The 72,089-nt window shown below is 40.3% G+C and overlaps 1 protein-coding gene across 1 annotated transcript; it reads left to right on the top strand.

The window, feature by feature from the left end:
* Window positions 1–13,196: 13,196 nt before the first annotated feature.
* LOC126427914 (transmembrane emp24 domain-containing protein 7) lies at window positions 13,197–45,127 on the top strand. The gene is made up of 3 exons (XM_050089809.1): window positions 13,197–13,653; window positions 35,737–35,982; window positions 44,434–45,127. Exons 1-3 carry the CDS (start codon window positions 13,498–13,500, stop codon window positions 44,671–44,673), a joined length of 642 nt encoding a protein of 213 aa, XP_049945766.1. The 5' UTR covers window positions 13,197–13,497; the 3' UTR covers window positions 44,674–45,127.
* The last annotated feature ends 26,962 nt before the right edge of the window (window positions 45,128–72,089 follow it).

The raw sequence follows: 72,089 nt of genomic DNA, 5'->3' as shown, positions 1-72,089 counted from the left end.
CTATCAGCTCGGAGACCATGGCTGCGGTTACCCTTGACGCTGCATCACAGACAGGAGCGCCTGCGATGGTCTACTCGACGACGAACCTGGGTGCACGAATGGCAAAACGTAATTTTTTCGGATGAATCCAGGTTCTGTTTACAGCATCGTGATGGTCGCATCCGTGTTTGGCGACATCGCGGTGAACGCACATTGGAAGCGTGTATTCGTCATCGCCATACTGGCGTGTCACCCGGCGTGATGGTATGGGGTGCCATTGGTTACACGGTCACCTCTTGTTCGCATTGACGGCACTTTGAACAGTGGACGTTACATTTCAGATGTCTTACGACCCGTGGCTCTACACTTCATTCGATCGCTGCGAAACCCTACATTTCAGCAGGATAATGCACAACCGCATGTTGCAGGTCCTGTCTGGGCCTTTCTGGATACAGAAAATGTTCGACTGTTGCCCTGGCCAGCACATTCTCCATATCTCTCACCAATTGAAAACGTCTGGTCAATGGTGGCAGAGCAATTTGCTCGTCACAATACGCTAGTCACTACCCGATGAACTGTGGTATAGTGTTGAAGCTGCATGGGCAGCTGTACCTGTACACGCCATCCAAGATGTGTTTGACTCAATTCCGAGGCGTATCAAGGCCGTTATTACGGCCAGAGGTGGTTGTTCTGGGTACTGGTTTCTCAGGATCTATGCTCGCAAATTGCGTGAAAATGTAATCACATGTCAGTGGTAGTATAATATATTTGTCCAATGAATACCCGTTTATCATCTGCATTTCTTCTTGGTGTAGCAGTTTTAATGGCCAGTAGTGTACAATTTTTGCAAATTTTTTGTATTTTCGTTGTTGGGTCGGGTACTTATGGGACTACCCTCGTAAGGGTCCCCCCACCACCAGCAGAGTTGAGGCCAGCGTAAAGGTGATGAATGATCACACCCTTATTGATGTCCCCTAACTCATGACCAGATAGTGTACGTGTCCAGCCATCTATGTCTCCAATTCATTCTGGCCTTTTCCCCTCTCGTTGTTACAAGACATCTTCATTTGTTACTCGATGAATCCATCCATTCTTCAACAGTTTCCTAGAACACCACATCTTAAGACTTCTAATCATTTCAATCTGACTCCCCATTCCTTGCATTTCGCATCATTGCGCAGCAGTTCTCCTAATATAGTTTTTCATGGAACTCTTTCTATTCTCAATGTCGATATACTGATGGAAAAGAAATCGCAACACCAAGAACGAGTTGTGTGACGAACTAAAGCTGATATACGTGTTTCTACATCTGAAAGATGATATCTATTCAAATTTCGCGCCAGTCGCATAACAGTGTTCAAACTTCGCGTCAGTGGCCAACTAGGGCCACTGCAAGGATGCTAATCAGGTTTGCTTTAAATATACGCTGTAATGATCGTGAGCATTAGTTTTCTTTGAGATTGGATGTGGTGAGTTGATGCTAGCCACGAATGCCTTTAACGGGGGGTCGGGGGGGGGGGGGGGGGGGGGGGGGGAGAGCAGGACAGGCACCACAGGACATTTTAATTTCCACGGTCTATACTTTTACAAATAAATTCAGAAAACTTTGTCAGCATGACCTGGAAGGATTCAGGATTCACACTCATAGCAGTGGAAGTTCGAAAACATGACAAAATTAATTTTTTTACATGTGAAATTTCATCATTTTTTCACTTACTATTGGCGGCTTTTGTTGCTGAAGGTACACTTTTCCTTCATAAGTAAGAGAGAGTCTTCGATGAAATTTGCACAGCATACAAACCATACTTACAGGTATATAAAACTCCAGTTTTCCAAATCTATTAAAAACTGTGGTAAAAATTGAGATAATTATCTATAAAATTTGAGTTTTTTCTACATATGAAGTATAAAATGTAACAGCTCATTCATTTTTTCATAAATTAAATAAATTCTAGAGTTTCATACGCCTGTAAGTATGGTTTGTATGCTGTGCAAAATTCATCGAAGAGTTTCTGTTACTTATGAAGAGAAGTGTACCTACAGAAACAAATGCAGCCAATGGTAAGTGAAACAATGATCAAATTTCACACCCACACACACACACACACACATGTTGTTATGTTTTTGAACACCACTGCTATAAGTGTGAGAATATATACGAGGCGTGTTTTTTGAAGCAAGTATCGTATTGAAATTAAAAAATACGTGCTAAGATATCCCAATAATTTTATTTTTACATGAAAGCCTGTACCTTAATCTACTCACTGACGCCATTAAAGTCTGATTCTTCCTTGTTTACGTTGCCTTGTTTAAGATACCTCCGATAATCGTGAGTCCCCACGACTGTGAAGTGCGGGATGTTGTAATAGTGCTAAAGGCCAACAGCGATCGATATTTATCGTGAGATCTGTGCAGTTTACGTAGAAAACATTATGAGTGATGGAATGCTAAAAAAATGAGTGAGAGCATTTAAAGATGGCCGCACAAATGTGCACGATGAACAACGGAGTGGGCGTCCTTCGGTCGTTAATAAAAGTTTGGTGCGGAAAGTGGACAATAAGGTGAGAGATAACAGACGCTTTACGATTTCCTCCTTGCGGGACGACTTTCCTAATGTTTCTCATAGTGACGGGATTGTAACCGAGCACTTGAATTACCGAAAATTGTGCGCACGTTAGGTACCGAAAATGTTGACGGATGTGCACAAATCCAAACGTTTACACAGTGCATTGACTTTCCTTGGGCGGTACCACAACGACGGTGATGATTTCTAAAGCCAAATTGTTATGGACGATGAAACATGGGTGGCCTACGTCACACCAGGATCAAAGCAACAGTCCGTGGAAGTTGAGCAAGAGCATCGTTTTGCTGTAAGACAATGCCCGTCTGCATGTGGCGAATCAGACCAAACATCTCACCACATCTTTTCGATGGGAAACTCAAGATCATCCTCCGTACAGCCGATATCTTGCGCCCAGTGACTACCATCTGTTCCTGCACTTGAAGAAACACCTGGGCGGTCACCGTCTTCGAGACGATGACGAAGTCAAAACAGCGGTGATGCAGTGGTTAACAAGTCAGGCGGCAGGCTTGTATGAGGAGGGTATTCAAAAACTGGTACAACGTTATGACAAGTGCCTCAATATTGACAGAAATTATGTAGAAAAGTAGATTAAAGTACAGGCTTTCATGTAAAAACAAAATTATTGAGATATCTTGGCACGTCTTCTTTTTTAATTTCAAAACGCTACTTACTTAAAAAAACACGCCTCGTATATTGTTGTTTTTGAACTTCCGCTGCTATGAGTGTGAGTCCTGAAGCCAACGAGCTATGTGGCGCAGTGGTAGCACACTGGACTCGCAGTCGGGAGGACGACGGTTCAATCCCGCGTCCGGCCATCCTGATTTAGGTTTTCCGTGATTTCCCTAAATCGCTCCAGGCAAATGCTGGGATGCTTCCTTTGGCAGGGCACGGCCGACTTCCTTTCCTACTCCGATGAGACCGATGACCTCGCTGGTTGGTCTCTTCCCCCCAAACACTCCAATCCAATCCTGAAGCCTTTCTGGTCATGTTGACATAATTTTATGAATTTATTTGTAAAAGTAGAGGCAGTAGAAATTAACATGTGTTGTGGTGCCTCTACTGCTCCAAGTCGGCCCGTTTGACATCCTACCCCCGTTAAGGAGATAAAGACGCCATTAACGACCTCACTGACAAGGTGAGGCCGTCAATTGTGAAATTCAGATGCGATTCATACTGTACATAATAAAAGCTCATGGCCAGATGTGTAATGTGGCAAAGCACCAAGACGCACTTCTCAGCCGTTGTCGAGAAAATCGACAATTAAAAGAAACCGTTGCCGTGAAATACTCTCTACGATTAATAGTATATATAAACTATTAATGAATTGCTTACGCATGTTGGTGAAGGCGGATCGCCCTCCAATTGTACCGCCTCCATTTTTCCGGACTCATTTTCGACGATGTTATAAGTTGCGCTAGGGATCGCATCTACCTTCTTTCGAAGTTCGCAGGCAACTACGCTGTTATGCGGCGGCTCGTTTCGGCCCATTCAACATCTGTCCTTCAAGTGTAACGAGCGAGTAACGGAGTTTATATTTCATACGTGCCGAAGCGAATTTGTGTTCGTGGGATCTCTATTCTAATGCGAACGTTTGACTTACGCGATACGTATTCGTTTCGGAATATCGTTTCTACGTCTTCCGTTAACTATACGTGGTTAACATTATGAAGACAATTAATAACATTTGTGAAATACCACTTTGTTTGCGGAAAACATAATGATGTTCGAAGTCGTCAGTTTTTCCACGCCAAACGACTTTCAACAACTTATTATATGCATAATTGTTGCAACTGATTGCCGGGAAATATATATATATATATATTTGAATTACAAAAAACAAATACTAAAAAAAAAAAATTTGCATGGTGCGAGATTCGATCCGGCGACCTTCGAATTACAAACCCGAGCGCTTACCGCTGCGCCACGACGCTGTAGAAAACTATTAATCGAAGAGGTATTTCACCGTAACCGTTTCTTTTAACTGTCGATTTTCTCGACAACGGCTGAGAAGTGCATCTTGGTGCTTTGCCATGTTACACCTCTGGCCATGAGCTTTTATTATGCGCAGTATGAATCGAATCTGAATTTCACAATTGGCGGCCTCTCCTTGTGAGTCTAAAATCGTGTAGTAGGGCTACGGGAAGCGGGATATTCCCTCTGCGACATTGCAGAAAGTCTTGGCAGGTATGTAGCCGCTATACATGATTGCTGGTAGTGGTGGTCACCAGGATGCACGGTCGCTAGAAGACCGCGTTTCGGACGGCCACGTGGCACTATTTAGAGCGAAGACCATCGTCTATGGTACATGGCTCTGGCGCAATGCACTGCATCTGCAGCCGCAATTCGAGCAGCAGCTGGCACCACAGTAACACAACGACCTGTTACCAATCGGTTACTGCCAAGGCAGCTCTGAGACAGACGCCCTGTAGCGGGCATTCCACTAACCCCAAAGCACCATGATTTGCGACTTCAGTGGTAGCAAGTGCGAGATCAGTGGAGGGCATGATGGAGGTCTGTTGTTGTTGTTGTGGTCTTCAGTCCTGTGACTGGCTTGATGCAGCTCTCCATGTTACTCTATCCTGTGCAAGCTTCTTCATCTCCCAGTACCTACTGCAACCTACATCCTTCTGTATCTGTTTAGTGTACTCATCTCTTGGTCTCCCTCTACGATTTTTACCCTCCACGCTGCCGTCCAATACTAAATTGGTGATCCCTCGATGCCTCAGAACATGTCCTACCAATCGATCCCTTATTCTAGTCAAGTTGAGCCACAAACTTCTCTTCTCCGCAATCCTATTCAATACCTCCTCATTAGTTATGTGATCTACCCATCTAATCTTCATCATTCTTCTGTAGCACCACATTTCGAAAGCTTCTATTCTCTTCTTGTCCAAACTAGTTATCGTCCATGTTTCACTTCCATACATGGCTACGCACCATACAAATAGTTTCAGAAATGACTTCCTGACACTTAAATCTATACTCGATGTTAACAAATTTCTCTTCTTCAGAAACCCTTTCCTTGCCATTGCCAGTCTACATTTTATATCCTCTCTACTTCGACCGTCATCAGTTATTTTGCTCCCCAAATAGCAAAACTCCTTTACTACTTTAAGTGTCTCATTTCCTAATCTAATTCCCTCAGCATCACCCGACTTAATTCGACTACATTCCATTATCTTCGTTTTACTTTTGTTGATGTTCATCTTATATCCTCCTATCAAAGACACTGTCCATTCCGTTCAACTGCTCTTCCAAGTCCTTTGCTGTCTCTGACAGAATTACAATGTCATTGGCGAACCTCAAAGTTTTTATTTCTTCTCCGTGGATTTTAATACCTACTCCAAATTTTTCTTTTGTTTCCTTCACTGCTTGCTCAATATACAGATTGAACAACATCGGGGATAGGCTACAACCCCGTCTCACTCCCTTCCCAACCGCTGCTTCCCTTTCATGTCCCTCGACTCTTATAACTGCCATCTGGTTTCTGTACAAATTGTAAATAGCACTTCGCTCCCTGTATTGTACCCCAGCCACCTTCAGAATTTGAAAAAGAGTATTCCAGTCAACACTGTCAAAAGCTTTCTCTAAGTCTACAAATGCTAGGAATGTAGGTTTGCCTTTCCTTAATCTAGCTTCTAAGATAAGTCGTAGAGTCAGTATTGCCTCACGTGTTCCAATATTTCTACGGAATCCAAACTGATCTTCCCCGAGGTCGGCTTCAACCAGTTTTTCCATTCGCCTGTGAAGAATTCGCGTTAGTATTTTGCATCCGTGACTTATTAAACTGATAGTTCGGTAATTTTCACATCTGCCAGCACCTGTTTTCTTTGGGATTGGAATTATTATATTCTTCTTGAAGTCTCAGGGTATTTCGCCTGTCCCATACATCTTGCTCACCATATGGTAGAGTTTTGTCAGGACTGGCTCACCCAAGGCTGTCCGTAGTTCTAATGGAATGTTGTCTACTCCCAGGGCCTTGTTTCGACTCAGGTCTTTCAGTGCTCTGTCAAACTCTGCACGCAGTATCGTATCTCCCATTTCATCTTCATCTACATCCTCTTCCATTTCCATAATATTGTCTTCAATTACATCGCCCTTCTATATACCCTCTATATACTCCTTCCACCTTTCTGCTGTTCCTTCTTTGCTTAGAACTGGGTTTCCATCTGAGCTCTTGATATTCATATGTTATGTTGTGTTATATTCATATGTTATGTTTTCTAATGAAAGCTGGTTCTGCCTCTTGCCAGTAATGGCTGTGTGTTGGTTACGAGCGTGGCGTCGATAGGCCGTATCGACTACGATTAACACCATCTTTGGAATCTTACTTGCTCTGCCGAGCCTCAATGTTAGTTTTTAGTTCTGTTCTGTATCTCAAGCTGTTTATGACTAACTACGAAATATATTTCTATGTGGAATTTAAGGGCGATAGTTATTGCATTCGACCGATAATCGTATCCCGTTCCCCTACGAGGAAGCCAGTTGATGCCCTGCAACCAACTTGCGTGCTAAACAAACTAGACCTACACCTGAAGTTATTGCCTGGGGTGCGATTTCGTATGACGGCAGGAGCACTACCCGGACTACAAATTTATTCGTCCATCTGGTGATTCTATCTGTTGCCCACATATCGCTATTGTACCCCAACATGCTCTACAGTAGACTTGGCCACTGTTTCTATGTTTCGATACAGTGTATCGATACCTGAAACTGTTTCAGTGTTTCGGAACGGCTATGGTTCACTGTTTCGAAACAGTGGTGTTTCATTCCGCCCCTGTCTCGGATCTCGAGCCAGACACAGAAACTGTATCGTTGTTTCAAAATAAGAGTGTTTCAGTCGACCTGCGCCTGGAACGGACTAATTGTATCGAAACAGTGATGTTTCATTCCGCTCTGTGTCGGACGAGATTCGGGCTCGGCACAGGTACTGAAACACAACATACCACTTCATGAAACACTTTCAAGAGTGTCGAAATCTTTTGACAAGCAATAGCATGAAGCTTAAGATATCCGAAAATAAATCTTCGTTTCTAGCTGACTGTCCTATTCCGAAATGGCGTAACATCTGCTTTATAAACACTAACCAAACAATAAAACAACGCATACTATTCGCATTCAAAATAATAAATATGTGAAAATCATTCAGTTAAATTACACTTTTTTTACAACATACGCTTCTCTGTTCATGTACAGTAATCATATTAAGAAACGCAAGTAAGACTACAACATTTTAAATAAAAAAAGGCGTAGAGTGACAGTTATTAGACATATACATAAATTTGATCTAGGTATAATTGCAAGCAATCTGTCTGACATATCACTGATAGTGTAATGGTGAACGGGAAGCATCGTAAATTTATAGTAACGGTTCTAAACACCTTGAAACACACAATTTTTTTTCTGTTATATTTTATTATTTGTTCGAATTATTTGGCGTTATTTGTGAGTCTATAGTCACTGTGCCTGTTATCCACAATGATTCCCTTTGTGTGCATGGAAATTAGCAGAATGGGTACATTACCCATACTAACGGAATGTGGGAATCCCAGTAGCATATCCGTTGTTTCTGCAGTTTGCTCCCACCTCCAGTTCGTTCGTGGTGGTTCTTCTGTCTTCAGCTATGGCTATCCTCAGCCATTTGAAAAGTATGAAAGTCACACGACACGAAAGCAGCGCATTTGCTGCAGGAAATACGAAACTGCCAAGTCGCCTAAGTGATAGTTTCATACTTTTTGCGATATGATTAGCGCTCTCGCAGCTCATTTGTGTTTATATGGACATACTTATACAGTAGACATTCAAGATGATAAAATGTGTAGGTTTATTAGATTACAAAACACAAACTGTTTCACTGTTTCGAAACACCGTATCGAAACATTACATTGTACTGTTTCATTTGTTTCGAAACATTTACGGGTTTCAGTTTGCCCATCTCTACTCTACAGTGTTGATGACACACTGCCTTGGCCTGCTCCATCAGATCTGTCTCCAACAGACACATATGAGACATCATTGAGCTACAACTGCAGCGTCATCCACAACCAGCATTAATCGTCCCTTTACTGACCGACCGAGTGGTACAGGCTTCCCACAAAACTAACATCCGGCACCTGTAAAACACAATCCATGTGCGTTTGTTGTGTGATGTCCTTAGGTTAGTTAGGTTTAAGTAGTTTAAGTTCTAGGGGACTGATGACCTCAGATGTTAAGTCCCATAGTGCTCAGAGCCATTTGAACCATTGTAACAACCATTTCACGAGTGCACTGTGACTATCAGGAATCCGGTAAAATATCAAATCTTCGGCATCGCTGCGGCCGAAAAAGGATTTTGCAAGAAAGGGACCAACGACGATTGAAGATAATCATTCAACATGACAGAAGTGCAATCCTTCCACAAACTGCTGCAGAGTTCAATGCTGGGCCATGAACAAGTGTAAGCGTGCGAACCATTCAACGAAACATCACCGATATGGACTTTGGAAGCCGAAGGCCCACTCGTGTATCCTTGATGACTGCACGACGCAAAGCTTTATGTCTCGCCTGGGCCCGTCAACACCGACTTTGGACTGTTGATGACTGGAAACATGTTGCCTGACCGGGCGAGTCTCGTTTCAAATTGTATCGAGCGGATGGACGTGTACAGGTATGGAGACAACCTCATGAATCCATGGACCCTGCATGTCAGCAGGGGACTGTTCAAGCTGGTGGAGGCTCTGTAATGGCGTGGGAAGTGTGCAGTTGGAGTGATATGGGACTCCTGATACGTCTAGATACGACTCTGACAGGTGACACGTACGCAAGCATCCTGTCTGTTCACCTGCATCCATTCGCCTCCATTGTGCATTCCGACGGACTTGTCCAATTCCAGCTGGACAATGCGACAACCCAAACGTCCAGAAATGCTACCGAGTGGCTCCAGGAACACTCTTCTGAGTTTAAACACTTCCGCTGGGCACCAAACTCCCCAGGGCATATGTGGGGTTCCTTGCAACGTGCTCTTCAGAAGAGATCTCCACCCCCCTCGTTCTCTTTCGGATTTACGGACAGCCCTGCAAGATTCATGGTGTCAGTTTCCTCCAGCACTACTTCAGACATCAGTCGAGCCTATGTCTCTTCAGTGTATAAAAACAGTCACCGACCAAAGAATACATTGAATGCATACAAATGGACATAAAGTATTGTATACAGTACATGGCATATCACCAGACAAACTACATTATTTTAAACATCACTCTGCCGGCCGGAGTGACCGAGCGGTTCTGGGCGCTACAGTCTGGAACCGTGCGACCGCTACGGTCGCAGGTTCGAATCCTGCCTCGCGCATGGATGTGTGTGATGTCCTTAGGTTAGTTAGGTTTAAGTAGTTCGAAGTTCTAAGGGACTGATGACCATAGATGTTAAGTCCCATAGTGCTCAGAGCCATTTGAACCATGTGCGTTTGCACGCTTATATTCCACGTTCTGGCGGACATCGGTTGTTAATGTACTAGTATTTCACATTTGCAATGGCTTATCTTGCGGTCTGTGGTCTTGCAATGTTGGATCGCTTAAATATGCTACCTAGACAAACGTATTCCCGAAATTTCATTACTTTACATTGTTGTTGTTGTGGTCATCAGTCCAGAGACTGGTTTGATGCAGCTCTCCATGCTACTCTATCCTGTGCAAGCTTCTTCATCTCCCAGTACCTACTGCAACCTACATCCTTCTGAATCTGCTTAGTGTATTCATCTCTTTGTCTCCCTCTACGATTTTTACCCTCCACGCTGCCCTCCAATGCTAAATTGGTAATCCCTTTACATTACTTTACTTTTTTTGCACGTTTTTCCATCCGCAAGCAGCTGTTTCCTTGCTTTGAAAAATCATTGCTAGCATTTCTTGTATCATCGTTTTTTATCCTATTTTCCCGCCTGCCGATTTCGTCTATATCATGGAATGTGTTGACCACTCAACCAATATTTGGTATGTCCGTCTGCTATACACATCAACATCTTTGTTTTGTTCTTTTGCATGCATATTACGACCAGAAGCTATCATACGTTCCTGTTAATTAATGGCGGGCAAACAAGAAAATGAGCACGAAAAACGGAAAAACCCTACAGAATCCCCAAACAGTATAAATGGTAAACAATGTAGCCCATTCCAGAATGAGATTTTCACTCTGCAGCGGAGTGTGCGCTGATATGAAACTTCCTGGCAGATTAAAACTGCGTGCCGGACCGAGACTCGAATTCGGGACCTTTGCCTTTCGTGGGCAAGTGCTCTACCATCTGAGCTACCCAAACACGACTCACGCCCTCTCCTCACAGCTTTACTTCTGCCAGTACCTCGTCTCCTACGTTCTAAACTTTACAGAAGCTTGCCCGCGAAAGGCAAAGGTCCCTGAGTTCGAGTCTCGGTCCGGCACACAGTTTTAATCTGCCAGGAAGTTTCAATGTAGCCTATATCATTTAAGTACTCAGTAGAGTACTATACGGAAGAATGGAAGTTGAAACAAGTTTCAATTTTTACAAATCTGTGTTTGTGAGTGGGAGGATGTCAGACGAGAAGGAATTCTAGCAATGCGGCGAATAATACAGAGCAGAGTTGGGAAAAATCAATGAAAAATTCAAGGAACGTTTAATTGAACATTACGGCAATGTTATAGAAATACTCAATAAACTCAACTGAAATATTCTATAAGAAACATCACAAGCAGTTGGTGAGTGGCTTCTATTACAAATGAGACAATTTTTATTTAGAGAAGTTTCTAACAGCATATTACTAGGCCCTTCACGAGAATCAAGCAGAAACCATAGCGAAAAATGTAGAAATCTTAGTATGGACTGATGAGGCAGCTGTTCTTTTCGCGCTGCCTGTACGAATAGGATGGAAAGCACGGTTTCTTATAACGTTATACAGAGATTCTTAGTCGTACGTGTTATGTGGACATTTGAGATTACAGTGGAGAACTGTGATTGTTGGTTAAACTTACAAGTCAGTCCTCACCGCCAAAGTCATTTACATATTACCAGCAACATCATGACGAGAATATTGGGTGACAATACACATCTAATTTCTTGTTAAAATCGCCTCGTAAAAAAACACTCTTTTCAATTTGTAAGTAACGTGAGGACATGGCTTTGAGTCGAGCTGCATTTCTTGTTTTACGATATGCGTCCCGCATATTTGTGTGTGCCACACCTTTAAGTAACGGAAAAGACAGAAGAAAAAAATCCAGGGCATATGGAGAAGAAAATCTTGGCTTCTTCCCGCACCACGTGAGGTGTCAAAGACGTATTATCAATCTCCGTTCCTGACTTCAGCAATGTTTGCCACTACTAGATCTCCGATAAAAATAATGTTTACACACAGGAAACAAGAAAAAAAACTCTTCGCGGGTCCACACTGTTAATAATGGCAATGAGCACCCCTTGACGTTTGACCCAACTACCCAGAAATATCACACATTTCACAAGGAGCCAAGTATACCGGTGACTACGAAACATCAACAAAAAACTGCTGTTCAGTCACGAAGATAAAAAAGGAAAGAGAATTTAAAGCAGTTATATAAAGGATGGTATTCTGGGATTATGTCTTGCTCATCCACAATATAAAACAAACCAAAGTTTATCATGCTACTGTTTAATAACAAGAGTTAAAAGTTTCTGCATTTTCAAATATCGTATTGAAAATATGTGAAATTAAATCGCGGTATAGTCATGGAACTTTGTAAGGGCTTTTAAAATTTCTACCAATAATGCATTCGTGAAGAACCTAGGCGAAGGGAAATTTTTTTTGACATTTAGGTAAGATAAACAAACCAAAACAAGGCACTTGCGACACAAGCACGCTCCTTCATGAAGTCTGACCCTACATATTAAGTCAGATGAGAAGCTTGCACTTAACTAGAAATGAACCAAACTTAATGTAGCAATCGATACATCTACTGTTTAACGTGTTATAATTTCGTAAAGGTCAGATACTCACCATTATTTATCACAAAACAGCTCGTTCAGCACCCTACAACCACCGGAAACCTAGTCTACGAATAACTTGGCCCACTCCCGCTAGATGGCAGCACTACAACGCCCGGCCCAAGCACGGACTGAAGAAAACTTGTATGTTGTTGCTTGCTCGCGGTGTAGCACATTTTATTCATTTATTTGTTACTCTCGATACTAAAACATCATAGGCACCAAAATATATGCTTTATTCATAGTATTTTCACAAACAGTGGAACCTGCCGGTGTTACATCTTTTAGGTTAAAAATTACGGAAAATGTAACTTACACTGACAAAATTAAGAGTCAGGAAGTATTTGTTCATGTGAAACATACGTATTAGAACCTTTTAAAAATATCAGCTCCTTGTACAGCTCTTCATGGTAGATTTAGAGCTATTTAATTTATGATACATGCTTGTAAAATACATGATACATGCTTATAAAATGCCTTCTGGACTTCTGATACATAATCACTCTTACGTGTGTCATCGAGAAATATATAAAAATTTCTGTGACTTTCCCCAAATCAAGGTTTTAGTAAACAAATGAAATAAGATTTACCAAACAAACATCTGTGAAGTCTGCGAAGCAATCTTTACAGGAAAGGAGATTCTACTTTAACTATGTGAAGACTCAGATTTCATAATGGAATGGCATATTTTAAATACTTTTCGTTATAAAGGTGCGTTGGAGTTAACGGAAACTGATAAGGGAAATAATGTAACAAACTCCAAAAATCTGTAGGTACATCATCTGTGAACAGTTGCAGACGACGCGTGGCAGTGAATATGAGAAACGATAGCAGATGGCACTGAATGTTACGCTATCCGTTTCCGGCCACGTTATGTTGACTAGCAAGTTTAAGTGAAAAATATTGATAATTTAAAGCAAAAGGGAACAAAAGAACAAGTCTGTCAGTTTAAATGTTTCCTTGACTATCTATTAGAATGGGTGAACCGTTATTGTGGACTGTTATACCAGTGATTCTAGCTGTTATAAGTGTAGCGGACGGTGGCGAATTGACTTTCGAGCTACCAGATAATGCGAAGGAGTGTTTTTACCAAGAAATTAATCGAAATGTTACGTCAACGCTCGAATTTCAGGTAAGGACTCAATGTGAGCTACTTAGTAAGTAAACTGTTCCAAGAGAAATACAATTTGTCTTAGTCTCAACAGCCAGTGGTTATGTTTGGAATAGTTATTGTTAATGTAATATATATTACACAAAACGCTTAGATATATGGGAAAATATCCTTTCATATTGTTCAATGTTGATAGCATATTGTTGTCGTATGACTTTTTAATGAAAACAACCATTTTAAAGATAGGAAGAAAGATACTCCTACTGCCATTGCAATTGTACGTTATCACGCATTAATCTGTTCTAATTTTGTAAATACGGCACCGCGGTGGGGGGGGGGGGGGGGGGGAGGACATATGGCAGTTTGTGAAAGCCCCATGTTAGATAGTTATTGTGTATCTTGAACTGTTTATGGTGCTAAAACTTTAGTCATTCAAATAGGTCCTCAGACGACACCCCATGGGTGGGAAACAGACATGCACTTATTTCACCATCTGACTTTGTTATGAATCACCAATTGTCTTACCAAGTGGGACCAATCTTTCTTCAAATAAAATATTAGTGTTATTTATCTAATGGAAACCGGGATTTGGAACTGAAGTTACTTGTCGAACAAGACATTTAGAAACAAATTCCTTGCACGGTTCGTTCTCTATACTGAAAAAGACAGAAAACATATAATCAGTAATTTTTGGTGTTGATGCAATTTTCTCACGTAGTCTGGAGTGATTGAGAAAGTTATGGTTTGGTAAAATTCAGGATTATTGTTACGAAGCAGTCCATATGTGCTATCAATTTATAAATATAGGTATTTCAGGAGATAAGGGGATTTGCACGCTCATTTTGTACATATTTCCTGTTTTGGGGATAAGAGTCTGCATTCATTTGTGGGTCTTACTGGACCAAGAACACATTTGAAATTATCTGTCCTGGTAATATTTTTCCTTTCATGTTGTGGTATTAAATTACCATTAGTGTTTATCTAATGTATTCAGACATATCTTTTCACATTGATTACACATTTTATGCTTCAGTAAACAAAGCTGTCACTTGTAGTGATAACGTGCATGAATGACGGCGTATGTCACCCGTGTATTTCACAGATTATAATGACCAATGCAATAAGCACTTGGTGTGACTGGATTACTTCACAGGTAACAAGAGAGCATATTCTGTTGATCAACTTTGACAACAGTGCAATGTAGCTGCCATTTTGCTTGTGCACCACACAAATGATCTTGCTTCAGCTGGGAATATGTTTAATTCATGGTTGGTTTCATGTTCATGGATCATTGTGCACGATACATCATAATTATGTGGAATGAGGTCATTTTAGTCACATCGAAAAATTAATTTGTAAATATGGTTACTTTGTGAACATTTATTAGTTAAAAAACACAAATTTTGAGTTAGTAGTTCCTACACACCACTTTTTACACATTGCAGTGATAGAAATTCTTATACGGAATGGAAGTAGCAGTCGGGAAGTAACTTTTCCGTTTGTTTTTTAATTTTACTTTGCTGTGTGTCACATTTTATATCCCCATGTAAGTGATAAAAAATTTTGTTGCAGCATTCTTCACCCCTTTTATGCTAATGACAGCCTTACTATGGATTAATGAAGGTCATTATTCCTTTTATATTGTAGTTATGTACATTGTTCCATTCAAACTGCTGTGGATTACTTACAACTTCATCAGGGAGGGGGTGAATATACTGTGAAGCAGGAGTCAGAATGTCCTCCTTAAAAAGATGTCTACAAGATGATTGTGGGTGAGCACCACGTATTATTGTTACAACAGGTTTTTGAGCAATGAAGACTCTCTTCGAGATGAGTTATCCATGAACATTATTTCTATATGACACTGAATGAAAATATACAAAATATGTTAACTTACTGATTTGTCTCCCCCAGAATTAGCAGTGATTATAAGTGCAAATGTGGCTGAACTAAGTTATTTTAGGACTTCCAGTATGTGATTGATGTCTGAAATACTTTTCTGTGATACAGAGATTGAGTCAACAATTAAATCACTGAAGACTGAGGACTCTCATGGATATGATGGAGTGCCTAGCAGAATATTAAAGTACTATGCTGCCCATGTTAGCCCTGTATTTAGCCATATTTGTAATTTTTCCTTTTGGAACAGTCGGTTTCCTGAATGATTAAAGTACTCAGTAGTAAAGCTGCTTAATAAAAAGGGAGAAACGGATAATGTAGACAACTTTAGACCTATTTCTATGCTATCAGTGTTTGCTAAGGTTATTGAAAATGCTGTGTGTGTAAGGATAATTGGTCATTTTATATCACACGCTTTGCTATTAAGTGTGCAGTTTAGAAGCTGTGTAACAATTCAAAATGCTGTATTTTCTTTTCTCTGTGAGGTACTGGATGGGTTTAACAAAAGGTTTCGAACGCCTGGCAAATTTTTTGATGTAACTAAGGCATTTGATTGCACTGATAAAAAAATCACTCCAGAAGTTGGACCATTGCAGAATACGGGGAGTAGCTCACAATTGGTTCACTTCTTACTTTAGCACCAGACAGCAAAATGTCATTATTCAGTATTGAGAATGGCTGTGGTGTGGGGTCTGAGTGTTCAGTCAAGGAGGGGGGGAGGGGGGGGGGGGACCAGTGTTGGGGCCACTCCTGATCCTTATTTATATAAATGATATGCCCTCTAGTATTAAAGTAACTCTAAAATATTTCTGTTTGCTGATGACACTAGCTTGGTAGCAAAGGATCTTGTGTGCAACATTGGCTCACTGTAAGACTCAGTTTTTACAGTTTCTAACACACAATTCAACAAAACCTGACGTTTTAATTTCACAGAATGGGAATATGATTAGTGAAAGTGGGCAGTTCATATTTCTAGCTCTTCAGATAGTAAACTGTCATGGAAAGCTCACATTCAGGATCTTGTTCAAAGATTTTATGCTCCAATTTTTACTATTTGAATGGTATCTGGAGTGAGCGATCATTCGATACGATCCCTTCTTCTAGTAAGTTGTGCCACAAGTTTCTCTTCTCCCCAATTCTACTTTGCTAATTTTCATTTGCTTGTGATGTATGCCACGGTATATTTTGGGGTAACTCTTCCCATTCTAGAGGGGCAACGGCGTTGCCACAGTGGATACACCATTTCCTGTCAGATCAACAAAGTTAAGCACTGTAGAGTGTGGCTGGCATTTGGATGGTTGACCATCCTGGCCGCCATGTGCTTTTGCCATTTTTTGGGGTGCACTCAGCCTCGTTACGCCAATTGAGGAGCTCCTCGATTGAATAGTAGGGGCTCCGGTCAAAGAAGACCATCGTAACAACCGGGAGAGCGGTGTGCTGACCACAAGCCCCTCCTATCCGCATCCTCAGCTGAGAATGATACGGCGGTCAGATGGTCCTGAGGGGCCACTTGTGTGTTGAAGATTGAGTGCTTCCCATTCTAGGAGAATATTTTTGGCTCAGAAATGGGCAGTTCGGGCAATAAGCGGTGTAAGTTCACCAACCTCTTGTTGACCCCTGTTCACGAGTGTGGGTATTTTGACATTGGCCTCTCAATATATATATTCCTTACTGTCATATCTTGTTAATGGTATTAGCTTATTCCCAAGAATAAGCAGCTTTCACTCGGGTAATACTTGGCAGAAATAAAACTTACCTTTGGATCAGACTTCATTATTTCTAGTGCAGAAAGGTGTGCAATACACTGCTGCATCCATTTTCAATAAGCTACCACTAGAATTCAAAAATCTTAGCCGTACCCCACATGATTTTAAATTGAAACTGAAGAATTTCTTCATGTTGTTGTCATTATGGTCTTCAGTCTAGAGACAGGCTTGATTCAGTGCTCCATGCTACTCTATCCTGTGCAATCTTCATCTCCCAGGTCCTACTGCAACCTGCATCCATCTGAATCTGCTTAGTGTATTCATCTCTTGGTCTCCCTCTACGATTTTTACCCTCCACGCTGCCCTCCACAATACTAAATTGGTGATCCCTTGATGCCTCAGAACTTGTCCTACCAACCGATCCCTTCTTCTAGTCAAGTTGTGCCACAAACTCCTCTTCTCCCCAATTCTATTCAATATCTCGTCATTAGTTATGTGATCTACCCATCTAATCTTCAGCATTCTTCTGTAGCACCACATTTCGAATGTTTCTATTCACTTCTTGTCCCAACTATGTATCGTCCATGTTTCACTTCCATACATGCCATACAAATACTTTCAGAAACGACTTCCTGACACTTAATCTATACTCGATGTTAACAAATATCTCTTCTTCAGAAACGCTTTCCATGCCATTGCCAGTCTACATTTTATATCCTCTCTGCTTTGACCACCGTCAGTTATTTTCCTCCCCAAATAGCAAAACTCCTTTACTACTTTAAGTGTCTCATTTCCTAATCTAATTCCCTCAGCATCATCCGACTTAATTCGACTGCATTCCATTATCTTTGTTTTGCTTTTGTTGATGTTCATCTTATATCCTCCTTTCAAGACACTATCCATTCCGTTCAACTACTCTTCCAGGTCCTTTGCTGTCTCTGAGAGAATTACAATGTCATCAGCGAACCTCAAAGTTTTTGTTTCTCTTCCATGGATTTTAATTCCTACTCCGAATTTTTCTTTAGTTTTCTTTTCTGCTTGCTCAATATACAGACTGAATAACATTGGGGATAGGCTACAATCCTATCTCACTCCTTTCCCAACCACTGCTTCTCTTTCATGCCCCTCAACTCTTATAACTGCAGACTGGTTTCTGTATAAATTGTAAATAGCCTTTCACTCCCTGTATTTTACCCCTGCTGTCTTCAGAATTTGAAAGAGAGTGTTCTAGTCAACATTGTCAAAAGCTTTCTCTAAGTCTACAAATGCTAGAAATGGAGGTTTGCCTTTCCTTTATCTTCTAAGATAAATCGTAGAGTCAGTATTGCCTCATATGTTCCAACATTTCTATGGAATCCAAATTGATCTTCCCCAAGGTCGGCTTCCGCCTGGTTTTCTATTCATCTGTAAAGAATTTGTGTTAGTGTTTTGCAGCTGTGACTTATTAAACAGGTAGTTCGGTAATGTTCACATCTGTCAACACCTGCGTTCTTTGGAATTTGATTTATTGTGTTCTTCTTGAAGTCTGAGGGTATTTCGCCTGTCTCGTACATTTTGCTCACCAGATGGTAGAGTTTTGTCAGGACTGGCTCTCCCAATGCTGTCAGTAGTTCTAATGGAATGTTGTCTACTCCCGGGGCCTTGTTTCGACTCAAATCTTTCAGTGCTCTGTCACTCTTCACGCAGTATCATATCTCCCATTTCATCTTTATCATCTTCGATTTCCATAATATTGTCCTCAAATACATTGCCCTTGTATAGACCCTCTATATGCTCCTTCCACCTTTCTGATTTCCCTTCTTTGCTGAGAACTGGGTTTCTGTGTGAGCTCTTGATATTCATACAAGTGGTTCTCTTCTCTCCAAAGGTCTCTTTAATTTTCCTGTAGGCAGTATCTGTCTTACCGCTTGGGAGGTATGCCTCTAGCCATCCCTGCTTAACCATTTTGCACTTCCTGTTGATCTCATTTTTGAGACGTTTGTATTCCTTTTTGCCTGCTTCATTTATTGCATTTTTATATGTTCTCCTTTCATCAATTAAATTCAATAATCCTTCTGTCACCCAAGGATTTCTACTAGCCCTTGTCTTTTTACCTACTTTATTCTCTGCTGCCTTCACTATTTCATCTCTCAAAGCTGTCCATTCTTCTTCTACTGTATTTCTTTCTCCCATTCTTGTCAATGGTTCCCTTATGCTCTCCCTGAAACTCTTTACAACCTCTGGTTCTGTGAGTCCCCCTATGCTCTCCCTGAAACACTCTACAGCGTCTGGTTCTGTGAGTTTACCCAGGTGTCATCCCCTTAAATTCCCACCGTTTTACAGTTTCTTCAGTTTTAATCTCCAGTTCATAACCTATAGAATGTGGTCAGAGTCCACATCTGCCCCTGGAAATGTCTTACAATTTAAAACCTGGTTCCCAAATCTCTGTCTTACCATTATATAATCTATCTGATACCTTCCAGTATATCCAGGACTCTTCCATGTATACAACCTTCTTTCATGATTTTTGAACCAAGTGTTAGCTATGATTAAGTTATACTCTGTGCAAAATTCTACCAGGTGGCTTCCTCTTTCATTCCTTACCCCCATTCCATATTCTGGTTCATAAACATTTTATTTTTATGCGTTATTACTTATATGTTGTAACTTCAAGCACTGACACGTTCCATGACCTTGGAGATTTGCTCCTCAACTTGGTCCTACGGAACTTGACATGTAAATAATAAATAAATAAATCAAACAAACCTGTAACCATTTGTGCTGCTCTTCTCTGTATCCCCTGTGAGTCCCATTCATTATGGGCCCCACACAATTGAGCAATATTGTAGAATAGGTCAAACAATATTGTAGAATAGGTCAAACAAGTGATTTACCTTTGTAGACTGGTTATGCTTCCCCAGTATTCTACCAATAAACTGAAGTCTACCATCTCCTTTACCCACGACTGAGCCTACAACGTGTGTTCAAAAAGTTCCGGAACTTTTCCCACAAAATTTTTCTACACTTATCTTTGACTTATTGTGCATGGTCTCCTTTGAAATACTTTCCCTAACAATTGATACACCACTCCCAACGCTGTTTCCACGTCTGGAAGCAGTCTCGGTATGCCCATTGCTGCATCGTCTGCGAATTTTCTTTTACCTTACCTGTTGTTGCAGATCTTCATCCTTTCAATGGCGTTTTCAACTGTGGAAATAAAAAAAAAATTGTCAGGGGTCGGGTCTGGAGGGTAAGGAGGATGAGGCATTGCAGTGATTTCATTTTTTGTGCAGTAGTCATGCACCAGTGAATGTGCAGCTGTGTTATCATTAAGCAATAGCCATCAATTGTCTTGCCATATGTCAGACCATTTCCTTCTCATATTTTCCTACAGGCATTGCAACACGACCCGGTGAGTACCATCATTTATCACTTTGTTGCTGTGGCATGAATTTCATTGACATTCATGATGTGAACATCATCAGTAGACGTCGAACGGTGTCCTGAATGAGAGTCATCTTTAACTTCTGGCTGAGCATTTTTAAATCGCGTGAACCATTTGCAATACCAGTATGGCTTAAGTACTCGTCACCGTATGCTTCCTGTATCAGTTGGTGTGTCTCTGTAAATGTTTTCTTGAGTTTCGCGCAAAATTTAATGCGGGTGCATTGCTCCTCTAACTCTGCCGTCTTGAAATCTGCAAACTGTGCTACGCAATGATCTGCTCAGTACAACACAGAACATTAACAAACATGACACAGTGAAATGTTGGCAGTTACACATTAAACACAGGCATGTAAAAGGGTGCCAGTCGCATTTTGCTCCTGCACATCATTGGCGCAGAATTATGAATGTTCCAGAATTTCTCAAACAGATGTTATGAAGTGTCACACATAGGTATTTGCACAAGTTTTTTTCTGTTTTGTGAAGTACACAATTTTACATTTCTGAACATTTAAAGCAAGTTGCCAGTCTTTGCTCCACTTTGAAATCTTGTCAAGATCTGACTGAATATTTATGCAGCTTCCTTCAGACAGTACTTCATTATAGATAACAACATCATCTGCAAAATGTCTGAGGTTACTATTAATATTGTCTGCAAGGTCATTAATATACATCATCACCAGCAAGGCCCCAATACACTTATCTGGTGCATACCCAAAAGTACTTCTATATCTGACGATGTCAATAATGTTGATTTCTTAATTCCTCTGCATTGAAAGTTCTTATGTATTTAGCATTATAATCTTAAAAAGGTTTCTGTCTGTTATTTCCAGTTCTTTGGTGTTGTCTTTTTCTAGTGCTTTCCTTATTTCTGTAATCCATGCTGTTGCTGATTTCTTCTTCCAGAAATACGGGAATATTGTTTGATTAGGCTGTTCTCATTCATTCAGTAGAGATGTCCAAAAATGATTACTCTTCCTTTAGTGGTTACTTCTGTTATTTTCTCTCTATTTTTTGTAGAGCTCTCCATTACTTCTCATTTTCCACACATCTGTAGTTTGCATTGCACCCATTATTTTTCCAAAAATTAATCTTTCAAGTACTTCTATTCTGTCCAGTTTATACTTCATTACTAGACATTCACATCCATATAACATTCTGATCGTGCCACTGTGATATATTGTTTTCTACATGTTGTTGTTGTTGTTGTTGTTGTTGTTGTGGTCTTCAGTCCTGAGACTGGTTTGATGCAGCTCTCCATGCTACTCTATCCTGTGCAATCTTTATCATCTCCCAGTACTTACTGAAACCTACATCCTTCTGAATCTGCTTAGTGTATTCATCTCTTGGTCTCCCTCTACGATTTTTACCCTCCATGCTGCCCTCCAGTAGTAAATTTGTGAGCTCCTGATGCCTCAGCACATGTCCTACCAACCGACCCCTTCTTCTAGTCAAGTTGTGCCGCAAACTCCTCTTCTCCCCAATTCTATTCAATACCTCCTCATTAGTTATGTGATCTACCCACCTAATCTTCAGCATTCTTCTGTAGCACCACACTTCGAAAGCTTCTATTCTCTTGTTGTCCAAACTATTTATCGTCCATATTTCACTTCCATACACGGCTACACTCTATACAAATACTTTCGGAAATGACTTCCTGACTCTTAAATCTATACTTGATGTTAACAAATTTCTCTTCTTCTGAAACGCTTTCCTTGCCATTGCCAGTCTACATTTTCTACATATACATATTGTATTGGAAATATTCTTTGTCAAACAGTACGTTTCATCCACTTTTACATCTACTTCAAATTTTTCTAGTCCATTCCGTTGCATGGTTTCTCCATGTTTTCTTACTATATATATTTTACCTATTTGTGTTTTTACAAATTTTGGTGCACTTCTTATATTTATTGTAAATTTAGTTTTTTCATCTGAAATTTTGAGGACAGTTCTATTTGCTGTTTATCCCAAAAAATTTATTTCAATAAATTGGTATATTAGATTTTCTGAAAGTATTGCAAAATCGTCTTTAAAAGCCGGACAGTTTACCTTAATTCCATTTGTTTTCTTTCCTAGAATTATTGGTTCAGGTTTGTGATTTTTTAGCTCCAAATTCCGGATCTTTAAATATTTTCTGGAATGAAATTAAACAGTAAAAGTGTTAAACCATCCCTGTGCCTAACATCAGTTTTTATTTCAAATGACTAAGATACTTCTCCAATTAATTTAACTGTAGATATCGTATTTGTTAGAGTATTATGAATTATGTTTGCTAATTTTAACACCAAATTCTCTAATGATTTTATTTACTGTTTCTCTGTTTACAGAATCAAACTCATTCTTTATTATAAGGTGGCTGGTTAACATTCTATGATGAATTAATGATTTTTAACTTAAAATCTTTTCTGTGCAGGATCTTCCATTATGAAAACCTTGCTGATTTTCTCTTATTGTTTGTGTAAAGATTCAGGATAGAATGTAACAATATTATGAGAAGGAAAGTGGAAAATGATGAGTAGCAACTTTCATTCTCATAATGTCTAAAGATTCTGTAGTTCTGTCGTGAAGAATTCTTGAGAATATTTTGTATGCCACTGGTAGAGTGACTCTCTTCCTCAATTGTTGACATTTTGTTGGTCTCCCTTTCTATGTAGCTATTTTCTGCCTTTCTGGAATGTTTGAAGTTTTCAAAAAAATCTAGAAAAGCGGTTGTAGAGTATTTATGGTTTTGGTTCTGATCATTTCAATGATTCTACTGCCCTATGGGGTCTTCATCACTTGCGTATTGTTTTTTAATGATTTGATGGCTTTGTGAAGGTCTTGCTCTGTTGGTGGGAAATCTTCCTCCAAATTTAGTGGTACTGCTGAGAATACAAATTTAACTGTTGGAACTGGACAGTTCAAGAGTGTACCAAAAAATTTTGCTAATATTTTATAATTTTCTTTGATATGTAATAACATTTTGTCATAACAAATACTTGGTGTTCGACACCCTGTAAGTGTATGTTTAAAAGTTTGGTAAAAATAGCTAGTATTATTTTTGATAAAATTTTCTTGTTCCATAAGCTGAGATTTTTCAAAGATTATTTTTGAAGTGTCATTTTTTTGTTGTCTGAATTCTTTAAAATGTTCTTTTTTCAACCTCTGCATGAGCACAAAGCTCATTGTTCTAGTACTTCTTCATACTCTTGGTTCCACCATGTCATATTCTTGGCCAGTCCTAAAGCTTTCTCCTCTGCTTTAGTAATTTGTGCGTGGAGTTTGTGCCTGTCGCCTTTGTTCTGTTGTCTGAGTTTCTTTAAATGTTTCTATATTTTCTATTGTAATATTAGCTATAGTAAAGGAGTTGTACCTTATTGCTTTCTTGGTTGTATTATTATTATTATTATTATTATTATTATTTATTTTTTATTTATTTATTTATTTATTTATTTTTTTATTTGATGGGTGAAATTGTACTTTAATCTTAAAAAGATAAAGATGTGAGTCATATGCCCCATTTCTGATTACTTGAACATTCATAATTTCCATGATATTCATTTTAGATATGGCTATGTGATTCAGTTGGAGTTCTCCTAAGTTTGGATTTGGAGATATCAGAGTTTTTCCTTTTCTTGGTAGCTTGGAAAAATGTGGGCATCAGTTTTGACTGGAACATTTTTACACGTATTAGTCATTCTTTCACCATTTCTGTTTGTTCTTAAGTTGATGGATATTCACTTGTAATATTTATAAATGTCTTTTCCTTCCCAACTTACACGTTGAAGTCACCGAGAAGTACTTATACTATCTCTGATTTTTTACAAAGAGCGCTGTTACTAACTTTGGCAGGTTTTCCATTGTAAGTCTACAGGCTTTTGTGGCCGTTGTCATTGAAGTTAAATTCTTCTGGGTTATTAGGCTGCATCATGAAACATGATGCGGCCTAATAACCCAAAAGATTTTAACTTCAGGTTTTCCATTATTCATATTGCTGGTTTCCAATTGTAAATTGTGTAATACTGTGTATCACCTATGTTCTCATCTAAGAACATCGTTTCCTGCACAGCTAAAATTTTTATAGAGTTTTTCTGTAGAATTAATTCCTTCTGTTTCCCAATTTTCAGAAGAGAACTTACGTTTGAGGTTCCAAAGTAGTATCTCTTCAACTTAAGCTTAGAAGGTTTTTCAATGTAGTCCATCTCTTCATCACCGCAAATGTTGGAACTCTCCAGAACCTTAGGTCCCAATGCATTACAAGATGTAATGGTGGATTTATCATAAAGAGTCACCACCTTGAAGTTAGTTGGTTTCATGTTCAATGGATCATTTGCAAGTCAAATCATAATCTTTGCGGAACAAGTCATTTTACATACACAACACAGCTTAATTTTTAAATGTGGCTGCATGCTGAACATTTATAAAAAATTTTAGTTTTCTGTAATATACAGGGTATTCAGAAATTCCAGTTACAAATTTCTGGAACTTGTGGAGAGAAGTAAGTACATAATATTTTGAATGGAAACCCTTGTCTAAAAACATAGTTTCTGTTCTAAGACAGTTTCAGTTCAGATGGGCAGAGAAGTCTCAGAATTGCTGGTCCTGGTATACAGTAGTGTAGACAGGATGACACGTACAATGTTTATAATAACGTTGGTGGTCGCCACATCGAGCCACTGTTGTAAAGCATCGGTACTGTCCTGTACGTACAATATGCTGGGTTCTTTTTTGTTACGGAATAATGTAAACGTATAATAAGTGTTAATACAAGCAAATATGGTTAGGTAATAAATGGGCGTTTCATTATGTTTACTTTAAAATTGTTACCTAATAACTGTACTGTCTCACACCTAATTCAATTCCTCAAGCAGAAGTGGATGTACTAAACAGCCGAACTGAAACCATCGTAAAATGGAAATGGTATATTTCCGGACATGGGTTCCTGTTCAAAATATTTACGTACTCACTCTCCTCTGCAGGTCCAAGAAGTTTGTAACGGAAATTTCTGAACACCTGCATACAGATGAGAGTAGTTTCTACCCATCATTTTTTGCACATTACAGTAATAAAAATTTTTCTACAGAGTTGACAGTAATAAACTTTTTTAGTTTGTTTCCAAATTTACCTTTGCTGTGTGCCAGACATTTTATATCACTGGGTAAATGATAAAAATTTTAGTTGGCGCATTGTTCACCCCTTTTTCTGCTAAATACAACCTTAATGTGGAATAATGAATATCTTTTTCTTCTGGTATTGTAATTATGTACATCATTTTTCCTTTTGAACTGCACTGGATTATTGAAAACAAACTCCTTGATGGATAAATATACTGTGATGCAGTAATCAGAATGCCCAGCTCCTGAAACAGCTGTCTAAAAGATGATTAGCAGTGAGCACCACACATTATTCTTACAACATGTTTTTGAGCAATGAAGACTCTCTTTGAGATGAGTTACCTAGGAACATTGTTCTATGTGACATTGAATGAAAATATGTGAAATATATGGACTTACTGATTTACCTTTCCCCAAAATTTCCAGTGATTCAAAATGCTAATGAGGCTAACCTAAATTGTATTAGGAGTTCAAAATGAGCTTTTTCCCAATTTACATTCTTGTCAATATGGACACCTAAGAATTTTGAAGTTTCCATCCTATTTATTATTTCCCCATCATGTGCTATACTTACCATTGGTTTGGTACCCCCTAGATTTGCAGAACTGAATATGTTGTCTCTCTTTAAAATTGAGGTATCATTGACCAGTCAAGGATACTTTTGACAACATTGTTTACCATTTATTCTGTTTCTGTGTGTGTGTCTGGAGTGATTTATAGTACTATTGTCATCTGCGAAAAGAACTGACTCTGCTTGTATATTGCATGGAAGATTGTTCACATGTAAGAGGAACAATATTGGGCCTAAGACGGAGTCATGGGAAACCCTATACATGATTTATCCCCAGTCAGAATTAAATCCCAGAACAATATTGGTTGAATTACTATGTACAACATTCTGGATTCTTTTGGTTAGATATGACGTCTGTTTGTTGGCTATACCATTAGTACCTTAAAACTTCATTTTATCTAGGAAAATATGGTGGTCCATACAGTCAGTTGTGTTAGATAGGGTGCAGAAAATGCAACTGGTGCCATTTTATTATTTAATGATTGTGAAATTTGGTGAGTGAACATGTAAATGGCATTCTCAGTAGAGCAGCTCCTCTGAAACCCAAACTGTGGTTTGCTAAGAAAAGAGGGGTTTAACAAAGGTATATTTCAGTTCCACTGGAAAAATGCCTCGAGTTACTGATGCATTACGTATTTCAGATAAGTCTCTGCTAATTGTATGTGAACACCTTTAATACTCTATTGGAAACACCATCAAAACCAAATGAGCTTTTATTTGTGAGAGAATGCATAAATCTCTTAATTTCAGATGGAGAAGTTGGTGATGCATATGACTGAGTTTTATGAGAGTTACTTTTTCAGCATCTGTTCACCTCAGATATTTCTGAGACCGTGTAAGCTATTCTAATTCCATTGTCACCCAAATGAACTGCTGTGTCAAGCCCATCAGCCTGACACAACAGTGTCATATAATAAAATGAACTTGTGGTAAGACAGCAATTGATTTCATGTTCAAAGCAGATAAATCTTAAGCTCCAAATATTGTAATTTCTGGGAAACTAGTAGTTTGATTGTGAGGAGTCATCTGCATTTCAGTTCATCTCTATTAGAACTATGATGCTGGCAGTTGAAATTACTGTATTTCTTTGTTTTTGTTTTTGTTTTTGTTGTTGTTGTTGTTGTTGTTGTTGTTGTGGTGGTGGTCTTCAGTCCAAAGACTTGTTAGATGCAACTCTCCATGCCATTTTATCCTGTGCAAGCCTCTTCGTCTTCGAATAACTATTGCAGGCTACGTCCTTCTGAATGTGCTCACTGTATTCATCTCTCCCTCTGCAGTTCCCTCCAGTACTAAACTGATGATCCCTTGATGTCTCAGTATGTGCCCATCAACCAATGACTTCTTTTGGTCAAGTTGTGCCACAAATTTCTTGTGTCTCCATTTCTGTTCAGTACCTCCTTATTAGTTACTTGATCTATCCATCTAATCTTCAGCATTCATCTGTAACACAACATTTCAGAAGCTTCTAGTCTCTTCTTATGTAAACTCTTTACTGTCCATGTTTCACATCCATACATTGCTATGCTCTAGATGTATACCTTCAGAAAAGACTTCCTAACACTTAAGTCTATATTTGATGTTAAAAAATTTTGCTTGTTCTTAAACGCTTCCCTTGTCATTGCCGGTCTACATCCTTTCCACTTTGATTGTCATCAGTTAATTTGCTGCCCACATAGCAAAACTCATATACTACTTTGTCTTCTTTTCTAGTTTAATTTCCTTAGCATCACCTGTTTCCATTCCGTGTTTGTTGATGTTAATCTTATGTCTTCCTTTCAAGACATTGTCAATTTCATTAAACTGCTCTTCCAAGTCCTTTGCTGTCTCTGGTAGAATTACAATGTCACTGGAAAATGAAAGTTTTAATTTGTTCTCTGTGAACTTTAATTCCTGCTTGAATTTTTTTTCTGTGGTTTCCTTTACTGCATGTTCCATGTACAGATAGGCTACAACATTGTCTTGCACCTTTCTCAACCACTGCTTCCCTTTCACACCTCTTGACTTTTATAACTGCCGTCTGGTTTCTGTACAAATTGTAAATAGCCTTTCGCTCCCTGTGTTTTACCCCTGCTACCTTCAGAATGTCAGAGTACTCCAGTCAACATTATCAAAAGCTTTCTCAAAGTCTGGACATGGTATAAACGTAGGATTGCATTTCTTTAACCTATTTTCTAAGCCGTAGGTAAGTAGTGCCTTGCATGCGTGTACATTTCTCTGAAATTCTAAGTGATCTTCCATGAGCTTGTACCAGTTTTTCATTCTTCTGTAAAGCATTTTGCAGTCGTGACTTATTAAACTGATAGTTCGGTGATTTTCACACCTGTTGGCAACTTCTTTCTTTGGAATTGAATTATTGTTTTCTTCTTGAAGTCTGATGGTATTTCGTTTGGTCATATATCTGCACACCATATGGAAGAGTTTTGTCACGGCTGGCTCTCCCAAGGCTGTCAGTAGTCTGATGGACTGTCATCTACTCCCAGGTCTTTCAGAGCTCTGTCAAATTCTTCTTGCATTATCACATCTCCCATCTCATCCTCATCTATATCCACTTCCCTTTCTAATAATGTTGCCTTCAAGTTAATCTCTCTTGTATAGACCCTTTCACCTTCCAGCTTTTTATCCTTTGCTTAGGACTGGTTTTCCATCTGAACTATTGGTATTCGTACAAATGCTTCTCATTTCCCCAAATTTTCCTGTGTGCAGTATCTATCTTTTGCCTAGGTAAATGTGTTTTTAAATACTTACATTTGTCCTGTAGCCATCCCTTCTGCCTGCTTCATTCGGTGCATTTTTATATTTTCTCCTTTCATCAGTTCAATTCAGCATATCTCATGTTATCCAATGTTTTCTACCAGGCTTTGCTTTTTTCTAGTTGATCCTCTGTTGCCTTCACTATTTCATCTCTTACAGCTTCTCATTCATCTTGTACTGTAACTACGCCCTGTTCCAGTCAGCCATTGCCTACTGCTCCTCCTGAAACGTTCAACAACCTCTGGTTCTTTCAACTTATCCAGGTCCTATCTACTTAATTTTCTACTTTTATCCAATTTCTTGAGTTTTAATCCATAGTTCATAACCAATAAATTGTGGTCAGAGCCCACAACCGTCCCTGGAAATGTCTTACACTTCAAAGTCTGGTTCCTAAATCTCTGTCCTACGATTATATAAGCAATCTGAAACCTCGTGGTGTCTCCAGGTCTCTTCCCTGTACACACCCTTCTTTCATGATTCTTGAACCAAGTTTTAGCAATGATTAAATTGTACTCTGTGCATTCCTATTCTACTAGACGGCTTCCCCTTTCATTCCTTTCCAATGAGTTCACATCCACCTACTGGTTTTCGTTCTCTTCCTTTCCTACTATCGAATTCCAGTCCTCCATCACAATGATGGAGGACTGGAACCATGGACCTTGCCGTTGGTGGGGAGGCTTGCGTGCCTCAGCGATACAGATAGCCGTACCGTAGGTGCAACCACAAAGGAGGGGTATCTGTTGAGAGGCCAGACAAACGTGTGGTTCCTGAAGAGGGGCAGCAGCCTTTTCAGTAGTTGCAAGGGCAACAGTCTGGATGATTGACTGATCTGGCCTTGTAACAATAACCAAAACGGCCTTGCTGTGCTGGTACTGCGAACGGCTGAAAGCAACCGGAAACTACAGCCGTAATTTTTCCCGAGGGCATGCAGCTTTACTGTATGATTACATGATGATGGCGTCCTCTTGGGTAAAATATTCCGGAGGTAAAATAGTCCCCCATTCGAATCTCCGAGCGGGGACTACTCAAGAGGACGTCGTTATCAGGAGAAAGAAAACTGCCGTTCTACAGATTGGAGCGTGGAATGTCAGATCCTTTAATCGGGCAGGTAGGTTAGAAAATTTAAAAAGGGAAATGGATAGGTTGAAGTTAGATATAGTGGGAATTAGTGAAGTTCGGTGGCAGGAGGAACAAGACTTCTGGTCAGGTGACTACAGGGTTATAAACACAAAATCAAATAGGGGTAATGCAGGAGTAGGTTTAATAATGAATAGGAAAATAGGAATGCGGGTAAGCTACTACAAACAGCATAGTGAACGCATTATTGTGGCCAAGATAGACACGAAGCCCACACCTACTACAGTAGTACAAGTTTATATGCCAACTAGCTCTGCAGATGACGAAGAAATTGAAGAAATGTATGATGAAATAAAAGAAATTATTCAGATTGTGAAGGGAGACGAAAATTTAATAGTCATGGGTGACTGGAATTCGAGTGTAGGAAAAGGGAGAGAAGGAAACATAGTAGGTGAATATGGATTGGGGGACAGAACTGAAAGAGGAAGCCGCCTGGTAGAATTTTGCACAGAGCACAACATAATCATAACTAACACTTGGTTTAAGAATCATGAAAGAAGGTTGTATACATGGAAGAACCCTGGAGATACTGAAAGGTATCAGATAGATTATATAATGGTAAGACAGAGATTTAGGAACCAGGTTTTAAATTGTAAGACATTTCCAGGGGCAGATGTGGCCTCTGACCACAATCTATTGGTTATGACCTGTAGATTAAAACTGAAGAAACTGCAAAAAGGTGGGAATTTAAGGAGATGGGACCTGGATAAACTAAAAGAACCAGAGGTTGTACAGAGATTCAGGGAGAGCATAAGGGAGCAATTGACAGGAATGGGGGAAATAAATACAGTAGAAGAAGAATGGGCAGCTTTGAGGGATGAAGTAGTGAAGGCAGCAGAGGATCAAGTAGGTAAAAAGACGAGGGCTAGTAGAAATCCTTGGGTAACAGAAGAAGTATTGAATTTAATTGATGAAAGGAGAAAATATAAAAATGCAGTAAGTGAAACAGGCAAAAAGGAATACAAACGTCTCAAAAATGAGATCGACAGGAAGTGCAAAATGGCTAAGCAGGGATGGCTAGAGGACAAATGTAAGGATGTAGAGGCCTATCTCACTAGGGTAAGATAGATACCGCCTACAGGAAAATTAAAGAGACCTTTGGAGATAAGAGAACGACTTGTATGAATATCAAGAGCTCAGATGGAAACCCAGTTCTAAGCAAAGAAGGGAAAGCAGAAAGGTGGAAGGAGTGTATAGAGGGTCTATACAAGTGCGATGTACTTGAGGACAATATTATGGAAATGGAAGAGGATGTAGATGAAGATGAAATGGGAGATAAGATACTGCGTGAAGAGTTTGACAGAGCACTGAAAGACCTGAGTCGAAACAAGGCCCCCGGAGTAGACAATATTCCATTGGAACTACTGACGGCCGTGACTGCGTGAAGAGTTTGACAGAGCACTGAAAGACCTGAGTCGAAACAAGGCCCCCGGAGTAGACAATATTCCATTGGAACTACTGACGGCCGTGGGAGAGCCAGTCCTGACAAAACTCTACAATCTGGTGAGCAAGATATATGAAACAGGCGAAATACCCTCAGACTTCAAGAAGAATATAATAATTCCAATCCCAAAGAAAGCAGGTGTTGACAGATGTGAAAATTACCGAACTATCAGCTTAATAAATCACAGCTGCAAAATACTAACACGAATTCTTTACAGACGAATGGAAAAACTAGTAGAAGCCAACCTCGGGGAAGAACAGTTTGGATTCCGTAGAAACACTGGAACACGTGAGGCGATACTGACCTTACGACTTATCTTAGAAGAAAGATTAAGGAAAGGAAAACCTACGTTTCTAGCATTTGTAGACTTAGAGAAAGCTTTTGACAATGTTGACTGGAATACTCTCTTTCAAATTCTAAAGGTGGCAGGTGTAAAATACAGGGAGCGAAAGGCTATTTACAATTTGTACAGAAACCAGTTGGCAGTTATAAGAGTCGAGGGACATGAAAGGGAAGCAGTGGTTGGGAAGGGAGTAAGATAGGGTTGTAGCCTCTCCCCGATGTTGTTCAATCTGTATATTGAGCAAGCAGTAAAGGAAACAAAAGAAAAATTCGGGGTAGGTATTAAAATTCATGGAGAAGAAATAAAAACTTTGAGGTTCGCCGATGACATTGTAATTCTGTCAGAGACAGCAAAGGACTTGGAAGAGCAGTTGAATGGAATGGACAGTGTCTTGAAAGGAGGATATAAGATGAACATCAACAAAAGCAAAACAAGGATAATGGAATGTAGTCTAATTAAGTCGGGTGATGCTGAGGGAATTAGATTAGGAAATGAGGCACTTAAAGTAGTAAAGGAGTTTTGCTATTTGGGGAGCAAAATAACTGATGATGGTCGAAGTAGAGAGGATATAAAATGTAGGCTGGCAATGGCAAGGAAGGCGTTTCTGAAGAAGAGAAATTTGTTAACATCCAGTATTGATTTAAGTGTCAGGAAGTCATTTCTGAAAGTATTTGTATGGAGTGTAGCCATGTATGGAAGTGAAACATGGACGATAAATAGTTTGGACAAGAAGAGAATAGAAGCTTTCGAAATGTGGTGCTACAGAAGAATGCTGAAGGTTAGATGGGTAGATCACATAACTAATGAGGAAGTATTGAATAGGATTGGGGAGAGGAGAAGTTTGTGGCACAACTTGACCAGAAGAAGGGATCGGTTGGTAGGACATGTTCTGAGGCATCAAGGGATCACCAATTTAGTATTGGAGGGCAGCGTGGAGGGTAAAAATCGTAGAGGGAGACCAAGAGATGAATACACTAAGCAGATTCAGAAGGATGTAGGTTGCAGTAGGTACTGGGAGATGAAAAAGCTTGCACAGGATAGAGTAGCATGGAGAGCTGCATCAAACCAGTCTCAGGACTGAAGACCACAACAACAACATCACAATTTAGTTTTTGTCTCCTTTAAGTATCCAGATTATTTCATTTGTATTATTATACATTTCTTCCATATCTTAATCATCTGTGGAGCTAGTTGATATGCCAACTTCTGCTATTGTGATAGTCATGAGCTTCGTGTCTATCTTGGCTTTGGTAATGCAGTCACTGTGCTGTTCATATTAGTGTATCCACATTCCTATTTTCTTATTCATTTTTAAACCCACTCCTGCATGTCCTGTACTTGATTTTGTATTTATAACTCTGTATTCACCTGATCAGAAGTCCTGTTGCTCCTGCCAGCGAATTTCACTAATTCCCACTATATTTAACTTCAACTTATCCATTTCCCTTTTTGAATTTTCTAACCTACATCATGATTAAGGCATCTAACATTCCACTCTCCAGTTGGTAGATTGACAATTTTGTTTCTTCTGATGACGTCCCACCTGCAGATCCAAATGTGACACAGAAAAACTGCAACCGGTCACTTTTTTTGAAATACTTGTTTCTTCCATAAACCAGTTTTTAGATCTTTCGAAGGTCATCTTTAGATGGTGTACGGGAGGTTACACAACTTTTCATAATGTAATGCCGGGTGCTGGCTTGCGAGAGTATGGGCAGCTTTTTAATTAGTATCTATCTAACAACTCCCATTGTGATTTTTGGTTGGTTAAACATCACTCACTTTTCCATGGGTATGAATATACATGATGTCTCAGAAATGTTGCAGCAAACTTCTAGGGGACGATGGAGCACATTGAAAGGATGGAGAATTGCATAGCAACCAGTCGCTGTAAACATTAGGGGTAAGTGGTAGCAGAGGTTGAAGATCAGAAAGGAGGTGAGAGAATGGTTAATTTGAAACCTTTATTGGACATAATGAATGTGTGTGGTGCTCAACGTGAATACAGCTGTAATGTTGCAACAGATACTCTTATTTGCACTGTAAGATGCCACACGTGCTTGACATTGATGGAGCATAAACTGCTAGACACGCTCAAATACACTGGGTGTTTCTTTGACTGTAGCAGCTGCATGACAGTTCTTGTGACAAGATCCATTTCAGACTTCACAATATTGCGATACGTGAGAGATTTCGTGGATCCCCACAGAACCAAATCGAGGATCTGATGAGCAAGGGGCGTGGATTCGAGCAAGTCAGTCCGTCGTGGCATCCGTCGAGCATCTGTTGTAACATTAGAGTTGTATTCATTTCATACACCATGTGTACTCGTTATGTCCACTGAGTGTCTCAAACAAATCACTCTCTTGTTTCTTTTCTGATTGCCAACCTGTGCTAGCACTCACCCCTAACATTTGTGATCACGGGTTGCTAAGCAATTCTCCGTCCTTACGATGTGCCCCACCTCATGTAGAAATTTGTCGCAACATGTCTGGAACTCCCAGTATGTACCTATTATCACAAAACGCTTCCAGCATTCAGCAGCTGTTGTACATCGATAATAGATAAGCTTACTGTATTTCGACATAAAATTTTTCTGGGTTTGGTACCGTGTCATATTGTATAAAACTACTGCTGGAGAAAAACCAACGTTTCGTCCACGGTTGCCGCAGCCTTCTTTGGGTCTACAGGTGCGTTCTACCTATGCAGTGTCCCTTATATTTTATTATTACTGTTCACTGTGCCTGCCATTATGTTACAATTTTAAAAAGATAGGTCATTTCATTTGAAGGTCACTTGAGGAGGAAGGAGAGCGAACTTTAACAGGTTATTGTGGTGGAGGGAGAATGTAACCTCTGTTGTCTATTGGCCCTTGTCTTACGTGTCACGATTGGTGGTCACCGGTGAATGAGAAGTTGGCTGCTATATACCAAATGCTGGACGTCGGCCGCGTGGCAGCAGTTACTCGTTGGTAGTGCTTGTACCTAGAGTTGACAGTGCGGTCTGTTGTGCTCTGATTGCTGGCAGCCAAGATAGGGCAAGCCTGAGTCCATCCTCTCGATTCATATTCTTAGGTTGTTTAAAAATTTCTGATGGCATCTCTGATTTTTCATTTCATTATAACCGGCTGCTTGGCCAACACACAGGCTTCACTGAATTTTATTTCTTTTCCACAATCTTGCTGATGTTCTGCCACTGCAGATTTGTCATGTTGCCCCAGACAAATATAGCACTAGTAGTTTTATACAATATGACGCAGTACCATACCCAGAAAAGTATTATGTCAAATGACTCTGTCTGCAGAACCCTATGCAATTATACTTCCTGTATTTCCTTTTGAAAAAGTAAAGTCGATACCAATATCTCTGGAATTAATATCGCTATGAAAGTATGCTTTATATCATTTAGTGAAGACTTCCTTTCAATTAATTTGGACCAAAACAGAATTACAATATGTCAAATGATTCCAGAAATGTCTAGGGTGTACAGCTTGTATGAATCGACGTGTATTTACGTTCTATTTATTTGGAAAATACATTTGTATAACTGTGCCACCTAAATAGTGTAGCCTCTGATGTTTTTGTTTTATTTGAAAGTGTCTCACTTTCCATACTTTAATGTGAACAATACATTAACAGATTTATACATAGTTGAGATTGTCAACCTTTACTTATTACATATTGTCGTGGGCATTAATAGGAGTTTTTATTACACTGTTTAATTCAATTTTGCAGGTGGTTACAGGAGGGCAGTACGATGTGGACGTCCAGCTGCAGGCTCCCCGAGGGGAGATCATCTACAGACAAGTGAAAAAGCAATTTGATAGCCACACATTTATCTCTGCTGAGACAGGAATATACACAGCCTGTTTCAGCAATGAATTTTCCACGTTCTCCCACAAGCTGGTCTATATGGATTGGCAAGTGGGAGAAGAGAAGCCTCTCCCGGGGATAGGAGAGCACATAACTGTCATGACACAGGTATGTTTGGCAGTAGTATGTACGGGCCACTTAATCCTCTAGTTTGCAGAAAAATTTAACAGTTTTAGCCCCCAGAATGTTTTGTTGAATACATTTACAGCTGCTACAACTTTTTATATTAACATCTTTATTCAATTCTTTTTCCCGCGTGGTCAGGGATAATCGCTCACTATATTGGGTTGTCGTGGCTGAGTATTAGAGTTGCCTTCCTCGAAGTATAGGCATTCTTCTGCAACAGGTGGTTGCCTGTCTATTCAACTCAGTTGCTCCATTTGTCAGTTGTCATAGTTCTATTCACGCAAATGATTGAGTTATCTTGCTGGAAGAAGTTGGGGACGTCAGCTGATATAAAATTGTTACAGAGAATAAGGCATTATTATGTTTATTATAACGAACACTTTGCACAGGTGTGTTTATTAATCATTTATTGATTTTACACAGTAGGAAATACTGCAACCAGTCACAAGATTTTTTTTGGAATAATTTTATTGCAGAATTACTAGTTTCGGGGCTGCGCTCATTGTCAGATGGTAGTGTACTACTCTGAAAATTTTACATCTGTGTCTTCCTGAAAAGCCCTCCTTTACACGTTCATTCAGTTAATTGATCAGTATGGATTGTGAAAGAAAATCAAACCTGTGTCATATACTATGTAAAGGAGGGCATTTCAGGAAGTTACAGTTGTAAAACTTGCAAAGAAATCAATGCTACCAACAAATGGTGGGCTCAAGCCTGGAACTAGTAATGGTTCAATAAAAATCATTAAAAAAACTTGTAGTTAGTTGCAGCATCTCCTACAGTGCAATTTATGGAAACACTCAAAATGGATAAATTATTGTGTTTCTTGATTTTGTGGTTGAGGTGGGACCAAACGTAATACATACTTTGTACAGTGAGAGAACAACTCTGACAGTTAAAATGGCCTTGCTGCACATGCTTTACACGTCCATTATGGCCAATCAGATCATGTGATTTTGTCATCGTGGCAATGCCCTAGTGTTGTAGTGCTGGGCGACACGTGCTTATTTGCACTTCACCATCTCTCATCAGAGTAATAAATAATCTATCCAGTGTTTGGCAAGTGTCTTATTTCCTGCAAGAACTCGTTTCTTTTTCCTCCTGCACGGTTATTTTCCCTCAGCACTGTGGTTTTTTTTTTTTCTTTTTTTTCTCCCCCCTCCGAAACACAGTTTCCGATTGTAATGCCAAGGGGTTGTTTCACTTGTATCAGGAATGTCTTCCACTGCAGACTGTAACTTCTCCAATACAGCAGCTACTGTTGGAAACTGCTTTTCCTCATGGAAGTCTTGGATTTTCCTTTCTCTGACCCCCCTGCGTAAACGCGTCTGATGCAAACTTTAGCATATCCAGCCCCGTTAAGGGGAGTTAAAGCGGAAAATTTTTTTTTCACGTTTTTGGATTTTTATCTCATATAATTTGCAATTTTCTGAATAAAATTATATATACGGGGTGTTCAAAAAGTCTCTCCGAAGTGCCGTATGATTGTTAGTCACGCATGCCGTATGATTGTTTGCCTGCCTGGGTTACTTCCCGGGTGTGTATCGTTACGTGTTGACGTGGACGTTAAAGTTTAGTTCCTTTATTCGTTTGTTTCATTTTTGTCACTGTTAAAATGCTAACCATTGGAGAATGTGTGTTTTTATTCTAACAAGTGTTCAAAGCTGGTGATAAATACAGTTTCAATTCATCGGACATTTCATTCAGTTTTCCTGGAGATAGCACTTCCACATTGCGATACTGTGTGAGATTTGATTAACAAATTTCTAAATACAGGTTCAATGACAGATGCACCAAGAAGTCGTCATCCTAGTGTTTTGTCTGAGGATAAACTACTCGATATTTCCAATAAAATGTCCACAAGTCTGAACAAGTCAGTAAGAAAACTCGCCCAGGAAATTGATGTTAGTGTCGGAACGGCCCACACAGCTGTAAGGAAAAAATTAGATCTTTTCCCATACGAAGTGACAGTCGTACAAGAACTGAAAAATACTGATGATGGCAAGAGACTGCATTATTGTTAATGGTTCAAAAATTTCGTTCAAGAAAATGGAAGGGATATTCTTAACTGATGAGGTGATGAACTCAGAAAATTCTCTTATATGGAGTATTGCAAATCCATTGTGTATTCATGAGGAACCACTTCATTCTGTGAAAATAGAAGTTTGAATTGCAATTTCTAGACGTCTGATTGTGGGTCCCATATTTTACAATGAAACAATAAACGCACAACGATATTGCAGTGATATTCTGTACCCATTCATAGGAGAACTTGTGTTAAGTGAAGTACTGAACGGTTATTTTCAACAAGATGGTGCAACCGCGCATACAGGTCGCGTTTCAATGTCACTGCTTGTTGATGGTTTTGGTGATCGCATAATTTCATAGGGACTTTGATCCTCCATGATCGCCTGACCTAACACCACCTGACGAGAATTTTCTGAGTTCATGTACCCAGATAAATGAAACCACACCTCGTCACCACCTGACTTTTTCTTCTGGGGTGCAGTGAAAGCAACTGTCTATTAAAAACTGTCCAAAAGCCATCGATGAATTGAAAACTGCAATATCCACTTTCACTGCTTCTCTTACAGAAGAAATGTTACAGATGAATTGAATTGTGTATTCAACAACAGGGGGGACACTTTCAACATTTAATGTGAAAATTTGTAAGTAAAAATGAATATGCAATAAATTAATAACTTGTATTTCACAGAGTTTTATTTCAGTATATTCACTTCAGCATACGGCAAGCACGGCTAACAATCATAAGACACTGCAGAGAGACTTTTTGAACACCCCGTATATCATTATAAACTCTCATGGGAAGTATTTTATTTTAATTTTTTTTTAAATATATTCTACACCAGTTGAAAATGTTAAAATTTTTACTTGCATTACTTCATGGTCTAATAAAATTGGTAATTTTTTGTATAGAAGGCTGTAGATTGCTGTGTTATAAAGGTTAAATTATGCGTTTGTATTGGTAGCACTGTCAAAAATAGTATTGTATTGTTTCATAGTATAAACACGCATTGTATGTCAAAGTGCTAACGTTTTTCCGAGCAAAGGTGACGAATAGATTGGTGTATCTCTAAAAGTGAAGTATGACACCAAAACAAAGGGCTTTTAACAAACGTGGGTGTCATAGTAATAGATTTTCGAATAAAGGGAAACATTGTGTTCAGGATGTTACGTGTGAAGTTACAGACAATGAAATACAGGCAGACTTGTCAGTATCTAGAGAAACGCCCATTAGTGCTTTGAAGATTAAAATAGAAACGCTGTGACACAGTTTTCTCAAAACGAAAGTGCTGTAAATGGTAGGTTAGGTTATATTCGGACAGATTTACACATCCTAACAAGGGTGTTAGGTGAGTGTGTGCGTTATAAAATATGTGGAGGGGCCAGTTAGTTTACATGAAGACAGTGAGGTATCAAATGGACTAGCCAGGAAGCTTATCATTAATTGTGCCAGTTTTAAATATACTCATTCATTTTGGAATTCTGATAAGTGTAAAGATAATTATTTTGAAGTAAATGTTAGGTGGTTTTATAGATTGAGAACTATTGGCAAAGGACACACTGCAGCAGAAACAACGTGTGCCTTGATGAATATGCCACACCCATCTTGTAAGATCGACAAGTATGCAGGATTTATTGGAGCTGCTGTGGAATCTGTTACGTGTGAGTCAGTGAAGGTTGCTGCAAACAAAGCTGTTGAAATAAATGATGGTATGATTGACATACCAGTAGCTTTTGATGGCACTTGGCAGAAGTGCGGCTAAAGTTCTAATAATTCTGTTGTTATGGTGACCAGTGTGAATTCTGGAAAGGTAATAGGTTTACAGATTTTAACCAAACATTTTTATAAGTTTAAATCAGGGAATGAAGAAAGGCATATCTCTCACAGAAATTATGAAGGAACAAATGGTGGTATGGAGGCCTATGTAGCTATTGAAATTTTTAGTTGGTCTGTGAACGAAAGGGGGGTGTGTTCAACTGACTTCTTAGGTGGTGAAGACTCAAAAGCATATAACAGTGTAGTAGCCACTCAGCCTTATGGTGAGAAGATTATCACAAAACTGGAATGAATTGGTCATGTCCAGAAGAGGATGGGCACCACATTGAGGAAGTTGAAACAAAGTTTGAGAGACAAGAAACTTTCTGATGGTGAAACCATAAGAGGCAGGCTGACAGACAAAACGATTGATTGAACTACAGCAGTATTATGGGATGGCCGTTAGAAATAATACTGAGGATTTGTTGAAAATGAAGCAGGCATTATGGGCTACCTTCTTCCACATACTGTCAACTCATGAAAAACCAGTACACCACCTTTGCCCTCCTGGACCTGATTCATGGTGCAATTACTGCAATGCCCAGTACTCAAACTGTTCATGTAACTATAAACATTCCATCCCAGCAGAAGTCATGGATATACTCAGGAAGTGTCTGCATGGTCAGACTCAAAATCCCAATGAGACGTTCAGTAACCTTATATGGACTCGCTTGACAAAAAATGTTTTTGTTGGAACGAAGACACTAAAGTGAGGGGTCAGTGATGCTGTTATTGCTTTTAATGACGACGACATTGGTAGGGTGAAAGAATACAGCATATGTGAATTAACCCTGGAGGAAACTGCATCAGAGAACTTTAAGGGATGGGCAAGGTTCGCATTGATAAAGCGGAGTATGCAGGAAGTTGGCCACTAAGGATTCCAGAAAGAAGGAAAAATCTTGGAAAAAAATCAAGAGGATGACATACAATATGGTGCAGGGTGCTTCTGAATGACTAAAAATAAAAAATGAAGCATATATTGAGTGAATCACAGTCTTGTGAAACTTTAGAAGCCATTGCTGAAAATTTGCATTTTCTGTTGCATTTTTCCCCTAAATCTGAGAGACCACTTCGAGTAGTGTTCAAATTTTCAGAGAATAATAACATACATATCCTGAGTCTACTGAACTAAAAGAAGAGCATAATGGCATGTATAATTAAAATTATTTAGGATAACGTACAAAAGAAGTACACAAAATTTTAATTGTGTAATTAAAAAATTGTATTTCTGAAAGCAGTGGCTGAAATGCAATTATTGTTGTTCAGTAGACTCAGAACATACAGTTTAGTGTCCTGTAAAAGTTCCATGTCAATGGCTACAGTGGTTCCTGAAATACAGGGAAGCAAAGTCACTAAATTTAACATTGTCGGGGATAGGGCGTTCCAACTACCCTCGAATAGGAGAGGACCCAATGGATATGAAAATTACAATTTTTAACATTATTGTCAGCTGTAATTTCATTATCAATTTATTGGCAGCTGTTTCTGATGAAACACTTAATCATCAGGCCCTCTAAATATATAGTGACTGAATTTTCCTAAAAGACGTCAGTCAGAAAGTCCCACGTGGAAATACAAAGTATCTGTAGTAAGCAACCATGGCCATACTGTGTGTGGTTGCTTACTATGGGAGCTGATGTAGACACCAGTTACTTTCACAAAGGCCTTTCTGATTTATATCTCTCAGGAAAATTCAGCCGTTATATATTTCGAAGGCCTGATGATGACAAAGAGTATCATTGAAACTGTTCACTAATAAATTAGTAATGAAATTACAGCTGACGGTACTGTTGAATATTACAACAGTGCAAGCTTCTGTCGTCTGCCAGTACTTCTTTTTGGTGACACAAGACATGAAGTTTCTCTGTGTTACCTCAAAATTCAGTTGACTGCACTTTCACTAATACCAATACATTCAGAAGTTTCTTTACTGGATGTGATATGGAACTGATTCCATCCTGTTCTTTTTTGGCCTCAAAGCAAGCATGTGGACTGAAAGCCACTGATTACTGTGGACGTGTGACAGCTCTGTAATTGATGCATGGTTTGGTTTCACACAAGACAACTAATTATTTCAAGAAGACTAACAGCAATACAAAACGATGGTGGGCTGCACAATTGTTTCCTATCTGATGAGAAGCCACAAAGTAAACACAGCAACAATGAATAATCAAGTGGAAATACTGTTTCAGAGCATGTGGCACACATTGGATGCAGAAGAAAATAAATATAACATGTGATAGTATCACTTGATGCACGCTAATGTGCATAAAAACTTAAGAACTGTCAAAGGCAACAGAGCTTGCATTTACACTTTTCGCCTTGTTGATACGTATGTCATTAGGCAAACTGTGGTAATTTGTACTCACCGTTATCAGGCTAAAATGACTAATTGGAAAGCAACAAAAATTCACCTCTAAGCAGAGAATGAATGTATCTTTAAAATGTGCAAAGGAAATCTTTCTCTTAATTATGGTCTGACTTCTGTAACTCCTCAAAGTTGAGTTGACACTCGCAAAAAAAATGCTTGAAATAACACAGTTACTCTTAAATATTACTGTGTATGTAGCCCTCTTTTTAGATAAAATACGATATTCGTACATGATTCTGGCAAGGTACAACACACGCGTGTGTCATGCATTGTAAAGAGAGTATGGGTGTTCCAATAAAGATAAAAAAAATCAGTTGTTAGTTGCAAAAGGGAACCTTTATTTGGTTCACTTTACTGGTTTCAACAGTTTAAACTGTCATCTTCAGAAGTGAAATAATCTCAAATCTTCAGTCAGCCAACATCAAAATAAAAATTGGGCAGTGGAATCCTTTTCTACAGAGTCAATAAAACAGAGTGACATTTCTAAGAATATATGTTATGTGTGATGAGTGGCAAACAATTAACTATCAGACTGCATCGTACATACTTTGTATTACAAAGGTCAATCACTGGATTGCTAAGTCTGGTGGTTGACTTTTGTCATGCACACCGCGTACAATGTGGGATCTGGTAGTTAACTGTTTGCTATTCATTGTATATAATGTACATTTTTAGCGATGTCACTTTTTAATTGATTCTGTAGCAAAGGACACTGCTGGTCAGTTCTTATTTCAATGTTGGCTTTTATCTTGGCAGCTCGCGCATGCCCGCCCAGACGCGGGAGATTGCTGCATTGCCAGTTGCACGCGCCAAGGGAAGCAGCACCATAGTATAGTATAGTATAGTATAGTATAGTATAGTTCGCAAACTTACGTTTAGGGGGGAGCACGCAGTTCATGAAGTAAAGCCACCACAGCCGCATTAACCCTTTCACTGCTACAGAGACGTGCTCCCCGCATTCCATGCTGTGCACAGTTTTGTCATCACTGCACTGTTCACCTGTGCAAACACATGATGTTCCGACTGCTTTGACACACTTATCATTCAATTTCACAAAAACTGTTTGGTCCAAAAATTTGATTTTTACACATCTTCTTGACTGATACCTTCCCCCCATAAATGACTTAATTTTGTTTCTATGTTCAATGCAGTTATTAAGCAGCATTAAATGTAGTAAACCATTGCACGAACTTTTGAAGAGTTTGCAGAGGTAAAAGTCCACAGCGTATACTTTCCGTATGGTTGATTTTAGTTACCACTAGAAATTTCAAAAAATTTCATTCAAACGAATAAAATTCATGAAGTAAGACACTTCGATATTGTTTTTAAATAAAGAAAACATTAAGCACCAAACAAGATTTGAACTCGGAACCTTTTGCTTAGCAGCCAAACACCGTAACCATTACGCCAACGCAGCTCGTCATTCTACAGAATTCCTGGAGGATTTTAAAGAATCACACAAAATACTGACAGTCACTGTTGGTATGACTGAATTACTCATGTTTTGTCGCAGTACAATAGGAAGTAAACAATTACCGCTGTTCTTTATTGTGAAAAAGTGGTTAGTTAGGATGAATTTCCATGCTATCGCTTGAATTAGGAGGCTTATTGCTTGTTTGGTTTAATTAATTAATAGAATACGAAGCAATTGGTATAAAGAATGCTTTTTCCAAACTTTCTTTTATAGAAAGTCTGCTATCAAGGCATTGCTTTTGTTCAATTACTTTATTTGACTGAACGTTTCTAAAACTGAAGACACTCGTCCGTGCTCTGCACTACAGCCAAGCTCTGGCAACGTCGTTCTCTGTTCATTGGCTGACTGTGTTTTGTGACGTAAGATGTGCAGAACTAACCCAAACTTGGCCGCCGTCGTAAATGACACGCACTTTAATGATTTGAGCCTATTTCACTTCTGTGACAGTTTAAACTGGTAAAGTGAACCGAATAAAGGTTTTTCGAGTGCAGCTGATGAATTCTGTAGTTGCAGAACTACAGCCATGGACAAAATCATAATACTTTGCTCATTTAACAACTGATGCAGGTACTTTATATTAACAAAAATGTAAAATGTACCTAAATGGCATTCTTTAGGGACATTGGACACATACCAAGAAGCTATTCTCAGCGTCCTTCTTTGTCAGAATTTTTAATATAAGTACTTCCTTTAGGTAGTGTGCTTACTCTGTGTAATAATGAGCTGTTTCTTGGTTTTTGTTTCTAGATGGAGTCTTCCTCTGCAGAAATTCACAAAGCACTGAACAAAATTATAGACTACCAAACTCACCACCGCTTGCGAGAAGCTCAAGGCCGCAAGCGAGCAGAGGATCTGAATGAACGCGTCATGTGGTGGTCAATTCTGGAAACAGTTGCCATACTGGTTGTTACCATTGGCCAAGTGTTTATCCTGAAGAACTTCTTCACGGAGAAGAAACCATCTCAGATGTTGCTTAACCACAAGTAATGGCCATACAGGACAATTGTGGCATCTGTTGAGCGACTGGAAAAGTGTCTTTTATTTGCTTGAGCTGGGCGTGTGAAAGGGAATAATGTGCCGGCCATTTCGTAATGTTGGGTCTGGATTGGCACGGAGACTAAATCAAAATCAATCAATCTGTTGTTAGCATTTTGTTGCTACTGAGTCCTGTGTGATTGGTAGTTTGATTTAAAAAGAATGGGAAACTGCAGAGAAATATGTTAACTTATCAAAATTGTAGTGTATACATGTACAAAATACATGGTTTGTTTTGTTTTGAGGGATGTACTCATTTCATGAAGTGGACTTGTGCTTTACATCTCTGTGTGTGAATGCTTGCCAAAACATGCATGCAGTAACATTTTCTATTTCTCCTTCATTTTTTGTTCTGTATGTGTGGCTGATGAAATTTGGTGATTAAAGTATCCAGCATCTTGAGTTACATTTCTTTCTCACATTCAATGGGAAGTGCTAAAATGAATTACTCATGTTAGCAGTAAGTCCAAGTTCCAGTTGAATGTTTCTTTTTATTTCTGTAACTTATTTAAAAATTTGTGGGTATGTAGTTTTAGGTGCCTGTCCATGTAAAAGCACATACTGTAATTAAGATCTGTACTATTTTCATAGTACTGTAGGTTACCAACTTCCTATAATCATTGTAGCTGTTTAAATCATCTTCCATGATTAGTGCACAGCACAGGAAAGTAGGATTGTACAGGACTGGGAATATCAACATAGTTAAACTGCAGTCAGAATTATGTTGTGAACTAAAATTAAAAGAGCAAAAGAACACTCAAGTTTCATGCATCATTTTTATGCACAGCCTGAGAAATTCAGTTTTCCTGGGTTAGTCCATCAGTAAAAAACTTAGATGATAATGTTATAGTCACTTAAAATTCTAGAATATGGTTTTACAACCTTGGAGGATCTTGTTTAAAATAAGTTGGAAATTTTTTAAAACTAGCCAGTAGAGCCTGTGATTTGGCATTATTAATGTCAAAAAAAAAAGTGATTTGCTGTTGCAAAACCCAAAGAAACCTTTTTATGTGAAGTGATATTGAGCCTATGTACTTGTAAAATTTTATGTAGACAGGTAGTGAAAGGTTATTGTTGTGTTACGGGTGCAGAACTTGAGTGGGATTGGTCCAGCAACTTACAGTTGAAGAAGATAGCTCTTGTATGCGAAATCGTATTTTGCACAATGCATTAAATTTTGTGTAAGATATACAAGGTATCTCATTTCTCTCTTGCAGACAAGATCTTTATTCTTCTTAATATCAGTTAATGACAATTTCATAGCTGGATTGTATCATTTGCATTTTATGCAGTTAACAACATTTTAGCAGCATGTATTTTGAGAACAGACTAGTGATAGTACCAGTGAATATTTTTAAATTTTCTCATTTTGGCTCATCCACAATTCTAACATTTCAAATTTAAAATTGACGAAGATTGTGCAGCACAGCCACATGATCACTTCACCATATGTTTTTTGTTTTTGGCCCCATGCACAGTTTTGAGGAAGAGTTCCATGAATGAGCTGCCACAGTGTTATTTCACATAGTATTTTCACCAACCAATCAGTCATAAAAATGTGACATTGAGTGAAATTCTGCCAACACAATGACATGACTTCACTTAAAACATTAATTTTTGTAACAAGATTTGCATTCAGTGTCAGCTTGGCATGTTTTTGTTTGGAATGTACCAAGGTAGCGCAGTTTAATATCAGATTAATAGAAAGGAACAAGTCATAGTTCATTTTCTCATATCCCTCCACTTGTCTTCTCTGTTTGATGCCAGTGTTACAGATGGTGTGTTTGTGCAATATTTTATGGTTGTGTGCAGAATTAAGTTGCTTATGTAGTTCATGGTAGCAGCAGCATGCGTAAGCTTTCAATGTTTATGGAGGAGAGGAACTCTTGTGATTGTGGCCTACAAACAATAATTGGCATAAAGAAAGAACGGGGAGGGTATCAGCAGGAATTGGGCATGATACTCGTAAATGCACTGTAATTTGGAATTCCAAAAAAAGAGAGGGAAAGCGGGTCTGTGCCTCAAAAAAATAATTTTACGCAAACACTTTCAACATAATTAGAATTCTAAGCTGGTATAGCTTATACAGATAGAGCTTGATATTTCTTAATGATAACATGTAGCTAATGAATAGCAAGAGGATGGTATCAGTATCTTGTTATGTGGATTTTGCTTCATCTTCAGAGTTACAGGGCACGTGAATTATTCCTTTAGGTTTTCTCCATCGTTCTCAGTTTTCAGAAGGCTCAATAATGCTAGCAACTTATGTAGCCTTCCGCGACATGTAAACAAACTGTTATCCACATATTCCTGGTCTTTACATGGATTTATGTTCTTAACGCATAGAGCCCAACATAGCAAGAGATTACATTTTGGTTAACTATTTGCAAACTCTTTATAGTGATGGCACGTAAAAATGCAGAACTGTCTTTATAAATGGCTCTCTCACTTTTTTTGACGTAGTAATTGGTGTAGCAGATTGAACTCCAGTTTGACCATTTCTCCTTGCTTTCATTTCGTTACCCTAGTAACAAGCCAGAAAGGTTATATAATGAGGACAGTTGTGACCAAAGTGAAAAAAAGAAGAAAAAACCTTAACAGATATCTGTGTATGTGGCACGGGCCCTCTTACTCAATATTTTGCAAAATCTCAATATCAATAACTGAATTGTTACAATTCGTCATGTTTTGTATATTTTTTGTGTTGTTGATGTGTAATGAATTTGTCCAATGACATAAGTTGCATGTCTGATCAGTATTTAATGATTGTGTACCAGAAATTAGACTATTTTGAGTAGTATTTGACAGTATTGTGTGTGTGTGTGTGTGTGTGTGTGTGTGTGTGTGTGTGTGTGTGTGTGTGTGTGTAAATTGCTATGGTTTTGACATCAATAACATTGTTTTTTTCCATATATTTTCTTCTATGTTTTGTATCTTTGAGACTGGGGTAATATTGTTTATAGGGCTGGACAGTGTGAAAGGTACACGCAAATTTTGAACAAGTCACATTAGTTAGCCATGGGTATGTAAATAACATCTGATCACAAGTTCTTTTATGAAATATGACATAATAGTCAGTTTGGTTAGTTTTTTCTCATCAGAAATACTGCAGAGTCTGTTCTTTTTCATAGGTTCAGTTACTATAATTTTGTAGCATTTTGTCCTGCAGTACCTGAATATGTTGCTGTTTCAGTTATTTTGGACTGCTGTAGATAAGTAGGAATGTACACGTGTGTGAGGAGATTCTTTTATTGTTACGTATGACTTCATGCTGTAAAGCATAGAATAAAGCTTACTTCTAGGCCGATCTGTTTATTTTAAAAGTCTTGTTTTGTTATGTATGCATTAGCTTTTGGTACTAGTTACCACTTTTCACAAACACAAATGTTTCATAAACATCTACAGTTACAAATACAAAAGCACAAATTCAGTATGAACTGTCATGTAAATAAACAGTCAAGTCGTCAGATTTATCCAACCTAGTTGTAGAAAATGACAAATTTTTCTTTACATTACTTTGTTCATTTAAAAATTCCCTTTCCCATTTACCTTCCATTTTGTGTTGTAAACAGGTCAATTATATCACCAACTTGTAGCATAGTTCTGGGATACTGCACTTCTGCAAATTTAAATTTCATTTTTGAATTTTATAAGGTTCTTTCTGTTGCTTTCGTAAGCTGTGAAGAGTAATCTGTGTCATATGTATGTAAGTGTTACTGCCAAGATGTGTATGTTGCTGATGAACTTACATTGTAAATGCCTTTTGTTGTCTGAAGAGAGCTTGTGCTGTTTGAAGTAACTGAAATAAAAGGATGCAGACATGTCTTCAAACTTTTGTATTACTTGTCCTAACACTATTATTTATCCGGAATCTCGTGTAACATGAACACTTAATTACTTTCAGAACGGAAAAAAATTCTTGCTAGTTGTCTGATACATACAGATCACATTCAGTGATACAGTGCAAGATTTCTGTTTCCTTTTTTATCACCCATTTTTATGGATGAGTGCTTTTGAAAGTCTTGTAAGTTTTGGCATTCATTTGCTTTTTGCCAGTCTTGGACAAAATTGTCAGTGGACTGATAGGTATTTTCAGCATCATGTTAACATAACAAATTGTACAGAATGTTGATGTGCTGGTCTGGGCTGAAGGAAATGTTTTGATAATGTTGTTGTGTCTTTTAAATGTTTTTACAGTGTCAACAAGGTGTGGAACAAATTATCAGTTCTCTGTATTTTATTTTTATTGAGGATAAAACAAAATATTTTGTGGTAAACCTCCTTTAATAAACAGAAGAAACAGAAAAATACTGCATTTACTGATAACCCTGCAGTTCTTGACACTCATTACACCAGTATACTGTTACCTCATTGAATACCACCCTCATGTTGCATATTTGCTCTCTTAGTTTAACAATGGATATAATTATTCCTTGATCAGTTACATTTCCCAGTAGTGCAGGTTGACACTTTCATTTCAATTGTAACATAATACAGTTTTTCTTCTTGTGCATTTACACTTATAAAAGACAAATTAAGACAGTTATCTGTCAGTCACTGAAATTGTCCTTCATGATGAATTTCACAGCCTTATGCCCCCATCTTCAGTTGGACCAGTCACTTATGTGAGTACTTGCTTTCCTGGACGTAGCCATTTGTCCACCTTTTGCTTAATTTCGAAAATGTTTCAATGAAAAAGACAATCCAGGCCTTTATATATACACATTTGTATTACAGAAATGTATTACTTAATACAAATGTGTGTAAATAATAATCTGCAGTGTGCTTTTCACTGGAGCATCGTCAAAATGTAGCACAAGGTGGACAGCTGTCTACATCCAGGAGATACACTTATGTAGACCACGGGTCAAACTGAAGATGAGAGTGCAAGACCTCAGAATGTGTCGTGGAAGAAAATAATAGTGACTGAGACAGATAATTATTTTATTTTGTCTTCTGTATCATAAACACTGGCATTTTCCTAATTAGTCCAGTGTTGTTAAAATAAGGTCATTTACACATTTTAACTGTAAAATGTGCTTTATTTGACCTTGGAATTTTTAATGATTGAGCTACACCATTATCAATTTTTATTGACCATAAAATATGATTAAATACCAGTGTGTCAAATATTTGGGTTCTAAATGATTAATGGAAAATCTCATATTGAGATGTGAAACAAATACTAACAAAGAGATAGAGGGGCTGGCCAGTACCTACCTCAGCTCAGTACAGCCGATAGATTCACAAAACAGAACAGAAAATTTACATTCCTAGCTTTCGGAACTTTGTTCCTTCATCAGGGAGGGAAAAAAGGGAAGAAGGGAAAGTGGATTCAGTTACTCACAACCCAGGTTATGAAGCAACAGGGAAAGGTAAACAGGAAGGGTAGCAAGGATGGAGGCATGGTTGTCAGAGGGAAGCCAAAGATATTCTACTGTTAAGTGCTGTGCCAGCTTCAAACCAAAGAGGATGCATACAGAAGTAAAGAGGTATATAGTATAAAGATAAATACAGCTATGTGGAATGAAAAGATGCGTGAATGGCTAAAGAGGAGAGGGAAAAAGAAGACTGAAAAGTAAATGGGAGTGAGGTTGGTTAACGTAGGTTGAGTCCAGGGGGATGGCGGGATGAAGGGATGTGTTGGAGTGCAAGTTCCCATCTCCGCAGTTCCGAGGGACTGGTGTTGGGTGGGAGAAGCCAAATGGCACGTACGTTGTAGCAGGTTCCTAGGTCCCTAGAAATATGCTGGACGGCATGCTCTGCTACTGGGTATTGAACATCTCATAGGCAGACAGTTCGTCTGTGCCCGTTCATGCGCTCAGCCAGTTTAGTTGTTGTTATACCGATGTAAAAGGCTGAGCAGTGCAGGCATGTCAGCTGAGAAATGACGTGTTGTTTCACATGTGGCCCTGCCTTGAATTGTGTGTGTTTTACCAGTAGTGGGACTGGAGTAGGTGGTTGTGGGGGGGATGCATGGGGCAGGTTTTGGAGCGGGGTCGGTTACAGGGGTAGGAACCGCTGGGTAAGGAAGGTGGTCTGGGAATATTGTTGGGTTTGACAAGGATGTTACGCAGGTTAGGAGGGTGACGAAAGGCAACTCTGGGTGGTGTGGGGAGAATATTGTCAAGGGATGATCTCATTTCAGGGCTTGACTTGAGAAAGTCATATCCCTGGCAGAGTAATTTGTTGATGTACTCGAGGCCAGGATAATATTGGGTGACAAGGGGGGATGCTTCTGTGTGGTCTGGGTGTAGGAACATTGTTGTTGGACGGGGAGGAATGTATTGCTCGGGAGATCTGTTTGTGGACAAGGTCTGCAGGATAATTGCGGGAGAGGAAAGCACTGGTCAGGTTATTGGTGTAATTGTTGAGGGATTCGTCACTGGAGCAGATACGTTTGCCACGAATACCTAGGCTGTAGGGAGGGAGCGTTTGATGTGGAATGGATGGCAGCTATCAAAGTGAAGGTACTGTTGTCCAGCCATTCACGCATCTTTTCCTCCTACAGAGTTGTGTTTATCTTTATACTATATACCTATTTACTTCTGTATGCATCCTCTTTGGTTTGAAGCTGGCACAGTACTTAACAGTAGAATATCTTTGGCTTCCCTCTGACAACCATGCCTCCATCCTTGCTACCTTCCCTGTTTACCTTTCCCTGTTGCTTCATAACCTCGGTTGTGAGTAACTGAGTCCACTTTCCTTTCTTCCCTTTTTTCCCCTCTCTCCTCCCTGATGAAGGAACAAAGTTCCGAAATATTTGGGTTCCTGTGTTAAAAAATGGCAGTTGTTCTAGCCGTAATTGTTTGTGCTTCTGGCAGTACTTTTCAGATTGTTGGTTATTCACACTGTGTATAAAAGAGAAATTCAGCTGAGAAAACTAATTAATTTTGAGACAAAATTGCTGGACTGTACTTGCCTTAGAGGTGAAATGTCTAGTACTGCTGACAGATCGATATAAAAGCAAAAGTGGTACACTGCATAGCTTTTAAAAATAAGTGTTCCTTCCTTGGGGAGGAGGAAGAGGCTGAGGAAAAATTTTTATGAAAACGAAGTAAATAGGTTGGAAATGCGTGCTGACTTAGATGCTAGAAATGGAAGACAGATATATTGGAAAGTTAACTTGTTGGTCAAGAGAAAAAACTGTTGTTAGCTGCCATTGACTGCTGCTCATCATTTGAGTCATGGTTAGCAAGAGTATTATCTATAATGTGTAGAAAGATTTTGATTTTAAGGTGCACTCCCTCTTAATTTATTTGTCATAGTAATCATCAAAGCTCAGGAGCACATACAGTAACATAATTTTGTGTAGTATCCAGTAACGTCATTGTTCATTTTATATATATAATCAGGCTAACAGTTGTATGTACTAATGTACTGGCTACCAAGTACAGTTTCTGTTCATGACAGAAGTAGTATCAGAGCCTGTTTCTTAATGTTTGAACACGGAGGCCGTTTTCTAAAGTTTTACAGTATTATATGTGGACAACTGCTAAAGAACTCCTGCCATTGTCTCTCTTCAGTAACTGACAGGTCTTAAAAAAAAAGAAAGGAAAGCTACATAGATTACAAAAATTATTTAATAATGCCAGGTTGTCTGGTACACTCTACGTCTTCGAAATTTAATGAAACAAGCAAATGTGTTACACAGAATGGAATTGTTACTGAGAGGCCTAAAGGACATTAGAAACAAATTGTAGTTTCATTTATTATAAGAGCCAGTAAAATGAAAATGAGACGGGGGAAAAACCGTAAGTGAACTGTTGAAAAAAATGAAAGTTCCTGACTGGAGCAATATATAAAACAAGGGACAGATGACTACTCACCTATAATGAATTAATGCATGAAGCCCAGAAACAGAAAGCAGCGTTCATGTTTTATGAATGCTGTTTTCTGTTATGTGTGTCTCTCATCCACAAATTGATCCACTATAGTTGGTAGCCTAACTGCTTTTAAGTAAACTGTTCATAATTTCAAAACTATTTGTCATAAATAATAATACATTTACCCCACTGTCAAAGGTGGTCAGTGCCTTCATGGGAAAATATTTGGGTTTGCCTGTGGAGCTATGATTGTAACCAGGCATGCACCTATTTGCATGAAGCAAATCAATGGCCACAAATGTCTTTCGTACTGTAAACAACCTTGGCAACGTGTAATCCTACCTATGTTCCCACGGTTGTTTCAAGTTTGCTACCAAAGTTTCTTTAGAAAACCCTTCCGGATCCTCCATCCAGTCCCGATCCTTCCTCATGCAATTTCTGTATTTTTGGAACCCTAAAGAGACATTCATAGCTGTTAATTTGCTTTGAACAAAGGGGTACATGATGGGTACAATCGCGGTTCTGTAGGCAACTGCAAATAAACAGTTTAACTTACTTTTTCCCATATGTTGTCTTGTTTCCAGTTGACTGTCCCTTATTATAAATCTGAGATTACCTCTTTTGTGATTTGTCACCTAAAATCAGATTTTAAATTGGTCTGATACACTCACAAGATAAAATGTCTTTCTATACAAAGAAATAATTGCTTAAATCAAAAAATAAACAACTTCTAGATCAGAAAGAGAGGATGTATGAAATGAAATGAAATGAAATGTTACAGGGACTTCAAGGTCAGAGAGGAAGGATATATATCAAACGAGAAAGCGCTTGGTATGTTGACAGACACAATAAAAAACACACACAAATTTCAAGCTTTCGCAACCCAAGGTTGCTTCATTTTTCCCACGTGGAAAATGTCTCCATGCATGCCTGATGCCACTGCACCTCTGGCTCGGTATATACAGGGTGGTCCATTGATAGTGACCAGGCCAAATATCTCACGAAATAAGCGTCAAAAGAAAAAACTACAAAGAACAAAACTCATCTAGTTTGAAGGGAGAAACCAGATGGTGCTATGGTTGGTCTGCTAGGTGGTGCTGCCATAGGTCAAACGGATATCAACTGTGTTTTCTTAAATAGGAACCCCCATTTTTTTTATTACATATTCATGTAGTATGTAAAGAAATATGAATGTTTTAGTTGGGCCACTTTTTTCACTTTGTGATAGATGGCTCTTTAATAGTCACAAACGTATAAGTACGTGGTATCACCTAACATTCCGCCAGTGCGGACGATGTTTGCTTCGTGATAACATTATCCGTGTTAAAATGGATCGTTTACCAATTGCGGAATAGGTTGATGTCATGTCGATGAATGGCTATCGTGATCAAAATGCCCAACGGGCGTGTGCTACGTATGCTGTTCGGTATCCTGGACGACATCATCCAAGTGTCCAGACTGTTCGCCGGATAGTTACGTTATTTAAAGAAACAGGAAGTGTTCAGGCACATGTGAAATGTCGACCACGACCTGCAACAAATGATGATGCCCAAGTAGCTCTTTTAACTGCTGTCGTGGCTAATACGCACATCAGTAGCAGACAAATTGCGCAACAATCGGGAATCTCAAAAACGTCGGTGTTGAAAATGCTACATCAAAATAGATTGCACCTATACAATATTTCTATGCACCAGGAATTGGATGGTGATGACTTTCAATGTCGTGTACACTTCTGCCACTGGGCACAAGAGAAATTACGCGACTGTGACAGATTTTTTGCACGCGTTCTGTTTAGCGACGAAGCGTCATTCACCAACAGCAGTAACGTATACCGGCATAATATGCACTTTTGTGCAACGGAAAATCCACGATGCCTGCAACAAGTGGAACATCAACGACCTTGGCGGGTTAATGTATGGTGCGGCATTATGGGAGGAAGAATGATTGGCCCCCATTTTATCGATGGGATGCAATGGTGCAATGTATGCTGATTTCCTACGTAATGTTCTACCGATGTTACTACAAGATGTTTCACTGTATGACAGAATGGTGTTTACTCCCAACACACATAGCTCGCGTGCGGTTGAAGCGCTATTGAATAGCATGTTTCCTGACAGGTGGATTGGTCTTCGAAGCACCATACTATGGCCCGCACGTTCACCGGATCTGACGTCCCCGGATTTCTTTCTGTGGGGAAAGTTGAAGGATATTTGCTATTGTGATCCACCGACAACACCTGACAACATGCGTCAGCACATTGTCAATGCATGTGCGAACATTACCGAAGGCAAACTACTCGCTGTTGAGAGGAATGTTGTTACACATATTGCCAAATACATTGAGGCTGACAGATATCATTTTGAGCATTTATTGCATTAATGTGGTATTTACAGGTAATCGCGCTGTAACAGCGTGCGTTCTCAGAAATAAGTTCACAAAGGTACATGTATCGCATTGGAGCAACCGAAATAAAATGTTCAAACATACCTACAGTCTGTATTTTTATTTAAAAAACCTACCTGTTACCAACTGTTCATCTAAAATTGTGAGCCATATGTTTGTGACTATTACAGCGCCATCTGTCACAAAGCGAGAAAAGTGGTCCAACTCAAACATTCGTATTTCTTTACATACTACACGAATATGTAATAAAAAATGGGGGTTCCTATTTAAAAAAACGCAGTTGATATCCGTTTGACCTATGGCAGCGCCATCTAGCGGGCCAACCATAGCGCCATCTGGTTTCCCCCTTCAAGCTGGATGAGTTTTGTTCTTTGTAGTTATTGTGTGAGATATTTGGCCCGGTCTTGATCAATGGACCACCCCGTATATATATATATATATATATATATATATATATATATATATATATATATATATATATATATATATATATATATATATATATATATATATATATAAAACAAAGATGATGTGACTTACCATACGAAAGCGCTGGCAGGTCAATAGAAACACAGACACATACATGCACACAAAATTCAATCTTTCGCAACAAACTGTTGACTCATCAGGAAAGAGGGAAGGAGAGGGAAAGACGAAAGGAAGTGGGTTTTAAGGGAGAGGGTAAGGAGTCATTCCAATCCCGGGAGCGGAAAGACTTACCTTAGGGGGAAAAAAAGGACGGGTAACCCAGAACCTCCCACAGAAGAACCACATAAGTGCCCCACTTGTGACAGGATACTTCCCGGGACTGGATCAGACTCTGAATGTGGCTCTCCAGCAGGAATACGACTTTCTCAAATCCTGCCCTGAAATGAGATCCATCCTTCATGAAATCCTCCCCACTCCACCAAGAGTGTCTTTCCGCTGTCCACCTAACCTTCGTAACCTCTTAGTTCATCCCTATGAAATCCCCAAACCACTTTCCCTACCCTCTGGCTCCTACCCTTGTAACCACCCCCGGTGTAAAACCTGTCCCATGCACCCTCCCAGCACCACCTACTCGAGTCCTGTAACCCGGAAGGTGTACACGATCAAAGGCAGAGCCACGTGTGAAAGCACCCACGTGATTTACCAACTGACCTGCCTACACTGTGACGCATTCTATGTGGGAATGACCAGCAACAAACTGTCCATTCGCATGAATGGACACAGGCAGACAGTGTTTGTTGGTAATGAGGATCACCCTGTGGCTAAACATGCCTTGGTGCACGGCCAGCACATCTTGGCACAGTGTTACACCGTCCGGGTTATCTGGATACTTCCCACTAACACCAACCTATCCGAACTCCGGAGATGGGAACTTGCTCTTCAATATATTCTCTCTTCCCGTTATCCACCAGGCCTCAATCTCCGCTAATTTCAAGTTGCCGCCACTCATACCTCACCTGTCATTCAACAACATCTTTGCCTCTGCACTTCCACCTCGACTGATATCTCTGCCCAAACTCTTTGCCTTTACAAATGTCTGCTTGTGTCTGTATATGTGTGGATGGATATGTGTGTGTGTGTGAGTGTATACCCATCCTTTTTTCCCCCTAAGGTAAGTCTTTCCGCTCCCGGGATTGGAATGAGTCCTTACCCTCTCCCTTAAAATCCATATCCTTTCGTCTTTCCCTCTCCTTCCCTCTTTCCTGACGAAGCAACCGTTGGTTGCGAAAGCTAGAATTTTGTGTGTATGTTTGTGTTTGTTTGTGTGTCTATCGATGTGCCAGGGCTTTCGTTTGGTAAGTATATATATGAGAGAAAGGGGCGGGGATAGGGGTGAAGGGGGATTGGACAGTGGTTACTGAGCTGGAGGCGTAGTGTCATCAGGCCAACCTGAAGTTGGTATTACATGCCCCACCCATCGCACAAAAGTGCGCATGAATTCCTCAAGGCTACCTCTACATCTACACCTACACCTATACTCTAGAAACTAGCGTGAGGTGCATGGCAAAGGGTATGTCCCACCGTACCAGTTATTAGGGTTTCTTCCTGTTCCCCTCATGTGTGGAGTGCGCGAAGAATGATTGTTTGAACACCTCTGTGCATGCAGCAATTATTCTAATGATATCTTCACAATCCCTATGCGAGTGATATGTGGGGGGTTGTAGTGTATCCGCAGAGTATTAATTTTAAGCTGGTTCTTGAAAATTTGTTACTAGACTTTCTCGGAATAGTTTAAGTCTGCCAGTTCATTTCCTTCACTCTCTCAGTGGCACTCTTCTGAGAAATAAACAAACTTGTGACCATTTGTGCTGATCTTTTCTGTATTTGTTCAATATCTATCTTAGTCTTATCTGGCATAGGTCTCACATACTTGAGCAATATTCTAGAGCTGGTCGCATGAGTGATTTGTAAGCAATCTCCTTGGTAGACTGATTGCACCTCCGTGGTATTCTATGTATAAACTGAAGTCTTACCACCTGCTTTACCCACAACTGAGCCCATCTGATCATTCCGATTTCATTTTCGTACAAAGTGTTACAGCCAGGTATTTGTATGAGTTGGCTGATTCCATTAATGTTACAGTCATAGGATACTAAGTTTCTTAGTTTTGTCAAGTGCAAAATTTTACATTTATGAACATTTAGAGCAGGTTGCCAATCTCTGGACCACTTTGAAATATTACGAATATCTGAGTGAATCTTTATGCAGCTTCTTTCACCTAGTACCTCATTATAGGTAATGGCAACATCAGCGAAAAGCCTGATTTTACTATTAATATTGTCTGCAATGTCATTAATATAGAATCTGAACAGCAAGGACCTCAACACACTTCCCTGGAGGACACCCAAAATTACTTTTATACCTGACAATGACTCTCCATCTAAGATACCATTCTGTGTCCTTCCTACCAAGAAATCCTCAACCCATTCACAGATTTCACTTGATATCCCATATGATAATATTTGTGGAAGTAACCTTAGGTGCAGTGCTGAGTCAAATGCTTTTCGGAAATTGAGAAACAAGAAATATTGCTTCTACCTGGTTGCCACGGTCCAAAGGTTTCAGGGTGTTGTGAGAAAAGTGCGAGTTGGGTTTCACACGATGAATTTTTTTTTAAGTCTGTGCTGGTTGGCATTGAGGAGGTACTACTGTTCAAGATAACTCATGGTTGAGCTCAGAATATGTTCTAAGATTCTGCAACAAATCGATGTCAAGGATATTGGACAGTAGTTTTGTAGGTCACTTCTACTACCCTTCTTGTAGACAGACTTGACTTTGCCTTTTTCCAAGAACTGGGCAGGTTCTTTGTTTGAGGGATCTATGATAGATTATATTTAGAAAAGGGGTTAACTTGGCTGCAAATTCAGTATAAAATCTGACAGTCTTTCCATTGACTCATGGAGCTTTGTTCAGTTTAACGATTTCAGGTGTTTCTCAACGCCACTGACACTAATACTTATTTCATTCATCTTCTCAGTGGTACGAGGATAAAATTAGGGCAGTTCTCCTGGATTTTCCTTTGTAAAGGAACATTTGAAAACTGAGTTAAGCATTTCAGCTTTTGTTTTGGTGCTACTGACAGCCCTTACATATGACCAGGATTTCTTTGGATTTTGTGAAATGTCATTTGACAATATTCTGCTACAGTAGTCATTGAAAGCATTACGCATTGCTTTCTTGACAGCCAAACACATTTCATTCAGCATTTCTGTGTCTATAGCCTTATGCTTCATTTTACATGTACTGTGAAGTAACATCTGTTTCTTTACAGTGACTGTATACAATGGAGGTTCTCTCTCATTATGAACTGTTCTTCTGGGTATATATCAGTCCAGTGGATGATCAAATATATTTTTATTTGAGCCAGAGTTCCTCTATGTGCTCCTGCCCTGGGTTGAAAATTTGAAGTTCCTCGTTGAGATATGACACTATTGATTTTTTATCTAGTTTACTGAACATACATATCTTTGTGCTTGTTTTAGTTGTCCCTGGTAATCATTGTTGCCACAACCATGTCATGTTCACTGATACCAGTTTCTATGTGCGCTTCCTCAAGGTCAGGTCTATTTTTTGCCATTAGATCCAATATATTTCCATCATGTGTGGATTCCTATCTTTTGTAGGTAATTTTTAGAGAAGACACTTAGTAATGTTTCCATGACGTCTTACCGCACCCACCACTAATGAAACTAATTTTCCCAATTACTTGTTGGATGATTAAAGTCTATACTGATGATTACAGAAAGACTGGGGAACTTATGTAAAAGTTAACTAAGGTTTTCAGTTACATCAGATCAATCTGGTGGCCAATAGAAGGATCTGATTACCATTTTATACCCACACTTGATACTGAGTCTTGGCCAAACCATCTCACATGCAGATTCAATTTCTATCTCAGTGTATTTGAGTTTTTTGTCTACTGCAATAAATACACCACCTTAGTTTTCCATTTGTCTGCCCTCTTGATAGAAAAATAAATTCTCCTCAAAAATCTGTTATCAATTTCAGGTTTCAACCAGATTTCTGTACCTACTATTTGTGAGCTTCATTGCTTTTCATGAGCACTTCAAACTTGGACACTTTGTTGCAAATGCTTCAGCAGTTTAGCATTAAGATTTTAATACTCTCACCTGTGGGAGGCATTTCTTTCGATCTTACACTGAAACTTCTGGGTTTCCTAAGGCTGTTGTCTGGATTGGATGGAGAGTGGCCTAATCTAAAGAAGCTTTGTGTGCACCCCACACTAAGTCAGCTACCTGAGTAGCAGGCTCTGTTGTGTAGTTCACACCTGACCGATTTAGAAGAACCCTATAGTTCTCAACCTTACGGCGCAAGTCCAGGAAGTCGCAGCCCAGCTCATCACAAAACCTTCAAACTCTCTGGTTCAGTCTTTCCACTTGACTCAGAACCAAAGGGCCACAGTCATTTCTGGGGACAATGCTGCAAGTTACGAGTTTCATTGAAGCTTCTCGTACAAGGCTGGCCTTCTCAACTTTCTCTGCCAGTCGCTGGAATAACCTCGGAGCCCAGACAAAAGGCATCATTTGTTCCAATGTTCGCCACAGTCTGCAGTTGGTTGCACCCTGTTGCCTCAATGGCTTCCGGAATGGCCTCTTCAAGATGCTGAAAGAGGCTCCTAGGCGTACACACTGAGTGCACCTGGAGCACTTTCCTGTCGCTTGCTGCCATTTCCCTAAGGAGTACTACCATTCGCCGTACATTTGAACTGCAAGCGATTAGTAGACCCTATCCTTTTGTGTCTGCTGCCTCCTGGTATTGGACAAAACAGGTTTCATGAAAACATTTGAAGTGAGTCCCACGTACTTAGTTTGGGTTTCAGTGAATGACAGCGTCCCAGACTTGTTGGTTAGGGCGATCAGTACAACACCCTGAGTCCTCCCTGGTCCCCCCCCCCACCCCCCCCACACCCTGTATAGGGCACCTAGATCTACCACTGACACACCACTAATAGCCAAGTGGATAGATAATGACAGATTCCATATTTTCTGCAGGATCCACAGGAGAGGATAGTACATGAGGTACCTATGGTACAGGTATCAAAGGTACATGACTGAGGAGTTGTTCCAAAACACTGATTCGCAGCAGCAGCCTACTGTTTGACAGTAATCAGCCAATTTCCAGCTGCTTACAAACGTTAACCAACTCACCCCATGTTTGAGAACGTCATTCATAGTGGGTCTGAATTTTGGCTGGCGCAATGTATTACAAGGCAGTGAACAAATAACTTTAAATAAAGCCAGTTTATTATCTTTTAAACTGTTGAGCTAAGAAGTTGCTAATTCTCAATCAGATTTACAGCAAGTACAGAAAATGAGATTTCTAGTAAGCCAACACAAAAATCTGTGGCAAAAATTACTAGTTTCCTAAAATGCCTTGCTGTTAATTATAGTTGTCAGCAAATTCGAATATGGAGTTAGTTTGGGCCTACGATAAATGCAGATAGTGTATAGGGCTACTCCTGTTTAAGGAAAAACTAGATCTAACATGTTATGTTAGTTAGAAAATCTGCTACAATAACTAAATCACAAATGCCGATTTGCTACAGATTGTTAGATTATGCAAAGAACAATGGTAGCTTCCAAAACTTCTCAAAAACACACGTTTACTTGTGTTGAAATACAATGACACTTGGCGATGGTGTAGTCTTTGGCTGAACTGTGAATCACAAACGCACATTTTATATGAAATAAATTGCGTATCCAAAACACTTGTACCAGTAATTTACAAAAATATAGTTTTGTAAATGTCAAAAAAATTCTCAAACTAACCTTTCCTCATATTCGGAACCACAGGCTTTTTTACATTGTTGTGTGTGAAAGGCCCTATTTATTATCCCTGAAGTAATAAAAACTGGTGGTGGGGCTGTAATAAAGCAACTGCACATATTAATATCTGGTATATGGGAAACAGAAACTATGCCAGATAACTGGAATAATAATCCTCATTTATAAGAAAGGGGGCAGAACAGCATGGGAAAACTACAGAGGTATAACACTCCTAAGCACAGCTTATAAGATCTTCATAAGTATATTAAACGAAAAGATACAGAAATACACAGAAGACATACTAAGGGTATATCAGTGGGGCTTTTGACCAGACAGAGGAACAACTCGGCAAATATTTGTGATAAGTCAAATGATGGAAAAGTTTTATGAGTATGATAAAGATCTGCATTTCCTATTCATTGACTTCACACAGGCATTTGGCAGCATAAACCAGCAAGAACTATAGAGTACTGGAAAAAGTTGGTTTCTGTTCTAAACTAATAAGACTAATCAGAATGGCAATGGCAGAGACAAGAGCAAAAGTAAACGTCTTTAGCAGAACAAGTCAAAGCTTTGACTTTATAAAGGCATGAAGTAAGGTGATAGTCTCTCCACTGTCCTATTCAACATAGCTGTGCATTGTGTAGCAAATAAAATCAACAAAAGAGGTGCCATATTTATGAAAACTAGCCAGATAGGTGCATACACTGATGACAATGCTACAGTAGAAAGAAATATCAATACACTCCAAGAAATATACTGGGCAATGGAAACGGAAGTCTTAAAATTGGCCTCACAGTAAATGAAAACAAAACAAAATACACTCCTGGAAATGGAAAAAGAACACATTGACACCGGTGTGTCAGACCCACTATACTTGCTCCGGACACTGCGAGAGGGCTGTACAAGCAATGATCACACGCACGGCACAGCGGACACACCAGGAACCGCGGTGTTGGCCGTCGAATGGCGCTAGCTGCGCAGCATTTGTGCACCGGCGGAAGGCGCACGTGCCCGTCGACCTGGGACCGGACCGCAGCGACGCCAAGACCGTAGGATCCTACGCAGTGCCGTAGGGGACCGCACCGCCACTTCCTAGCAAATTAGGGACACTGTTGCTCCTGGGGTATCGGCGAGGACCATTCGCAACCGTCTCCATGAAGCTGGGCTACGGTCCCGCACACCGTTAGGCCGTCTTCCGCTCACGCCCCAACATAGTGCAGCCCGCCTCCAGTGGTGTCGCGACAGGCGTGAATGGAGGGACGAATGGAGACGTGTCGTCTTCAGCGATGAGAGTCGCTTCTGCCTTGGTGCCAATGATGATCGTATGCGTGTTTGGCGCCGTGCAGGTGAGCGCCATAATCAGGACTGCATACGACCGAGGCACACAGGGCCAACACCCGGCATCATGGTGTGGGGAGCGATCTCCTACACTGGCCGTACACCACTGGTGATCGTCGAGGGGACACTGAATAGCGCACGGTACATCCAAACCGTCATCGAACCCATCGTTCTACCATTCCTAGACCGGCAAGGGAACTTGCTGTTCCAACAGGACAATGCACGTCCGCATGTATCCCGTGCCACCCAACGTGCTCTAGAAGGTGTAAGTCAACTACCCTGGCCAACAATATCTCCGGATCTGTCCCCCATTGAGCATGTTTGGGACTGGATGAAGTGTCGTCTCACGCGGTCTGCACGTCCAGCACGAACGCTGGTCCAACTGAGGCGCCAGGTGGAAATGGCAAGCCGTTCCACAGGACTACATCCAGCATCTCTACGATCGTCTCCATGGGAGAATAGCAGCCTGCACTGCTGCGAAAGGTGGATATACACTGTACTAGTGCCGACATTGTGCATGCTCTGTTGCCTGTGTCTATGTGCCTGTGGCTCTGTCAGTGTGATCATGTGATGTATCTGACCCCAGGAATGTGTCAATAAAGTTTCCCCTTCCTGGGACAATGAATTCACGGTGTTCTTATTTCAATTTCCAGGAGTGTATATTGTATGGGAACCGGGGTGTTTGCCCCAGGTTCAGTTACGGGGGGAAGGCAAATTCATGTTCTTGGAAAAAAAAAATTGCTTCACACAAGTGCATCCAGTGCACTTTGGTCTATTGATTATTCATAAGATTTTGAAACGCATAGCAATTGGTTTTTGAACACGTTTTATGCCCATTTCTGAACGAATCATAAGTTGATTTTTGAATGCGTGCATAGTGCACATTTGTCTGCAAGTGGAAGCCCCGTCGCTTCTAGAAATAAAAAAAAACTTCCCCGTAGACGAAAGGGGACGAGGCTATAAGAACTGAGCCGAATAAACCTGGACGGGTGAATGCCAATCGCTGTTTTTGTGGTTAACTGGATGCGCGAATGATCAGCATTGTTATAATTATTAGAGAAATCCATAAATTTAGATTACCAGAATGGAAATAAACGACAAACGGGAATAGCAGGTAAGAGAGATTACATGTTATTTTCTCGGTATATCAATGAAAATGAAATTTTGACAGAAAATTTTTGACAGATCGCTGAACTACCAGTTGTACTGTCCCTGGTGAGCAGCCGCTTGAAGTTCTATTCTCAAAATAGTGCGCAAAACACGTTGTACGAACACGTAATAACGCCTAACCGGAAAATAAACGCGAGACAATTAAAGTGGTGATTCTGGCGGGGTCAGTGAAGTTAACCGGAGAATAAGTTTTGACAATGGTAGGACTAATTACAGAATTAGTGATGACAAGTTTGTGTGTTAGAGCGAGGAAGGAGAAGACACGAGGACATAACACAAATTATATGGAAGAATATGACGAGTGTTGTGGCGTAACAAGACAGCTACGCCACACTGAAGTAGCCGAAAGGCACGCGTAATCTCACGTAGGCTAGATAGAGGTCTGAAACAGGATACGTAATGAATGGTAGCAAGAAAAGTACGTAGCTGCTTTAATACTTAACTTTTAATCCTTCATGTGAATACAGCATTCCTTGATGATACAAGTGAGACTCTATCTTAAAATGGTTAATGGCGCCTTGCTAGCATAGCCATGGACTTAGCTGAAGGCTATTCTGTCTGTCTCTCAGCAAATGAGAGAAAGGCTTCGTCAGTGTAGTCGCTAGCAATATCGTCCGTACAACTGGGGCGAGTGCTATTCCGTATCTCGAGACCTGCCTTGTGGTGGCGCTCGGTCTGCGATCACACAGTGGCGACACGCGGGTCCGGCATGTACTAAATGGACCGCGGCCGATTTAAGCTACCACCTAGCAAGTGTGGTGTCTGGCGGTGACACCACATTCCTCCCCCGCAAATCGGCGAACGGTCGTGTGATAAGGTTTCCGCCTGCCGTGGGGAGGACCCCATGTTGACGTATGCGATGAGGTGGGGAGCCTAACAACAGGCGAGGCTGTGCCACCCGCACCCGGCCATTCGGTCCGAGGGGAGCTAGGAAACGCCTGTAAACCTAGTCCAGGGTGCACGTCAACATGCGGTGTATGCGCCCGTAAAGAGACAGGAGGGGCCGAATGGTCGACCTCCATTGCGTCGGGGTATCCGACGCGCGAAGACACCATGTGGTCCGGAGCGGGCAAGAGGTCCATGGCGGAGGACAGCTGGTCACGGGAAGCGATCGGCGGCGCGTGACCCAGGGAGGCGCTTGGCGGCTGCAGCAAAGCATCGAATGCGGGCGGCGCCGGCGGGAGAACAGGCGGCGGCGGCGGCGTCTGCGGCTACTGCGGTGCGTCGCCATGGGGCAAAACAGAAGGCATCGGCGGTAACACCTGGGGATGAGGCGAGCCAGTAGATGGGTCCCCAGGGCGCTGACCGGACGGCACCATCGCTGAAAGCAGACGGGGAGCAGCAGAACCCGTGCGACGACAGAGGCGCAGCTGATTGAGATGCCGACGCACCTCACCAGAGGCCCCCAAAACCAAATACATCGCGCGGTCGAGGCAGCGAAGAATGCGCCCTGCGAGCCAACACCGTGAACCTCGATAGTTGCGATAGAATACAACGTCGCCTGGAGCAAAAGCAGAAGTCTGCCGCTGCACAGGAACCTGATGCGGCGGGTGCAGCAAAGACATCAAGGTTTGATGAGGACGACCGTGGAGCAACTCAGCCGGCGAGCGACCATCTCGGGGCTGAGAGCGAAACGAGGACAAAAAGAGCAACAACGCGTCCTCCCGAGAATGCGACTCTTTCAACTTCAACATCTGTGACTTGGAAGTCCGGACCAATCGTTCAGCGGCACCGTTTGACTGAGGTGAAAACGGCGCGGATGTCAGATGTTGAATACCATTGGCCTGGCAGAATGACTGAAATTCTGCGGACATGAATTGTGGGCCATTGTCGGAAGGCACAGTCTGATTCACTGATAGTACCTGATTGACTATAGACATGTTAAACAACTGAAATAAATCTAAACCAAACAAGTTCACTGCAGTAGAAGAACGAAGAACGTAAAATGATACAAGTTTTGTTTGTCCCTTATATGTTGCAAGAAGAGTGCACTGTCCTAACACAGGGATATGTTGTCCTGAATAACTATTTAACTGAACATTTGCGGTACGCAACGGAGGTTTGCCCAGTTGTTTGTACGTGTCGTGATTGAGCAATGAAACTGCAGCTCCGGTATCGAGCTGGAATGGTATGACCTTGCCATTAAAGTCCAAATCTACAAAAAGTTTATTGTCCTGCTGACGACAAGAGCGACTGTCTCGTGCAATTTGAACTGATACAGGTACAGCATCACTTGCTACTTGACGTGATTTCCGGCGACGTCGACGCACACTTTTTGTGGGATGAACACAGTCACTGTTAGAGAAAGTGGCTCTGGACGAAGTGGAATTAACTACATGAATGTCCATGGGCGAAGGTCCACGAGCCTGAGTGTCCTTGGTTCGATTCCGGCGCGAAACAAAGGGCCTGGAATGATTAAGAGTGTCTGATCTGAGCTTTTTCTGGCAAACACTTTGAACATGTCCTTTCTTATCACAGAAAAAGCAAATAGCTTGGCGTGACGGGCAATGTTCACGCGAATGTCTAGTAGCACACCGCGGCCATGATTTCACTGCATTTGTATGCTGGCGCGGCACACCTGGTTTAGAGCGTGGCGGCAGCTGCGCGGACGTGCGCGAGGGCAGTTGACCGGGCCGTGCAGCGCGCCCGGCGGGCCGGTTAATGTTACACACGGCTGGCGAAGTTTCAAATGATTCCTGAGCAAAGTCAAGTGTGTCTTGTCTATCTAATATGTCTATCACTTGCTGAAGGGAGGGATTAACTAGTTTCAAAATTTGCTCCCGTATACAAACATCAGAAACGTTCTGTGCAATTGCATCACGGACCATTGTAACTGAATAAGGGAGTCCACATTCACACTCAAAAGCACAATCCCGTGTAAGGCCTTGCAATGTTGCTACCCACTCCCTATTAGTTTGACCGGCCGTATGTTTTGTACGAAAGAAAGTATACCTTTTTGCAACTACATTGACTGTTTCTTTGAAATAGGCATCCAATGCCGACAAAATTTCTTCGTAGGACAGAGTTGCTACGTCGCGTCGGGGAAACAATTTCACTATCACACGGTAGGTGGACACACCGACACAGGATAATAAGTGAGGCTGCCGCTCATTACCTTGAATTCTGTAGGCGGCGAGATGGAATCCAAATTGGCGTGACCACTCAGTCCATGTCTCTTGGGTTGTGTCAAACTTGCGAAACGGCGGTGCAACTGCATGTTGTGGCTGCGGTAGCGGTGAAGCGGCGGCTGCCGCATCGGTTTGAATGGCACGTTGACCCTGGACGAGCTGTCCAAGGGCATCCAATAACGCCTGCGTCTGCTGATTCTGCAAGCGATAAAATTCGGACAGTACATCTGGAGATTGTGGCGAAGCCATGACACAAGTAAATGGAAGCAATGAGAAAGAACAAGACCCGTTCCGTTGACTCGTCGCCAACTGTTGTGGCGTAACAAGACAGCTACGCCACACTGAAGTAGCCGAAAGGCACGCGTAATCTCACGTAGGCTAGATAGAGGTCTGAAACAGGATACGTAATGAATGGTAGCAAGAAAAGTACGTAGCTGCTTTAATACTTAACTTTTAATCCTTCATGTGAATACAGCATTCCTTGATGATACAAGTGAGACTCTATCTTAAAATGGTTAATGGCGCCTTGCTAGGTCGTAGCCATGGACTTAGCTGAAGGCTATTCTAACTGTCTCTTGGCAAATGAGAGAAAGGCTTCGTCAGTGTAGTCACTAGCAAAGTCGTCGTACAACTGGGGCGAGTGCTCGTCCGTATCTCGAGACCTGCCTTGTGTTGGCGCTCGGTCTGCGATCACACAGTGGCTACACGCGGGTCCGACATGTACTAAATGGACCGCGGCCGATTTAAGCTACCACATAGCAAGTGGGGTGTCTGGCGGTGACACCACATGAGTCCCTTGAGAAACTGGAGCGTATTAATGAAATTTGAATCTATTTCCTAACATAAAACTTTTTGCTTGTAGTAGGCCTAGTAGTCATTTGATATTGATACTTCGTGAATGAGGTACATAAAATGACAGTTTCTGCCAAAACAGCCTTGCTTAATTGTCGTGTGTTAAAATTGCTGCATATTAGAAAGGCCTATTTCGTTTTGTCTACCAGACTGACAAATATACACGTAATCAAATCGAAGAATCCATGAAAACTGCGCCCAGTGAAATTTGCGTCCAACCGGAGCTTTGTGAAACCTGCTCCCTTTGTGTCACGGTTTACCAGCTTATCTGCGCGCGGACCATCGCAATTGCTGTAACTACCTTCTCCCCAGACTACGATTGAACTGCGCCACGATAGACCACCTCTGCCACAATCGCCGACCTTGGTTGCTTGCATAATCTAGGGTAAAATTTTGTCACTGAAATGCCATTCGAGGAAGCAACAAACTTTACACTACAAGCGGGCAAAATCACTGAGAATTGAGCAAGGTGCGATTTGTGCTTTTACCAGTGGGGGGGATGTCTTAGGGGGTTAGTAGAATTATGTATGTTATTAGCATGGACCATGGCGTTACGCATGGTTAAACAGCTATTTATAAATAGATGTTAATGCCGAGACTCACTATTCACGCGTATGCACTATCGGAAAGGCCATCCCTTGTTATATCTTTAAAAGTACATTATAGGTAAAGCTTATTTACAAAATCATCTATATACAGGCATACGAGGGGAATTTAGAAAGTAGAGGCACATTTGTGAAAAGCTGTACTTATTCTGATGATAGAAAACTGAAACATATTAATAGTATTAATAGTAAGACTTATTAAAAACTTTCAGTGTTCGGCTCCACAAATTTAAATTATATGTAAAGTTTTACTCCAGTGCGTGGGAAATAAACATCCCAGGTTGAGATGCATAAACTAAAACCAGAGGAGGGGATGGTCTGATGCAGAGGGGGGGAAATCCCCCCCCCCCCAAATCCCACCCTGCAAATCGCACACTGGAATTGAGAGAGATCCGCGGACGAGAGAAGAAATCGACCTCAAAGCAGCTACGAATAATGGCAGCAGTTTTCTGCTAAGCGACGAGAAAGAATAATAGATTTTAACGGAAGAGCAGGCAGAGAGAAGCTCTAAGAAGTAAACAAGAATTTTTTTACGGACGGTACGTTCAAGTACTGTAGCTAACACTTTTCGAAAATGTACACCGTTCATGCCGCCTTTGGGAGTACTAACAACGAGACAAACATCTATCCAGTTGCCTTCGCATTATTGCCAAACAAAAGAAGAGAGACATACATTTATCTTTCGATACGCAAGTCGCCGAAGTGGCGTCAACTAAAAAGATTTGCAATACAGCGGCCGAACCCCGAAGGGATTATCCGGGCCAGTAAATGTCATATGTGTATTTCATTTCATCCGTCTTTTACGGAATTTGGTGAAAAATATTACAGAATGGAAACCTGCAAACGTGACCGTAGATTTCGAATCAGCAGCGATTTCTGCGATTGAAGTTGTACTACCGACAGCCGAAGTGCATGGATGTCATTTCCACATGAAAAATCCTCTCTGGAGAAAAGTGCAACATATGGGACTTACTTATGAATATAAAGAAATTGAAGAAGTGAGAGAACAAAATCGCATGTGTTGCTGCGCTGGCGTTTCTACAGCATGAAGATGCATGTGATGGCTGGCTCGAGATATATTCACAGGCACCGGGTATCTCCAGGTTTTCTGAGTTTTTTGATTACTTTATAGAAAGATGGTTGGAAAATGAAGAAAACCGTAGAAACCCTTGGAGTTGCTTCAAACGGCGCTATCAAACGACCAACGCTGTAGAAGGCTGTCTCCACAAAATTAACAACATGCTTGCTAAACCAAATCCTGAAATCAATGACGTAATTAGGTATATGAAAAGAGAAGCAGAAAACGCAGCGTGCGCGTAATGAGGGTAGAGCTGAGTGTAAAAGGTAAACGAAAAATTGAGTCTACTTGAAACGGGATGAAAGGCTGGAAAAAATAGTAAAATTGCACGATGAGGATGGTGAGATCAGGACTTGCCTGAGAGCTGTCTCCTATCTGCGGAAACTTGACTAAATTTATCAGAAGATGTATGTTGTTGTTGTTGTGGTCTTCAGTCCTGAGACTGGTTTGATGCAGCTCTCCATGCTACTCTATCCTGTGCAAGCTTCTTCATCTCCCAGTACCTACTGCAGCCTACATCCTTCTGAATCTGCCTAGTGTATTCATCTCTTGGTCTCCCTCTACGTTTTTACCCTCCACGATGCCCTCCAGTACTAAATTGGTGATCCCTTGAAGTCTCAGAACATGTCCTACCGCCGGCCGCAGTGGCCGAGCGGTTACAGGCGCTACAGTCTGGAGCCGCACGACCGCTACGGTCGCAGGTTCGAATCCTGCCTCGGGCATGGATGTGTGTGATGTCCTTAGGTTAGTTAGGTTTAAGTAGTTCTAAGTTCTAGAGGACTTATGATCACAGCAGTTGAGTCCCATAGTGCTCAGAGCCATTTGAACCATGTGCTACCAACCGATCCCTTCTTCTAGTCAAGTTGTACCACAAACTCCTCTTCTCCCCAATTCTATTCAATACCACCTCATTAGTTATGTGATATACCCATCTAATCTTCAGCATTCTTCTGTAGCACCACATTTCGAAAGCTTCTATTCTCTTCTTGTCTAAACTATCTATTGTTCATGTTTCACTTCCATACATGGCTACACTCCATACAAACACTTTCAGAAACTTCCTGACAGTTAAATCTATACTCGATGTTAACAAATTTCTCTTCTTCAGAAACGCTTTCCTTGCCATTGCCAGTCTACATTTTATATCCTCTCTACTTCGACCAACATCAGTTATTTTGCTCCCAAAATAGCAAAACTCCTTTACTACTTTAAGTGTCTCATTTCCTAATCTAATTCCCTCAGCATCACCCGACTTAATTCGACTACATTCTATTATCCTCGTTTTGCTTTTGTTGATGTTCATCTTGTACCCTCCTTTCAAGACACTGTCCATTCCGTTCAACTGCTCCTCCAAGTCATTTGCTGTCTCTGATAGAATTACAATGTCATCGGCGAACCTCAAAGTTTTTATTTGTTCTCCATGGATTTTAATGCCTACTCCGAACTTTTCTCTTGTTCCCTTTACTGCTTACTCAGTACACAGATTGAATAGCATCGGGGAGAGACTACAACCCTGTCTCACTCCCTCTATTTTACTCCTGCCACCTTCAGAATTTGAAAGAGAGTATTCCACTCAACACTGTCAAAAGCTTTCTCCAAATCTACAAATGCTAGAAACGTAGGTTTGCCCTTAATCTTTCTTCTAAGATAAGTCGTAGGGTCAGTATTGCCTCACGTGTTCCAACATTTCTACGGAATCCAAACTGATCTTCCCCGACGTCGATTTCTACCAGTTCTTCCATTCGTCTGTAAAGAATTCGCTTTAGTATTTTGCAGCTGTGACTTATTAAACTGATAGTTCGGTAATTTTCACATCTGTCAACACCTGCTTTCTTTGGGATTGGAATTTTATATTCTTCTTGAAGTCTGACGGTATTTCGCCGGTCTCATACATGTTGCTCACCAGATGGTAGAGTTTTGTCAGGACTGGCTCTCCCAAGGCTGTCAGTAGTTCTATTGGAATGTTGTCTACTCCCGGGGCCTTGTTTCGAATTAGGTCTTTCAGTGCTCTGTCAAACTCTTCACGCATTATCATATCTCCCATTTCATCTACATCTACATCCTCTTCCATTTCCATAATATTGTCCTCAAGAATATCGCCCCTGTACAGACCCTCTATATACTCCTTCCACCTTTCTGCTGTTCCTTCTTTGCTTAGAACTGGGTTTCCATCTGAGCTCTTGATATTCATGCAAGTGATTCTCTTTTCTCCAAAGGTCTCTTTAATTTTCCTGTCGGCAGTATCTGTCTTACCCCTCGCGAGATAAGCCTCTACATCCTTACATTTGTCCTCTAGCCATCCCTGCTTAGCCATTTTGCACTTCCTGTTGATCTCATTTTTGAGACGTTTGTATTCCTTTTTGCCTGCTTCATTTACTGCATTTTTGTATTTTCTCCTTTCATCAATTAAATTAAGGATTTCTACTAGCCCTCGTCTTTTTACCTACTTGATCCTCTGCTGCCTTCACTATTTCATCCCTCAAAGCTGCCCATTCTTCTTATACTGTATTTCTTTCCCCCATTCCTGTCGATTGTTCGCTTATGCTCTCCCTGAAACTCTGTACAACCTCTGGTTCTTTCAGTTTATCCAGGTCCCATCTCCTTAAATTCCACCCTTTTTGCAGTTTCTTCAGTTTTAATCTACAGTTCAGAACCAATAGATTGTGGTCAGAGTCCACATCTGCCCCTGG

Source organism: Schistocerca serialis, chromosome 12 (assembly GCF_023864345.2).
Source record: "Schistocerca serialis cubense isolate TAMUIC-IGC-003099 chromosome 12, iqSchSeri2.2, whole genome shotgun sequence".
Lineage (NCBI taxonomy): Eukaryota > Metazoa > Arthropoda > Insecta > Orthoptera > Acrididae > Schistocerca > Schistocerca serialis.
The sequence above is the reverse complement of the archived record's forward strand: the minus strand, read 5'-3'. Positions and strand labels throughout refer to the sequence as shown.

Coding starts and splice junctions, on each gene's coding strand:
- LOC126427914 (XM_050089809.1), top strand. CDS start 13,498: ATGGGTGAACCGTTATTGTGGACTGTTATACCAGTGATTCTAGCTGTT. Junction 13,654..35,736: donor CGTCAACGCTCGAATTTCAG/GTAAGGACTCAA, acceptor TCAATTTTGCAG/GTGGTTACAGGAGGGCAGTA. Junction 35,983..44,433: donor ACATAACTGTCATGACACAG/GTATGTTTGGCA, acceptor TTTTGTTTCTAG/ATGGAGTCTTCCTCTGCAGA.